Source organism: Eschrichtius robustus, chromosome 14 (assembly GCF_028021215.1).
Source record: "Eschrichtius robustus isolate mEscRob2 chromosome 14, mEscRob2.pri, whole genome shotgun sequence".
Taxonomy (NCBI): Eukaryota; Metazoa; Chordata; class Mammalia; order Artiodactyla; family Eschrichtiidae; genus Eschrichtius; species Eschrichtius robustus.
Window position 1 is genome coordinate 46,804,526 of NC_090837.1, and position 71,309 is coordinate 46,875,834.

At 37.8% G+C, this 71,309-nt stretch overlaps 1 protein-coding gene and 1 long non-coding RNA gene across 2 annotated transcripts; one reads left to right on the plus strand and one right to left on the minus strand.

Annotated features, from left to right (window-relative positions):
* Positions 1–17,936: 17,936 nt before the first annotated feature.
* DSC3 (desmocollin 3) lies at positions 17,937–58,162 on the minus strand. Its single transcript, XM_068562535.1, is given in 17 exon segments — positions 17,937–20,280; positions 20,282–20,335; positions 22,256–22,498; positions 26,839–26,960; positions 27,996–28,220; positions 30,339–30,563; positions 31,848–31,990; positions 32,103–32,362; positions 35,398–35,583; positions 35,974–36,108; positions 39,018–39,181; positions 41,757–41,901; positions 43,617–43,772; positions 47,421–47,540; positions 49,236–49,435; positions 51,019–51,103; positions 57,747–58,162. Coding segments are annotated over 17 exon segments (2,676 nt in total). The 5' UTR covers positions 57,816–58,162; the 3' UTR covers positions 17,937–20,136.
* LOC137776266 (uncharacterized) lies at positions 56,902–60,119 on the plus strand. Its single transcript, XR_011076190.1, has 3 exons — positions 56,902–57,221; positions 57,400–57,707; positions 58,246–60,119. It is a non-coding gene; the product is annotated as an uncharacterized lncRNA (long non-coding RNA).
* The last annotated feature ends 11,190 nt before the right edge of the window (positions 60,120–71,309 follow it).

Genomic DNA, 71,309 nt, shown 5'->3' on the forward strand with positions numbered 1-71,309 from the left:
ATTGTTAGATCATATCATAGTTCTATTTTCAATTTTTGGAGGAACCTCCATACTATTTTCTATAGCAGCTGCACCATTTCCCATTCTTACTAACAGTGTAAGGGGTCCCAATTTCTCCACATCCTAGCTTGTTGTCCTTTGTTTTCTTGATAATAGCCATCCTGACTAGTGTGAGGTGATATTTCGTTGTGGTTTTGACTTGCATTTCCCTGATGATTAATGATGTTGAACATTTTTTCGTGTACCTATTGGCCATTTGTATGTATGTCTTCTTTGGAGATATATCTACTTAAGTCCTTAGCCTATTTTTTAATCAGGTTATTAGTTTTCGTTATTGAGTTGTAGGAGTTTTTCAAACATTTTGGAGATTAACCCCTTATCAGATATGTAGTCTGCAAACATTTTCTCCCATTCCGTAGGTTGTCTTTTCACTCTGTTGATATTTTCCTTCGCTGTGAATCTTTGGAATTTTAAACGAAGACTTTGGAAGCTATCAAACTCCCAGCTTGCCAACAGAAAAGTCGTATGCTTTTTTAATGAACATACTAAGAACTCAGTACAACTAAATAAAAGTAAGTAAAAAGTATCTATTGCTTAATAACAAATTATCCTAAAGCTTATGACTTAAAAGAACATATTTAAAGGACTTCCCTGGTGGTGCAGTGGATAAGACTCCACGCTCCCAATGCAGGGGGCCTGGGTTCGATCCCTGGTCAGGAAACTAGAACCCATTTGCCTGCCGCAACTAAGACTTCGCATGCCACAACTAAGGAGCCCGCCTGCTGCAACTAAGACCCGGTGCAACCAAAAAAAAAAAAAAAAAAAAAAATATATATATATATATATATATATATATATATATATATATATATACTGATGCCCAAGGCACCCTCCCCTCAGTCCAATTCAGTCAGAAAGGGCCTATGCATCAGTATTTTTTTTAACATCTTTATTGGAGTATAATTGCTTTACAATATCGTGTTAGTTTCTGCTGTCACAGAAACACCGAGGCGGTCACAAAGCTCTGAGCTGATCTCCCTGTGCTATGCGACTGCTTCCCACTAGCTATCTATTTTACATTTGGTAGTGTATATATGTCCATGCCACTCTCTCACTTCGTCCCAGCTTACCCTTCCGCCTCCACATGTCCTCAAGTCCATTCTCTAGGTCTGTGTCTTTATTCCTGTCCTGTCCCTAGGTTCTTCAGAACCATTTTTTTTTTTTTTTTTAGATTCCATATGTATGTGTTATCATACTAGGCATCAGTATTTAAGAAAAAAAAAAGAACATATTTATTATCTCACAGTTTCTTTAGGTCAGAAATCCAGCACAGCTTAGCTGATTGTTCTGCTTTAGGGCCTCTCACAGGTTGCAGGCATGCCGGCTGGGCTCTAATCATCACAAGGCTCCAGCAGGCCCCCAAGCTCACATGGTTGTAGGAAGGATTCAGTTCCTCATGGGCTGTAGGAATGAGAGCCTTGGTTCCTTTCTAACTGTTGGCCTCAGATCCCTGCTGTACAGGCATCCTCAACATGGAGGCTTGCTTCATCAAAGAATGAGCCAAGAAGGCAATAGAATCTTCAAGCAAGATGAAAGTTGCAGTATTTTGTAATCAAATTACAGACGTGACATCTCATCAACTTTGCTGTACTCTTTCGGTTAGAATCAAGTCACTATATCCAGCTCATACTCAAGGAAAGATTTGTTAAGGGTGTGAGTACTAGGATATGGGAATTATTGGGGACCATTCCTGAAGTCTTCCTATCGCAGAGGAGATGAAGCTTCTTGATGAGATTTATGGTCATCCTGAAGACCTGTTTTAACTTCTTATCACACACATTCACACACACACAAAAAGCGTGGAATCTACCATTCTAACTGGAATGACACATCAACCATATCTTTGAGACCTAAGAAAATTCCCTAAGTCTCAATCCAAAGGAATAGTGGGGAAGTGGCTCAGCACTGGATAATGCATTGGATAGTGTGCAACCCATGTGCACTAGTGACATCCACCAATGTGCACATCTCAACAGCCAGTCTCAAAACTTTCAGGGCCACCCAAAGTCTAGCCAGTATTTAACTCCAATATTTAATTGCACTGATTAGAGCAACAATAATATCAGGTATTTGGACTAATCATTTAAAAGGTTGAACTGAACATGTTGAATATGAAATAATATAGAGCCACACTGAAGAACAAGTCACCATGGGAGCTGCTTCTACAATGTCTGGCTCCAGGACTAAGCCACCACTGCCATGTTCACGAAATTACCACCATCAGGACAAAGCCACAATCAAGAAGCATCAATTATCAGAAAGCTATCGCAGGAATATGACACCTCCAAAAGACTTCTTTTCAGAAGAAAAGCACAGAAGAAACAGAAGCCAGGCCTCCGATTCTCTTCGACCTTCCAGCACCTGTGCAAGGGCATCTGATGGATGGAACCTAAATTACAGCCAAAACCCAAAATGCAAGTGAGTCTGAAGAATGAAGCTTTTCTCTTTCTAGCTTACTGTACCGGAAGGAACAGTAGGAGGAATAGAGAATAGGTGTTTTGAGTGGTCCTGGGTCAATCAGAGTGACAGCTTTTCAGGCTTTGAATTTGACTCAAAGGAATTCTTGGCACCATCAGATGAAAGACTGCAGCCACATATCCCTCCACCATCATTGTACCAGTTTCTGACCTCCCTTTCCTGGTTGTATTCCAGGAGCAAATGCTGGATCATCAATGTCTATATAGCACATAGTAAGAAAGAGGAGTAAAACATGGGATTGTGATATCACACCAACTGAGATCCATCTCTGCTTGATGTGTATACAGTATTCCTGCTGTAACAACTATGCTTTGGGTTAAGAGTTTTTAAAATATCACATTTTATTTAAGTTAAACATGATTACAATTGTTATTTTTCTTTCAGTAAACTTACAAGAAGAAAAGAAAACCCATATGACCTGATGAAGAGTTCACTGATAACATACAAAGGTATAGATCTTGTCTTTTAGCAGCTGAGACACAAATCGAAGAAGCATTCACAATCAATCAATCAGTGTCACATGATAAGGTCCAGAGTGTGCACACTGATCCCATTTGTTGACTAGATTAATTTCAATTTTCTTTTCTTAATCAGCACTAATGTCTTGCCACTGGATTCTAGATTTTTTTCACACCTTGATTTTATGACAGCTACACTTATTTCTTCCCACTGTGTTTACTGTGGTTCCGCATGTATTGTTATTTTAAGTACTTACCACATCAGCATGTGAGCACAAACTCATGGTTCCAAGTTATCTGGCTGGTCCACCCTATTTTTTAATCATAGCTGGGAATTTTCCTCTCCTTCTCTTACTTTTTTTTTTTTTTTTTTGCTTCTCTTGAACATTTCTTTCCCATTGGGCCTCAGTAAAACCCTTTTTAATTTTAGTAGATTCTACTATGATATAAAATAACCTAAACCCTCAGTTTGAATGCTGTCCCATTGGATGTTTTTGCTTCCAGGGTTCTACTTTTTATTTACTTGTTTGTTTGTTTGTTTTTACTTTCTCTAAACTCTGGCATACAGTCTATTTTTCTAAACAAGAATTGCAACTTATCTAATAAATTTCTGACCTTAGTTTTGGGTTTTAGAGTCACAATTTAGGATGTTTGCCCACCATTTCTCTTGCTATCAGCCTATTGTTTTTTTCTGAAGATCTTGGCCACATTCTCAAATGTTGACTTTTATCATCTTGTATGTGTTTATCTTTTTCATCAAATACCCTTCAACTCATCAATATCAGACATCCCACTCATTACCAAGTATCAGAAAAATATCCATGTCCAATTAGGATTCTATACTCCTTGAAAAGTAGGAATACTTCTTGGACATTCATTTCCTTCTCACTACTCTCACACCTTCATGGAAACGGAAATTCCCACATTACACAAAGTAACTTAAAATATGGTCTTAAAATATTTATAAATATTTATATTTAAAAAATATTTCCATGATTACTCTAATGAAAAGTAATCATGTCTAAATTTGCAATCCGTTTCAGGAGAAAATATTTATACTATAGAAATGTTATTGAAATATCAAGATTTTGGGATTTTTTTTTCCAGCTAGAACATCTGTATAAAAATTAAACAGACAGCAAGTAAGAATAAAAATAAATGAAATGACTAAGTGCTGCCTTAAATAAGCTTTTCGATATAAACTCATCTTTGATATATTTTAAAAATTGACTAGGGTAATATTTTGTTCAAACACTACCATTGTTTTCATGGGCCAAGGACAGATAGTTTGTAATGTTTGTTACTGATAACTTTTGGATTCTTGGCATGATGTAAATAAAATGCACTTGGATAAAAGATTTATGATGTTGGGAAACAGTGCTAAAATATGACATCCTAATGTGTACACACCTAGATAAATCTATAATGGTTTCTCCTCAAATTGAGTTCAACATAATGTAATATAAAACCAGTTGTCATAAATTCGCCCGTCGAAATGATCTGTGGAATTTTCGTGTAGCACAGCTTCTGACCCCCGCCCCACCCCAAAGAGAGAATACTGAGAAAAGAATATAAATTATTTGTTTTTAAATCCTGAGTATTCCTACTAATAGCCTTCAATTCTGAGATATGCTGGCTGATAATTTGAGTGAGCAGACCTGGAAATTACAAATGAAAAGCCACTGTGAGTAGAAGTTCTTGGGGTTCACCTTGAGACCTCAGCTTAGATGGAAAGATCATACACAGCTCTTCATCTTTCAGGGCACGAAGCTGAGTGGGTGATGAAATTTTGCTACCATAAGAATAGAAAAGATCTCTAACTGTGATGGCTCAGACTGGTAAAATTCGGGGATGGTATGTATTTTGTTATTTATACTTTTCTTTCAATGTTTATATTTTTGAATAATGAGTTTGTATTATTTTATTATAGCAATACTTACTTTTTAAGAAGCCAGAAATATAAAAAGTATAATGGGATAATCAAAGATATTCACAAAATACATGCACAAGAAGGTTGATCATGATATTACCGGTTATCGACTCATGTGGTCATTACTGTCTTGGCATGTTCTTTTTTTTAAATTTTTACTTTACATTGGAGTATAGTTGATTAACAGTGATGTGTTAAGTTACGGGTGTACAGCAAAGTGATTCAGTTATACCCATACAAGTATCCATTCTTTTTCAAATTCTTTTCCCATTTAGGTTATTACAGAATATTAAGCCAAGTTCCCTGTGCTTTACAGTAGGTCCTTGTTCGTTATCTATTTTAAATATAGTTCTTGGCATGTTCTCACAGGCTGTCAAAATCATAAAGCACCTCATCTCTTTAATGTTTACCCTTGCTTCATTACGAAAATAATCCTTTAAAGCTGCTTGGCTGGTCATTCTCTCAAAATGACCCCTTTATTCTCAAAGGTCTTATTTGGACAAATTTTTAGCTGTGAAGCACTTCTTAGCTAATTGAAAAGGTAATTGAAAGTAAAAACCAACTTTGAAGCCTACTTGTGAGGATATCTCATAATTACAACATTAATTGGATTGATTAAATCAACACCATTTTGAAAATTACCTTCACAAAGACAATTCCTATGTCCATATATTACATTTTCTCAGAAGAAAAAGAATCATTACTTGAAAATGAAAAACATAAGAAATCTCAAAAAAAGGATTTTAAACATGAAGGCAATGCTAGTAGATATTTTAAATTGTATTTTAAAAAGGAGAAACAGGTATTCCTTCTTCTAAATTGATAGCAAATAATTTTATGACTTGAAATAAAATGTGATACTTGAAGTATATTAAAAAACATTTGAAATATAAAGATATTTACCAACTCTACAGGGAAATCAAACATAGCACCATAAGATATTTTACATCAATATTACTCAAGTCAGAAAAATTTTATAAATAATTTTATATGCAAATGCTATCATTGAGCCTGAATCATTAGTATTTAGTATCTTACTTGTAACACAATGGGGAATAAAGCTCAACTTTTGGGCAGTAAACAATGGATCCTTTGATTTTCTTTCATTCCTTAGCACATCTGGTAAGTGAAATGCCAGAAAGTGGGGAGAAACATGGAAAAAATTGGAATCTTTTGTGTAGTTAAAAACTCTATGGAATCCAACATCAGCAAAAAGGCAGACTAGGAAGGTCCAAACTCTCCTTCCTACATAAAAAATCTACAAAACAACCAGAAACTATCTAAACCAACTTTGCAAGAGTTCTAGACACAAAGGTTTGTGACATAGCAAACACCCAACCACAAAAAAGTCATCTCCAAAATGGTGGCAAAGTTTTGTGGTGTTTTTATCTGCCTTTACCTCCTCCCTGGTACAGTGGCAGGCTTGGTCTTAAGCAGCAAGAATCCAGTTCCCAGTTCCCCTCATATTTGGACCAGAGGGAACAGAACAGACCTTATTTGTAAGTTATTGTGTAAGTGTGTTCTAATCTGGCTGGAGGATATTTGAAGGGCTGACTCACTAGTCTCTGTCTCACATAACTTGGAATGCAGGCAGAGTAAAGTGGCAAACACTCCTCAAAAAAGCTACAAGGGGGCTACAAACTCACAGACACCTCGAGTAAGAGATTATAGGTAGAGACATGCAATAGACCATCTAAGATCTGGAGGAGAATCTGGAGAGAGACTCTTTGAGAAATCAGGACATTCAAAAGCAGCTGCTTATATGGGGGATTTTAGAATATCCCACGCATGCCTAGGCAAGATGCAGGTTCAGAAGTGTCATGAGAAGACCTTAAGCTTTCGCCTTGCACTGATCCATGAAGGACTGTCTCAACAAAAAGCCAGTCTGCAAAAACTGGAAGAGATAGTTGTTCTTTCTTTTCACTTTTTTTTTTGGTGTATTTTTGTTTGTCAGTGAGATATGATTTTACATCTGCTAAAACAGCTACAATCAAAAAGCATACGATAAAGCACTGGCAAAGATGTGGCGAAATCAGAACCTTCATACACAATTTGTGGTCATGTAAAACGGTACAGCTGCTTTGAAAAACATTTTAACCATTCCTCAAGAATTTAAACATAGAATTACCATGTGATCCAGCAATTTCACTCTTAGCTATATAGAAAAGAAATGAAAACATATGTCCACACAAAAATGTGCACATGAATGTTCATAGAAGCATTATTCATAATAGCTAAAAGGTGTAAACAACCAAAATGTTCATCAATGATGAATAAATAAATAAAATGTGTATAGCCATACAATGGAGTATTTTTCAGCCATAAAATGAATGAAATAATATACATGTTACAATATTGATAAACCTTGAAAATACTATGTTAATTAAGTGAAAGAAGCCAGTCACAAAAGACCACATACTATATGGTTCTATTGAAATAAAATGTCCAGAATAGGCAAATCTATAGAAACATAGTAAACTAGTGGCTGCATATAGCTGGGGTTACAAGGGGATTATAACTAATGACTATAGGATTTCTTTTGGGGGTGATGAAAATGTCTTTAAATTGATTGTGGCTGTGGTTGCACAACTTTGACTATAATGAAGGTATTCAGTTAATTACACATTAGATGAATTGTACGATATGTGAATTGCATCTCAATAAAGCTGTTAAAATAAATAAACTAATTGGTTAATTGGCAAATCAATAAATAAGTAAATGTAGTAGAGATATAATGAATAAAACTGGTAGTAGAGATATAATGAATTTTTTTTAACTGGATTGATGCAAATATAGTAAGGAAAGAGGAATAAAGTAACAAAAAACAGATGGTTCTAAAAGAAAACTAATAGCAAGATAGTAGACTGAAATCCAACTATATCAATATTTAAATAAATGAATTAACCCAGTTAAAAGATTTTTCCTTTATTATAAGACAAGATCAAACTACATGCTGTATGCAAGAAACACACTTTAAATAAAGACACAGATGTGAGGAAAATAAAGGAAAGGGAAAGAAATATACTCTTAGCAAAATACTTAGCAAAAGAAAGCTGGTATAGCTGTATAACTATTAAACAAACTAGAATTTAAGGCTAAAAATGTTACAAGTGATAAAAAGAAACACTTCATAGTGATAAATCAATTAAACAGAAAGATATGAAAATTTATATAAAATTGTCAAAAATTTAAGACAGGCAAATCCACAATCATAATAGGAGGTTTTAACCACCCCTCTCAGTATAGATGTGTGATAGAATGAGCAGACCAAATATGGTAAAAAATACAATATTTGAGTAACCTGATCAGCCAAATTGACCTAAATGACATATATAAAACTTAACCTGCAGCAACTTCAAAAAACATATTCTTTTAAATTTTGAAAAGCAGGGAAGTAGAATACCCCATTTTTTTGACAATTTCAAATAATGAAATGTTTATTGCATTGATTTGAGAAGTTTTCTATATAATTTTCAGCATTGTAACCACTTAGGAATAAAGAAACAGAGTGGAAATTGAATAAACTTTCTAAAAGAAACAAATCGAGGTGTAAATTTAAGCTCCTCCAGCCCCATGCTCCCTCACATCTCTATGGCTCTGTGCCCGATTCCTGAATCTCTGACCTTGGGTTACTTGATCTATAAAATAAATATAATAACATGTCAGAATAAAATTCTAAGCCATCCAACATGTACTCAGTAATGTTTTCTTTCTTCCTTTCCTCTTCCCAATCATCCTAAACAACACAGGCTCCAGTTATAATCTTAGACTGTATCTAGATAGAATAGCTACAGAAGGAAATGTGATATGTTTACTATACAGATGTAAGATGTTACATATCAAAAATTATAACATAGATGAAAGAAATGTATCCCTCAATAAATCATTATAGTTTCTATCACTGGAGTTTCAGTATGAACAGAGAGGTCTAAGTCAGTGGTTTTCTACCTTTCCTCTGGAAATTCATAATAAAAAACATTAAAAACAAAGCAAAATAAACATGAACCCCTGAAGCTCCATTTTTCAGTGAAACCAGGAGATGGCCTGTTGTGACAGACCCCAAGGTGACCCCCAATGATTTCCCACTTGCCAGTGTCCACATCTTTGTGTCATCTCTCCTTTTGAATGCAAGTTGGACTTGTGATTTGCTTCTAACCAACAGAATATGGCAAAGGTGATAGGATGTGACTCCCATGATTAGGTTACATTATGAGGCTCCAGCTCAGTGGACTGGAGGGAGAGACAAGTAATCAGCTGGGTTGAAGAAGCCCATGTGGCAATGAACTGGGGTGGTCCAGATCTGACTCCAGATCTGGAATACCAAATAACCACACAAATGCTGACATTTACTGAATGCCACTCAGTGCCAGGCAAAGCTCTAAGTATTTTACGCACACTGGCTCAGTTCATCCTCAGAGCAATCCAGTGAGGTAGGCATATTTCATCTCTCTCCCCTGATTAAAAACCACCAATGTATTCTCACTTCATTCAGAGTAAAATCTCCCACAAGAAATTTACAAAAGTTCTATGTCACTTCCAAAAGAATACTTTGCAAGATTCCTCTGAAAAATTTCTAGGTCCAGAAATTATGCCAACTTGCTGGGTAATGTTGTTATTAAGGAATAGAAAAGAAGCTGTCCATTAAAACTGCCTCAAATAAAGGAACACATTTGGTATCACTAATAATTGTCCATTATTTCTGCCTCAAAGGCCATAGTAAAATTAGTAAAATACACCAGTTGGCTTGGGAAAAAAATCCCCATTGACTGTCCAAAATGCTGGGATTCTGAAACTGCCTAGATTCGAGGAGAAGAAAAAAAGTCATCTCATCAACAGAGGTATGAAATGAATGTGGTCAATATCTACATGTTTAGCTAATATTATTTTAAGTAGAAAATAAAGGAGCAGGGAAAAGTACCACTTAGATTGGGCTCTATCCTGAAATCTTAACCTCATTAATTTTAAAATAGAATTTTAGAAAAATAGACCATAGCCCAAAACTGGGATTTTCACCTAATGTTGGCAAGGTATGAAAAATAAATTAATTTTCTCATAGAAACCATCTCCAGTACATTTATTTGATTCATGTTTCATATAAGCAACAGCAGCAGCAGGAAGAAAGCACTTGTAAATAGCTATCCACCACACATGAATTGCACTGAGCTTTTATGGTGTGTGAAATAAAGCATCTGGTTTTGAACAGAGAAGGGGAAAGGGGGGGAAAAAAGAAAACAGTAGGTTAACTGTGAGATCAGGTAGAGCTGACATAATTAAGAATAAAGTGGATTAATAATCACTGTATCATACACTAGTCATGTCTGATGGCTTCCTAAAATTATCTGAATGTTACTTGAGGACATAAAATAAACTCAAAGATAAAATTAGCTCTGTAGTAAAACAACTGGACAAGTGCCCTCATCTCTTTTTATAGTGAATGTCAGTAAACACAATTAAGGTGATTTTTAATTTATAATAAAAGTTAGATAAATTGCCAAATTTAATCTCCTTAATATCTTCGCTTTACATTACTCACAATAGCCAAGACATGGAAACAACCAAAGTATTCATCAACAATTAAAAGGATAAAGAAAATGTGATAAATATAGATATAGATATATAGACTTCTACGGAGAACAGTATGGAGGTTCCTTAAAAAACTAAAAGTAGAACTACCACACGACCCAGCAGTCCCGCTACTGGGCATATACCCTGAGAAAACCATAAATCAAAAAGAGTCATGTACCAAAATGTTCATTGCAGCTCTATTTACAATAGCAACCTAATTGTCCATCATCGGATGAATGGATAAAGAAGATGTGGCTCATATATACAATGTAATATTACTCAGCCACAAAAAGAAACGAAATTGAGTTATTTGTAGCGAGGTGGATGGACCTAGAGTCTGTCATACAGAGTGAAGTAAGTGAGAAAGAGAAAAACAAATACAGTATGCTAACACATATATATGGAATCTAAGGAAAAAAAAAAAAAAAAAAGGTCATGAAGAACCTAGTGGCAAGATGGGAATAAAGATGCAGACCTACTAGAGAATGGACTTGAGGACACAGGGAGGGGGAAGGGTAAGCTGGGACAAAGTGAGAGAGTGGCATGGACATATGTACACTACCAAATGTAAAATAGATAGCTCCTGGGAAGCAGCCGCATAGCACAGGGAGATCAGCTCTGTGCTTTGTGACCACCTAGAGGGGAGAAAAAAAAAAAAAAAGATATATAGACTTATACATGTGTCTATAGATCTAGGTATAGTATAAACATAGGTATAGATGATATAGATATACACACCATGGACTTTTATTCAGCCATGAGAATGAAGGAAATTCTGCCTTTTGGGACAACATGGATGGACCTTCAGAGCATTATGCTAAATGAAGTAAATAAGACAGAGAAAGACAAAAAAAAAAAAAAAGATCTTCGCTTTAATCTGCTTAATCGTCAAGGAAATGGTTCTGTATGTTTGTTTATTTGATAGGCTCCTTGAAACATACACCTTTCTTACCAGCATGAAAAATGCTGGAATAGGAATGTTGGTGTAGAGATAAATTGAAAACCTAAACTGTGGAATACATGACATCAGATTAGTAAAGACACGCAGGCTCTGTTTAAGAGGGATGTTTTTCAAGCCTTGTAGGAAAAATGGATTGACTTGGGGTGGAGACAAACCATTCAAAGGCGACATAAGCTGGCTGGAAGGCAAACATCAGATCTGAAATCAGACCAGGCTCATGGCTGTAGCGACATGTTCGAAGACAAGTTGGATTCCCATTGTTGGAGGAGAAACAAGATGCCAAGCGCTAACATTGGCAGCTTGGTTCCCCCCAAAACACTTGCCGGTTCACGCCTATTTATGTATTCCTTGTGACATTCCAAAGTCACTCACGTGGGCTCCTCCATCGTGACATGTGAAGGAGGGGATCTGGTAAGTAGTAAAGTTAGGAGGCAACTCAAGTCTAAGTCGGGGAGGCAGTAAATAGAAGACAACAGGAAGAAAAAGGAGAAATAGGAGGAGGCGGAAGAGGGGGAGATGGGAAGGAGAAGAAGAAATGCGGAAGAGGAAGAAGCGGAGAAGACAAGAAAATTTTAAAAGAGAGAAGGCAGCGAAGAAGGAAGAGAGAAAGAGGAAGAAGAAAACCCTTTCTACGTACTAACTCATCTCACCTGGGGAGTAGGAACTGCTGTTATAATTCATGTCTCTCCTCTGCCGAAGACCTGCCAGTGGACGCTTACCTTATCCAAAGTAAGACCCCAAACCATTATGATAGCCACAGAGCCCTACAGGGTTTTCCCACGGTGACGCCCCTTCCCCGGCCCTCCCACTCTTCTTCCCTCTTCCACTCAAGTTCAGCGACACCAGCTTCGTGGAACACGCCAAGCAAAATCTTACCTCAGAGCATTTGGGTTAGCTATTGCCTTTCCCCAGAACGTTCTCTGCCCTCCCCAGCCCTGCAACAGGGCTTCCTCATTCACTTCCTTCAGGTTTTTGCTCAAAAGTCACCTAAAGACTGTTATAATTATAACCACTGTTTAAGAAAATAAAAATCTCCCATATTTCTGTGCCCTTTTTCTGCTTTATTTTTTTCTTTACATTATTCATTGCTCCATGACATGTATTTGTACATTTGTTCATTACCTGTCTCCCCTCCTTTCTTGGGATTTGTCATGAGCACAGACTGGCTGCTTTATTCCCTGCTGTATCTTTAGCATCTAGAACTGTGCTTGGCATGTGGTAGTTGACCAAGAAATAATTGTCAGTGATTTACTGACTGACAAGGAAGGAAGGAAGGTAGGAAGGAAGGAAGGGAGGGAGGGAGGGATGAAGGAAGGAAGGAAAGGAGGGAGGGAGGGGGGGAGGGAAGGGACTTGCTTTAGACAATAAACAGAAGCACAGTGAAATTAGTTTGTCCAGGTTTCTTGGCAAGTTAAATAATTTTACTGTAATGAGCCAAACAACCTTTGTAGATATTTAGAACATAAATTGCATTCAAATTTAAAGCTGATGTTTTCGTTGTGTATACATGTGTGTTTTTGTTTTATTTTCTTGTGCTTCTCTTTGGATCATTGTTCTAATGTGTTATCCTCATCTATCAAGATAATAATCTTATTCTATCATTACACATTCGGTATGAGTGTTGGTGTGTAGACTGGAGATGGGAAATTAGTCTAATTGGCTGCCTGAAATAATAATTTGCTCAATTAAATTACCTACAAATCTGGTCAGAAGATAGGAGCTTACAACTTTTTCAAGGATTAGCAAAATAGTTTAAAAAAATTAGGGGGCATCCTGGATCTGAAGATCTCAGGAAGAGAAACCCTTCCCTCTGATCCCCAATTGCTTGAAGTAGCATAAACTCTGAAACTGGGACACAATCCATGAATAGAAGAGTGAAGGAGAACCCTAATTTTAGTCTGATAAAATGTCCATTTTTATTTTATTATGGCCAACCAGCTAAATAGTGTGTGAGGGACTGTCAAGATAAAGACAAATTAAGTTATGAAAAAATATTGACATGTTTTCTACATCTGGAATTGTGATCATGGATATTATCTGTGTTCTAGGTTTACACACACACAGCATAGAATTCCTTCTAAATCATACATGATCTTTCCAATTCAAGAGGGTGAGGTGGTTCAGTTGCATTGGTGGTTCAGTGGTAGAATTCTCGCCTGCCAAGAGGGTGAGGTGAATAAGGCTTCCTTTTGAAGAACACAGTGTTTTGAGAATTGGACTGAGGAAAGTATTCATACTTAATTCTGAGGACCATTGCCAGAGTGGACCAGGTACATCCAGTATCACCAAGTTAGAATCACAGAACAACATGTGACTAAACCAATGTGATTCTAATAAAATTCACATCACTTTTTTTCCTCTCTGCTTTGCTTTTCTTCCTTCTATGCCTAATATGTTTAAGCTCTTTTCTTGCATTCCCCCAAATAAACTTCTATTATTCTCTATCTGCTTTAACTTGACTATGATGATTCATATTAAGAAAAAAAACAGAAATTTCAATGTAGCAGGAATCTTTGTGAAGTTGCACTTTTGCTTGGAACTCATCACATCATGTCAGAGAAACTTGCATAGTCTATGAGTCAGAATGCCAGTGTCTCAGCTGTCACCAGTAATACAATTCACCGCCACAGACAATTTGTCTCTATACAGGAAGTGAATCTAATAAGGTAACATGGAAATCTATCCTTTAATTTAAAAAATGTATAAACACATATCACACAGCTTGTATTTACCTTACGTAGTTTGAAAAAAACAATAAAATTAATTTAATAAATACGTGGGAACTTGGTAACAAATATTCAGGTTTCTTCTAGAATATTATATCTATTAGCTTGCCCCTAAGTAAAATACTAGCTTATAATATCCCAAGTGTGTATTTTCCCCACTATTGTTGTGCTGTCCACAGGAGATAGAACAATTACAGAAGACATAGGTTGCAGGTGTTTCTGCCAATGTTTTAGCTTGTTTCAAATTGCCTTCTGAAGATCCTTCTGCTTTTGAAGTTACATGTGACAACAACAGCGTGCTTCTCTGGCACTGCCCACATGTTTGTGCATCCCCAGGTGTCTTCAGGCTGTGCTCAAACACAGCAGATGTCTGAGTGACTGAAGGGTGTCTGAAAAGGAGCCACGGACACTGGGAACCAGAGGCAAAGGCAGAACACCAAGCCTCTCCTACCCTGAAGACTCATGGAAATTACCTCGCCCGAGGACACCTGAAACCAGTTTTTCCTGAAGGGAAGTATGTTGGGGTTTTTTCCCAACGTGGTGAGAAACACATGACTTGAGAGGTACTGTCAACAAACGTTTAGGTGTACGGTGTAGTATGGTTAACTGTGAACACAGTGTTGTACGGCCCATCTCTAGAACTTTCATCTTGCATGACTGAAACCCCACACCCATTGAACAGCAACTGCCCATTTCCCCCTCTGCCCCCAGCCCCTGGCAACCACCATTCTACCTTCTGTTCCTATAATTGTGGCCACTTTCCATACCTCATATAAGCATAATCGTGCAGTACTTGTCCTGCTGTGACTGGCTTATTTCACTTAGCATAACGTTCTCAAGGTTCATCCATGTTGTATCATGTGGCATGGTCTCCTTCTTTTTAATGGCTGAATGGTGTAGCTGCTGTGAAAAATATATGGAGGTTCCTCAAAAAATTAAAAATGGAATTACGGTATGATCCAAAAGAACTGAAATCATGATCTTGAAGAGAAACCTAAACTCTCATGCTCATTGCAGCTCCATTCACAATAGCCGCAAGGTGGAAACACCTAAATGTCCATGGATAGATGAATGGATAAGAAAATGTGCTGTATACATCCTTCCCTGTCTTTCAACAATCACCAGTTGCTTGTTTGAATAGTAGGAAAGAATCTCTGTTCACTTCTCCAGAAGTTCCAGAAATACATCTCCTTTCATTTGTCTAATATTCAGTTTCTTTTTTGGGTCATTATTGAGTCAAGGTGGCAGAAAACAAACCTCAGTCATTTGGGATTTTATCTTCAGCTCTCTTTTCTGGGGTTAAGTCTCACTCACTCCGATGGAGTACCAAGTGGCAAGTGGCACTGAGTAGGGAGAGAGTCTGGTGGTTGGTCTTCGACTCACACAAGTGGTCATTAAGGCAGCTCTTAGTCTGATCAGGGTTACCTGGATGGCTTAGACCTTGAATCTCTAGGTGTTAATTCTCTGGCACACGTACACAGAATCTAATAAAAACAGAAGGACTTAGTTGCTTAAATGGGATGGGGGTTGGGGAATAAAAACAACCTATCAGAAAGAAAAACATGCTATAGAATTGTTTTGTGTATTATGAGCACAAATTCTGGGGGGGAAAAAGTGTCTCTTCCCCCCTCCTCCTTTTCTCCTATATAACCATAACCTTTTCTCCAAAAAGAGATCAGATATTGTTTTGTATTATATTCAACTACATAATTTTACTTCCTATATACATAACATTCATAAATCTTTTACTATATACAGGCAATGTTCTACATGCTTTAAATATATGAATTCATTTAATCATCCCCACAACTCTGTAGAGTTGGTATTGCTTTTTTGATTTTAAAGATAAGAAAACTAAGACTTAGAAGATAAGTAGCCTTTCTAAAGTTACACACTTAATAAGTGGCAGAGCCAGGATTCAAATTCAAACAATGACTCTAGATTCCATGCTTCTCAGCCACTATGACCCAAAATCTAACCAAACCAATTCTGCTGGACACGTGGAACCAAGAATGGAATATTGCTTGATTTTTTTTTTTTAACTCATAATGTTTATCCTTGACTACATTGCTCCTCCAAGTAAGAATCCTGTATCACTGTATTAATTCTGGAACATTCTGCAATTACAACCTTACAATACTTCTTCACCAGTCAAAATCAGCTGATAGTTAGACAGATGTATAGACAGACAATTAGCAGACAGTTAATATTTGTAAAGCTGTGCCCCAAATGGTGACCTCCTCTCAAATGGTATAATGATGTTGACAATTTGGTAATGACCCCTTCTCTAAAGTATTTCCCTATAAATACAATGAAACTATTACTAAGGATCTGTTTCCATTCCCGTCTTAAGCACAATTTTGCAGCATGACCACCTTGGAATAATTTAATCTCTAAAAATAGCAAAGACAAGAAATCAAGTTAACATTGTTTTATTATATCCCAGATCTGTAAATATTGCTTTACACATTAAATTTTTGCTTATTTTAACCTGCCATGTTTCTCTAAAAGCAAAGTAACTTCTCTGAACAGCAAAATTAAAGCTCTGTTAAAAACGTTGCAAAATCTCACTGTATTTTAGACAGATAGTTAGCTGCTTCCTTACAAAAATAAGAAAAAAATAATCTGTACATTTACATAAAAATTCAAGAACATTCACTGGAAGAAAAAGCTTCAAAAAGATATTTTCTTTCACACTAAAATAGCATAATTTTCACCTTACACATGTAAGGAAAGAAGAATACCATATATTAAAAATGTTTACATTAAAAATAAGAAGCCCTTAAAAGGAAAATTACTCTTTAAAAGGTCTAGGTCTAAAAAGCTAGATTTCAGGAGCAAATTAGAAAACAGAAAATGGGGCATCAAATAGAAAATTCAGACACCTGTTTCATTGAAGACCTCTATCTCAGTGACCAGAGGGCTACATTAGGAATCCAGCATTCCCCACGAATGCCGTGTTTTGCCTGCACAACCAGTTCAGGCCTGTCCTAAAAACGCTTTCAGACTCAGCAAGGAGTCAGCTCTCTTCTTGATTCCACACTCCAACTAAGCTGAGGCAGAGAAAGGGTTGGTGACACTTCACCAAAATCAAATGGCAGCTGCCACTGGCCTGAGGAAAAAGGAGAAGGAAGGGCCTGGCCTAGGACAAATTAAGAAGCAAACAATGTTGCTTCAGCGTTTACCACTCATGTCCCTTTTGTGGCCTCTCTCTTTGCCCTTGAAGGCCTGGGTTTTCATGTTCCTCTCTGACTGTGCAAATACCCCACTTGGGCTTGCCCTCTCCTGGAGTTCTCTGTGTCCCCACCTGACCACGTGATCTTTATCTTTCATGGATTCAAACTTCTTAGTTCTTCTATTATTTAAAAAATCCTCGTAAGAAAGCAAACCTGTAAAAAGTAATTTATACTGAAGGGTGATTGACAGCCCGGAGTATTTGCCAGCTAAGTGTTATTGACAAGGTTGGGAGAGAGATTAAAGAAAGGGGGCCTGATGGGAGGGCTGATTTCCTTGAATCACATCTATGTCTCTTTAAAACAGGGCAGTGATTAGGAAAATGACATTTTATAGTTTCCAGGCTTTGATTAGAACACAGCGTAAAGGTGACAGATTTGAGGTCTTAGGACAGTCATGCCCCACTTTCGTAAGATTTACCCCCCCCCCACAGCCCCCTTTAGCCTTTAAAATCTGACCCAGAGAACATGGTTATTTGGCTCTAAATTTTTTTAAATGTCGACTGGTAGGAGAGACAATGAAAATGGTTGTAGAAGATTTATTTTTACCAGAATTAAGTTAAAAGAAGTTTTTAGCGTTAGCTCCAAGAAAAACATTTCATCTCTGGAAACCTGTCACTGGAAGCCAGGGAGCCCTAGCTGTGATAGCCAGTCACCAGTTTGCTCCCAGTTTGTAGATGCAGAAGGAGACTGCAAAGCAAATCTACTGTTCCACCTGATTCCTCTTTCCTTTCCACTGAAACCAGAAAAGTTTAATTAACTGTATACAATTTTAAACAAATTACATAAATGTACATGAACCATTTCCTGATATGCTTAGTTATCATGCAGCACCTAAGAACCAAACATAAGTTCTCTATTTTTTAAATCCCGGATTTCTATTATAGAACACACCACACCTCCGCCTCATTTAAAATTAAATGTTTTTCACTTTGTTTTAAATGTTGTTTTTCACTTTGTTTTCCACTTTGTTTTAAATGTTGCATTGATTAATGATTTAACCATTAATGATTAGTGGTTATATATTTAACCATTAATGATTAGTGGTTATATAGTTAACCATTAATCAATAAACATTAATATGTATGTATGTGTATATATATACATATATCCAGTTCAAACTGTATTCCTATCGACATTGCCACTTCAGGCGCTAGCTCAACAAATTCTGCCTCCAAAGTAAAATAAAGAATTTTTTTTTTGCAGGCGTCGGGTATGGGGAGCAGGTCCCAATTCTTCATAGCTGCAAAATTTTAAAATTAATTTAGTCAATTATTTTTCTTTCAAACTTTTCTTCAACTAGTGGTACCTATTATTTATTGTCTATTTTTTAAACTGTCATTTGAAGTGAGTATATAATAATGAGCTATTAGGTTTATCATAAGATTAGATGTTAACTATTTTAAGTTTAAACGTCATTGCTTTGGGGAATTTTGCAAGGCCTTCCAGAGGCTGTAGCATGTGAACAAATTTGAGAAGCACAACATTTAAGCAACACCTTGGAAGATATTAACTTGCACCTAAGGTTTAAGTTTCCCTATATTCATTTGATTCATTCTAGCATTGTGTAATGTTACCTGCTTTAATAAGGAATAATGTATTTTATTTGAAAATGGTAGTGAATAGAAATGAATGTTAATGCTCGTTGCTACCATAACTACAATGGGAGTCTGTTTCTTCAGACTGATGCAATGGCGTAACTACAGTCCACCAATTAGGATAAGATATCCTAATTGCAAATGACTACCGTCGAGAGAAAATAAAAAGCCATATATGCTAAACTTGCAAATGAAAATATGAAAGTATAATTCTCAAGAGAAGAAAAGCAACTTTTTCTCAGCATAATTCTCATTACTGGCAAGTTATCAAAGGTAGTTCTGAATCTCAGGAAAAAGACTTGTGATTACAATCTCAACAGAAGATCTTTACATTAAAATACTGGCAATAACTCTGTACGGTGAATATAGTTTTCTTTCTCGAGATTAAGGAAACTTAGATATATTCCTCATAACAATACTTTTGTAAACCATATAACACACTTTCAAAAGTATAAAAACAACACTTTTTTTTTTTTTTGGTCTACACTTTTCTGGTCTAGTTTTCACATTGTGGCTCTGTGTTTTTGAGACCTTATTAGGGCAATCTAGTAGCTAGAACTGCTCTTCATGATCTAATTGCTACCCAGAAGAAAAACAAAACTCTAGTAGCCTTCAGAGAAAATGACCAGGTGCTACTGATTTTTTAGAGCTAAAAAAATCCAACATAATTTACCATAATGATTAATATTCTACTTTTATCTAAATCTGGAATAAGAATGGAATTTCTAGCCCAGAGAGCTGTTCTACTATAGTCAATCAAATACAGCTTCTATTGTTGGACTAATATTTAGCCAATGTATTTATTGGAAAAATATATGCAAAGAAGAGGAGGTACTTTATAGACCTTAATTCCAGTACTATAGCATGAGATTTGCTGGTTGTCTATTTACTCAGCAGTAAAAGAGGCAAAATCTGTTTTAACCTTTTAAACTTCCTGAAAAGATAAGTAACAAACTGTTTTAAAGTACAAATTGGTAGGTAGCATAATTCAAAAAGTTTAGAAAAATTCATATATATTCATATTCATATATATCTAGATATCTAGATATAAATTAAAATTTACAATATCCCTTTCAGAAACCTCCAGAATGTCTGACAAAGATATGTCTAATTGTAGCACTGTAACATTATTTCTTTGTGCATGTTTCTGCTAAGGCAGTAAATTTGGTTTCCAAATTATTTAAAAAGTCAAGGCCATCTTCTTCCTGTTTTTCACTGCAGCAACCTACAGAACCAGCTGGAGACCCTCTTCCTTCATAGGTATACGTTAAGAACATAATCTTGAGATGGCATGTGGTCTTCATCCTGATTACATAGATGCAATTTCTGTAAAATTAAAAAAAGGGATTGTATTATTGTTTTAAACACACTGAAAGATAAACATAAAATTTGTTTTTTATTTACCTTTTATGTTTAATTTTTAACCAGTGTGTCCTCTAATGGATTCCTAAATACAAAAAATGCACATGGTTGGTCTATATCACAGCCATACCACAAAATCAGTATATTTTACATTGCTAGTAATCCATACAAACCCAAAATTATGTATACACATTATATTTAAGTACATTTAAATTATTATTAAATTCTTATCCCTAAATTTTATATCTAGAGGTCAGGCTAGTCCACAAAATGGTGACAATATGCATAGCAGTTAGGAATTTGAGCTTGGATAGTCAAGCAGTCCTGATTTGGAGTCATAGCTTGGCTTTACCAACTAACTACATGACTTTGAGCAAGTTATAATACTGAACATCTTTAAGTCTCAGTTTCCTCATTTCTAAAATAGGAATACAGACAATTCACAGGATCATTATTAAATGATGAAATAATAATGCATGAAAAATACCCTTATTATGTCCAGCACGTAGTACATGTTCAATAAACTAAAATCGCTATTATCTGCAGATATAATGTCGGTAAGATTACCACATTGTCTTCAGAATCAAGCTTCCGAGAGAGCCAAAACATGGCAAAATAAAAAGATGCACCAAAAAGTTTCAGTGAAATTTAAAATAATCAAGATAACTCACACTGCAAAAACCTGGCCAGAATAGAGGCCAAGAATTCAGCCACATTTTACCCTCGCTGTTTGTCACTGGCCTGTCTGCCAACTTGTCAAACTCGTGCACCTCTCCCCTTTCTCACCTGTGTACCCATCCCCTCTCAAACCCAGCACTCAATACCTTGGCTTACATTAGCAAGTGTCTCTCTTCATGACCATTTTAGCTTCACATCCCATTACCTGACATGCACATTGGAGAACACCCCTAAGAGTGTTTCTTAAGCTTCCCTCCTCCTCAGCCTGATCTTACATGGCTACTGACTGTCTAGAAACAGAAAAGGGATTAACACTTGAATTTGATGAAAAAAATAAATATGCTGTGGACCTATGATAACCTACAGCCATGTCACAGAATGTTGCCCATCTGCAGTCCATCAAAGGCCTTAGGGTTTCTGGACCAGTGTTTGTATTACAACAGCACTGGTACTCTCTGCTAAAAGAAGTGAAAACTTAGTACCAGAAAGAATACTTAATTCAGTGGTCCTCTACTCAGGCTGCACATTTGAATCACCCGAGGAGCTTAAAAAAAAAAAAAAAAAAAAAAGCGAAACCGATTAAAATCAGAATCTTTCAAGGTGAAGCACAGGCATTAGTATTTTTTAAAAGCTTCCCAGGGAATTTTGATGTGCTGCCAGGAAAGAAAATTCCTTATTGAACCCCCCTATCTTTCACATCCTTGCTTTCCTCTGAATTAGAAAACACTTTATATATGCATGATGCTTTTTACATGAAAAAATAGTTCATATGAACCATATTATTTAATATTCACTCCAGAATTCTGTACAGATGCTTTGTTTTCACAGAGAGATGCAGATTTGATTTGGGGATTTTTGTGATTGTGGAGAATGAGACTTTTTCCCTATTCTTCTATATTAAAAGAGTTCATGAGATAAACACACACCTAAAAATGAAATGTAACTTTAGTGAGGGATAGTAGAATCCTCCAATTTTCATGAGATTTTAGAAATTAAGAGAAATGTGACAGATGAAATACAAACTTTTATATCAAATACTGTAACAAAATCGAAGAGCAGGGGCAAAAATAATCAGAGAGTGAAAGAGAAAGGATACATTGGAGAATCTGAAAAAGAAGTTTCTGAAAATATATGTTAATCTCAATTTCCTAATGTCCTCCACTTGGACATTTAAATTGCAGGGTCAAAACACTCAAGGAAACTCACTTCACCAAGGCGGGGCTGAGTGCAACTGTACCATTCCGAGTGGTCCATCTCCATGGTGCCTCCTCTGCAGGAACCCAGGGTGTGATGATGCCCGGCCCCCCGGCACAATTCCAAGGTCTGGTTTCCTCCTTTTACCATTTCAATGGTTTCCTGCCTGCCATTTTTGACTTCTGATCCCATAGTACCACAAAAGCCTTGGCTAGAGTTGTTGACTGTATCGGTCGTAAACCCACTGGCAGAACACTGAAATGAAATAAAATAAGACAGTTCATATAGGGAGGAAATGGATTCCAAGTAAAGTCACAAGAAGGCAAAGGAGACAGCTCGTTTACTCAACCTTTTATTCATTCATTCATTCAACAGACATTTATCATTTTCCAATTAGGTGCAAAGATAGAGACATGGTCCCTCAGTGGCTCCAAGAAGCTCTTACTCCAATGAGGCAGAAAAATAGACAATTACTTTAAGAATGTGATAACGCTGATGTACAGGTGAACACAGAATGCTATAGGGACACAGAGGAAGAGCATGAAAATTCAAACTCGGAGAAAGTAAGTGGAGCAAACTGGGAAAACTCTGAGCTGAGGGATTCCTACTGAGAAACAGGAGGAAGAACGCATTATCTGTAAGAGGGTCTAGAGGCAAAGGCAAAGGCAAATGGAGTTCCTTGGGGGTTCCCAACTTCAGCCTGTCAAGAATGCCTACCACAGAAAGTTCAAAGAGAGAGAGAAGAAGCTAGAGAGGTTATAAAAGGCCAGAGGACATAAAGATCTATATGCCATGCTAAAATTTTTAGACTATCTTGAAGATTATGGGGACTAAAAGAATGGCTTTAATAACAGGCAAGGGACATATTTTTAAAAAATCATTTTAGGCAATAATGTGAAAGACAAATAAGAAGGAGAGGGCTTCCCTGGTGGCACAGTGGTTGAGAGTCTGCCTGCCAATGCAGGGGACACGGGTTCGAGCCCTGGTCTGGGAAGATCCCACATGCCGCGGAGCACCTGGGCCCGTGAGCCACAACTACTGAGCCTGTGCGTCTGGAGCCTGTGCTCTGCAACAAGAGAGGCCGCGATAGTGAGAGGCCCGCGCACCGCGATGAAGAGTGGCCCCCGCTTGCCGCAGCTATAGAAAGCCCTCGCACAGAAGCGAAGACCCAACACAGCCAAAAATAAATAAATAAATAAATTAAATAAATTTTAAAAAAAAATAAGAAGGAGACAAGTTTAGAGTCATGGATATCAGAGAGGTCACTGAAACATTATAGGTGAAAAACGATAAGGATCTAAGCCAAAGTCGAAGCAGGGATGATTAAAAGAAGAGGATGGACTTCATAGAGTGCTTACTGGTGGTTAGATGGATGAGGCAGCAAAGGGAAGGGTCAGGAATTATTCCTATGTGTCCTGCTTGTGCAACTGGATAGATGGTATGATTCACTGAAACAGGGATGAAGGATGCACTTGCGGGTGAGAGGAGGGTAAGCAATTCAATTTTGGACGTGGTAAACAAGAAACCTGTGGATTTCCAAAATGAGTATATGAATATGTGGTCTGGAGCTCAGGTGAGAGATCTGAGCTGGAGTATAATTCTGGGAGTCACTTCCATGTAGCGGGGAGTTGAAGCCATGGGAATAAATGATATCACCCAGAGAAAATTGCAGACCAAAAGAAAAAAAGGCTAAGAATAGAACGACAAGAAACATCATGTTTTAAAGGGTGGAGAAAGGAATTAGAGCTGTGACAGAATTGATCTGGAATAGCCACTGAGATAATACGGAACCAAAGAGGCATGACTCTCTAGCCAAGAGAGGATTACGGTAAGGAGATCAATGGTGTAGAAAATATCCAAGTAGGGTAAGAACTGGTTCAAATAAAGTAAGCACCCATGAGAGTCAAGCAAAAAAGTGGCCAGTGGTGATCTGTGTCAAAAGAATTTCCACGGAGTGCGGAATGAACAGGAAGTAATGTCATAGAGAAATCGAGTAAAAAATATTTCTCTCAAAAAATTCAGTTTCAAAGAAAAAGAAATATGGAGGGATCTAGGGGAGGACAAAGAGTCAAGGGAATATTTTAAAATGGAAAAGACTTGATTAAACATTAACTTAATGCTGGAACTGCACACCAACCCTCCAGGCCACAGGTGAGATGTTTAGTTATAGCAATAACCTCTGCATGTCAGTTCGAATTCTAAACCATCACTTTCACGACAAGACCCCCACTATAATCAGGTGCCATTGTGTCATCTTCTTACCAATTTATTTTTTCTATCTAATATGCAGAGTCTCTATCAAAACAAAGATTTTCAAGTTCAGATAATTTACTGAATCTGAAATATATCTATAAAAGTCAAACATATTATTTTACTGCCTTTGAAAAAAATACCAGAAAAGAGAACTGAAAAGTAGCCATTTGGTGGCACTGCTACCCTACATTTTTTGCTTAGGTTGCTGCTACAGTAAAATTCTATCACACAGTAACACACACACACACACACACACACACACACACACACAAATCCTGTTTATCAAATTTCCCTGATGGGTATAATTTTGTAATTATAAATACATATTGAGATCGTATTTCTAAGCTAATAAAGGGAGAAATGAAAATAAACTAAAATCAAAGCTGAATCCACAGTACTGTTTCACATTCTCTCTAATCTCTGTTCCTTCACCCAAGTTTATTCTCATAGGGCATCAACAACTCCTTCTCCATGTCAGTGATTTTCAAATTTACTTTTCCAGTCCTGATATTTTAACACAACTCCTAACCCCATCTGAATGCCTTTGACTTAAACTCAGATTCAAAACTAAAGTTACCACCTTTACTCATTGTATTAAAATGAGTTTACACATTCACTGTGAAATTTTGTTGCATTTTGTAAAAATATGCCTAAAATTATATACTGGTATAAATTAACAATTTCAAGTTCTTTTGAGAAGTGTTCCTAATACAGAGCAGGTAAATAGGTGTATGTTATGGTGAAGTGGCCAATCAATGCCACCGACTCCAGCATCAAATGGCAAAGAAAAAAATATTAAGTACAGCTCAATCATTCCATTCTCAGATATAAAGTAAGAGCTTACTATGAGTCAAGGACTATCATGGGGCTAAATCTATTTCCTGAATGGAGAGATAATTACAGGGTTCCACACATAGGCACGTCAAGCATAGATGAGTCATGATTTTGCCTGATGGTGGGAAGGAAGTGAAAGAAATAGTCGATAAGAAAGGCATCGTCACCTTGAGATACAGAAAAGGCCTGATATAAAGTCACTGTCCCGGGCTATAGCTTCTGTCACATTGACTCCACTTTTTATTTTATTACTTAAAAGAAGACAATTTTATTTATACATTTAAAATATTTCTTATCCATCCCTATTTTAATTTTCCAATAACCATTATCCTAGTAGAGTTATCTCATGCTTAAATTATCAAAAGATCCTAATCCTTTATCCTCCCCATTCCTAACGTCTTCCTGTTCTTATTGGTCACCCTACTGATTCAGTATCACACTGCTCACGTTATGCCACTTTCGTGCAGAAAGCCTTGACTGGCTCTCCCTTACCAAGAGAATAAATCCAAAATCCTTAGTGTGCCACAAAAAAGTTTCATCCCCCATCCCTCTCTTATTATATCTTCTCCCTCCAGGACCTAAGTGTCAAGCCTCTAGTCCAAAACATCATTTCTTCCATTTCAAATCAATTTATTTACTATTTGTTGAATAATCCCTAAACTTTGTCATCTCCTTTTTTATTCATTAGGCTGTCCTCCATCTCTTCACTTTCGAACCCTTCGTGTTCTTTATGTTACAGAGTAATCTGTACCTCTTCCACCAGGCCTTTCTGGTTGATATCCAGGCATCATGAATATACTTACGTATCATCAGTATCTTTGAACTCCACCAGTGTCCTATCATATTGGTGCTAATAGTTTACTGTCACATTCCTATTTATTTTTCAATTTCTCAAGAATGAATTGAAATCTTTCCAAGGGAAGAACATGCCTTGTAATAATTTTTTACATACTTCCCGCAGAACAAGAAGCATAGTGCCAAGCACCTCAGAGGCCCCAAGAAATATGTAAGAAAAGAAAGCTGCAGTATTCTTCCAATCTGCCCCCCCAAACACACACTTTTTTTTAAACATATATCTTTTTGATATTTTTAGTTTATCTTGAGAACTTTCAGCAAGTTCTTCCTATTATAAATGGTCAAAGAGTTAGATAAACAAACAATATCTGAAAATATACATTGTAGAGAGCAGTCAAAAAGATTCTTCTTATAGTAAATTCACAACATCAAATAACAAGTTTTAAACCATAACACTAGAGAGTAGAAAAAAGATAACTAAAGCAATACATCTGGTTTAATAAATGCCACTACAAAAATATTTGAATATTGACAGATAACATATTTATGTCTACAGAATCTGATCAAATGAAAAATAGAAATTAACTCCTAAATTCTGAAATAACTTCATAAGGATGAGTTAAAGAAATTGTGGGAACTACTCAGAGATAAATAGCCATATAAAAAAATAAATTAAATAAATTCAAAAATTCAAAAAAAAAAAAATTACTTACCACCTTATTGTCTCCAGGTGCTTCTGTGTTTGAGATGATTAAGTTTTGCTGTGCCAAATCTTCAGGAAAACTTTTTTTATTTCTGGCACTAACAAATCCACATACTACAGTTAGCAATATAGCTGAGTTAAAAACAAAAACAAAAACAAAAATGTTTAACATGCATACAATAAAATACTCATCTTTTCTTATTACCTAAGGTGCACAGGGGGAAAACAAGTCACTGAGCATGGTGTCCCACAAATTACCTTGGCCCTTCTAAATTAACAGGCCATGATTTAGCTTAGAGTTTAACATTTAAAGTGATTATATGTATATTTTGATACACATATCTTCAAGAGTTTGAATTCCACCCATCATTTAAGTATTTTGAATCATGATTTTTTTAAAAAATCAATGACATTTTTTAAGACAAAGACTTTAAAGAGATTTACTGATTCCCAAAATAATGGTTTGCCAATATGAAAAGATAACAAAGCAGGCTTTTCTTCCCAGAATAGATTTATCTCCAAGTATCTTAATTAAACTTACTTTGTATTTTGCCTATTCAGAATTTTCATTCTGCCTCATAATTGTGGGAGGTTGAAATACATGATAATAAAGCTAACAACAACAGCAACAACTCTTTACAATGTTCTACAAGCCCCTATACCAAGGATTGCCAACCTATGGCCCCAAATCCAGCCCACCATGTTTTGTATGACTCATGAGCTATGGTTTTTATATGTTTAAATGACTGAAAAAAACCAAAAGAATAATAGTTTATTACACGGGAAAATTATATGAAATTCAAATTTTAGTGTCCATAAATAAAGTTCTAATGGAACACGGCCATGCCTGTGGTTTAAATATTTTCTATGGCTGGTCTCTCGCTACAAGGGCAGATTTGATTGGTTACAAATCAAATCATTGACAGGTTTGGCAAAATCTAAGGAATTTTCAACAGTTCTGTCCAAGTATGAAATCTTTGATCTCAAAAAGGATTTTGCTTCTTCTCACAGAAAATATTCACTCAGAACTCAGAAAATAACACAAAAAGAATTTGTAAAGGGGACTCACACCTGACAGATAGCTGGACAAGATTTCTTTTTAAAGACCTTTTCCTGCACTCAGATATTTATTTTATATTTTAAAGTCAGGTAAGTAAAAGGACTTACAGAAAAGCAATGCTATACCCAGAAGTATCGCAAGGATCGCCCATTTGCCAAGTATCACTCCTGTACGCGGTGCAGTCTTGCGACATTGACCTTGATTAGTACAATCACAGAGGTTCACTGTCAAGGTTTTTGTTATAGATTGATTTCCTCTATCTTTTACAGTAATAGGAATAAGATATTCTTGAGATTTGGCATTTTTCCAATATGAAAGATGGGCAGCTGTATCTGAAAGAAAAGAATTATATTTTTAATGAACATTGATTCCTCCTTTAACATCTGTTCCACCACACCTATTTTTAAAGACACTATTCTCAAGGAACCACCTTCCATGTGAAAATGGATTAAAAAAAAGATGACGATCTTCAACCTTTTCAAGCACTAATATCACCAGATGTATGTTGCCCATTGTAACTTTTTAGAAGAGAGGCTTAAAGAAATAATTTGGCATTGGAGTGACCCAGCAGCCTTTCAGCAATATTTAGTATTCCCTTATTTCCTCCCTTATCTACAAGCTAATGATGCTAGATTGGCTCTTGACAGACACTCCAAGCATTTCTCTAAAGTACCAGTTTATGGTACTCATAAAGAATTAACACCAATAGTTACACACAAGAGATGTCTTAAGTTCTTATTTTCTTATCCATTTACCTTCTGGTACCCGTCCATTGTCTTTATGTATAAGGTAATTTCTCAAAGCACAATTGACCCTTGGTATTTAACACCTTCCCTGTGGAAGTAATCTCAATACCAGAAAACTAATTAACATCACCCAGGCTAGGTATAAGGCTTACATAAACACAGACATATCTATATCCTAACAATACAAGTTTTTACGAACAGTGATATTTCCCCAATGATCTTGTTACCTTATTTCAATGACTTTATTATCAACTGACCAAAAGCTCCACACACTTTCAATGGCAATTGCAATCTTTTGGGTTTTTCAATAAGTGAAATGACAAAATACCATAATGCACCTCGTGGAAGTGATCTGTAATTTCTAAGCCTTTCTTAAATGCACTGTTAGAGCTGTTGAGAACTTCAAAGATTTCTGGCTACACCTCAGACACAAAGCTCCCCAGAGGGATGTGAATTACCACTAAGGTTTATTTGGAACTTTTCAGGATTATATTGTGTTTAAAGTAAAATCCTTCCAATCTCTCTCGTCCCTCAAGACCACAGCCTGAGTCATATTCATGTCCATTCACTCGTACTAGTGCAGCAGCCTCTGACTTTCCCTGCCACTCAACTCTGCACTCTTCAAACTGCCCTCCTAACTGTTATCAATGTCACTGTTTTAAAGACATAAATCTGGTACAGCATTGCCTTACTTGTACACTCTCAATGCGTATCTGCTGTCACCAACCGTACAAAGGTCAGCCTCCTCAGCTAGCACATAAGGCCCTTCACCACCACTCCCGCCAAATCTCTCGGCATTCCTACTAAAACCTTCTAAACTCTAACAACCCTGATTTACTTATTGCCCTAGTATTTTCCTGATTTCATGCATATTTGTTTATCAATTATTGATTAAACAAACATTTATTAAGCAGTTAGTGTCTACAAAGCACTGGGCTAGGTGCTGGAAATATACAGATGGGTTACAAATGTTCTGAGAAAGTCATGTATTAGAGCAGAAAGGTAAACAGATAAGAATACAACATGTAGATTACATGTAGATACAACAGGTAGATAGTAGGTGCTCCATAAATATTATGAATTAATATCAAGCTAAGAAGTGGGAAGGAGGTAGTCTAGGCAGAAGGAACAGCATATGCAAAAGTCGAATTGCATGAAAGAGCACAACATAGCAACAAAACACCAGTGAACTATGGCTATAACGTAGAAAACTGTACGCCCCAGAAACCACTACTGTAGCAGTCTGCACTGCAGGCTTCAGTGCCAGGCCTCTGTCCACAGCCCACCATGTTTCCTTCCAGAATGTTATAGAGTGCTTATCCCACATACCCAGATCCCTCATTTCCAGAGTTTGCTCACACTAAAATTTAAGCCGCCCACCTTCTGTTCTTTCCTCATCGCACAGTAGTTACTTCAAAAACACAGCAAGAGCAATTTGTTTTAATGATAAGTTGCCCAACTTTTTAACAAGGATTTTTTGTCTTTGCTGTAAATGTAAATTCCGCCTTCATAAAAATTATGATGTTTTTTTCATTTTATGTACGATATATAACACAGGTCCCACACAATGTGTGCGCAAGTTCAAGTTAGCCTTCTAAAATATGTTCGTGAGAATCCATTTTACATTACGCTTCACGTGAGTAAAGCAGTAAATCCATTCTCGATTATTTCAGAGCATATAAATCATTATTTTTGATGAAATACCATTAAATGTGACGAGGCTCCACAGTCTGTTGATTTCCGGAGAAGCGTTTGCCAAGCTGAAGTAAAATGGAGCGCCGTGGATGGGCTCATCAGGATCAACAGCTGTAACGTCAACATACTCCATCTTTGTTTTGCAAATTACTAGAAAATTTTGAGTTATTTTTGGTGGATTATCATTCTCATCTTCAATGTTAATTACAAGGGTTCCAGTACATGATCTACCACCTAGGAAGAAAGGAAAGAAGTTTAGTGTAGTTCATAGACTTTTATAGTTTCTTGAGAAAAATAATCAACTAGATTTTACATATGATGTATGGGTTTTGTTTTTTAATAAACTCTGATAATTAGAGAAAATGGTAAATAAGAAGGTAGATGGATAAATGAAACCTGTAGATCACCTAAAATGAGTACTGCTGTTGATAGTATCAGATATAACTGGCCATAAACCTTTTACCAGAATTATACCAAAAAGTAAAAATAAATGTCTGAATTTCAAACTCTCTATTTCCTTGGGTTTCTTTTGGTCCAGATGTTAAGGAACAGTAAAGTGACTACAGAAAAGTTACTCTAATCCTGGTACACATTTAAACCACCTAGGGAGATTTTTTAAAAATATACTATGCCCGGGCTTCCCTGATGGCGCAGTGGTTGAGAATCTGCCTGCCAATGCAGGGGACACGGGTTCGAGCCCTGGTCTGGGAAGATCCCACATGCCGCGGAGCAACTGGGCCCGTGAGCCACAAATACTGAGCCTGCGCGTCTGGAGCCTGTGCTCCGCTACAAGAGAGGTCAGGACAGTGAGAGGCCCGCGCACAGCGATGAAGGGTGGCCCCGCTTGCCGCAACTAGAGAAAACCCTCGCACAGAAACGAAGATCCAACACAGCCAAAAATAAATAAATAAAATTTAAGCTGGTTTAAAAAAAAAAAAAAAAAAGAAATTAAAACTACAGAAGTGACGAAAAATTAAAAAAAAAAAATATATATATATATAATGCCCAGGCTCCCCAGCCAGGGATTCTGATTCAGTTGGTCTGAGGTAGTATCTACACCTTGATATTTTTTTAAATGTCCCAAATTATTTTAATACATAGCCAGGGTTGAGAAACTCTGGGTTACTTTAAGGAACAGAATTCAAGGAAAGAATTATTTTGACTTAATAGTCAGCTGAGCTATTTAACAGCTCAATTTAAAATGATGTAAAGAGATCTAGAAGAGTCTGGTGAGACCATTTCATTTAGTCCTAGACTTAAGTTTCATCTCTGTCCTCTGACATAGAGATATATAGGCATTTAAGATGCTGCCATGCTAGGGATATAAAGATAAATAAGGCATGGTTTCATGTCACCAAGCAGTTTCACCTTGTTTGATGATTAAGATAAATAGAAACAATCTTTAAAGTAATTTCTAAGAATTCTATATACTTAGCACAAGGATAATTCTGCACAAGAATAAATGAAGTTTATTCTCTAATTCTTTTATAACATACCATTTGAAAACTGGTGTTTTACCTTTATCTATTGCCAGGACTGTAACATTATACAAGGCACCTTTGGGAGTTGCAGCCTCCCTGTCTAAGAGTTTGGAAGTTTTGACTGAGCCCGAAAATTCATTAATGGTGATCCACCCTTTTGGGTCATACAATAATTTGTACCTGTTAATAAAAAGTAAAAATAGTTTTTAGCACTGTAAAATGTATTAAAATGTATTACTGTCTCAATTATTACAAATACATAAGTAGTATGTGGTTATAGATTTCTTTGTACCTTAAACCACTGCTACTTCTAGTTTCAGGGTCATATGCCTTATATCCTTTGATCTTTGAACCCACTGGGGAGTTTTCTTTAATCTGTACATATTGGACTGCAGGTTTGCATTCAGGCCCTTCGTCCTGATCCTTCACATGAACTGTGACAAAGGCTCTGTTCATGTTTGTCATTATGTGTGTCACATCTCCAGTAAACGGAGCTTCATTGCATACTCCAATTTCCAGGACCACTTGATGGTTTTCTTCGTAATTCAGTGCCTTTAAAAAAAGGACAAGTATATGAACATCAGTGTAAAATACATTTGGTATTTCAAATAGCAAGTGAACTTCTGTCGATATGAACAGTGCTACATAAATTCTGTGCTCCCATTTAGCCAATATTGATTTTTATCCTTTGCTAAAGAGAGAGGTGATCCTTCACTAAGCCTTTAGCAAGAGTGGTCGGAAAGTTTCTGCAGGTGGTTTTATGGAGTTGTGGGAAAGTGATTCCTAAAATATTTTTATAGCTCATTCTTACTATGGAAAATTATTCTGAACCTGAAGATAATGCAAAAACATGACCGTGTTCTTCTGGCCTTATTTAGAAGACCGGCCTAAGGGTCATCTGACTCTCGGAGAATGTTCAACTTACTATTTACCATTGATGAGGGCCCAGACATTTTACAGCTCTTATAAAACTAGATGTTGACTTAAAGCTGAAATGGTGCAGTGATTTTATTTTCTCTCTGATAGAAATGGTAAAAATGCCATTTTTACCATAAAATGCACGTTTTAATTGTCCTCTAAGGCATATAACTGAGCAATCTTTATTTGAGCTTTTCCTTTTATCAAAATCCATACAGCTTCTCATTTCTTCTAGGAAGCTGCTTTGGCTTTTTGCTGAGTCCCTCACTGATGAGTTAAGTACAATTTTTACCCGTGCTAACTATCTATTTTTATGAAAATTTTATTTTTGACAATTTGAGACTTATACTTTGGCATTGTTTGTAGTTTATCCAATGAAACTCTCACAGTGAAGAATGCAGAGGGGTAAGAAAAATATAATGTGCTATTGGCACTATTATTATCGTCATTCCCATTTTAGAGAGCAGGAAAGTGAAGAAGAGGAAATAAACTGGGTTTCTCAAAGCCAAAAGAAACTCATTCGAGCTGGAGTTTGAAGCCAGGTAGTCTGGTCTGAGTCCATTTTCCTAACCGCCACACTACAATCCTTCTGCTTAACTGACTCACCAGCCTCTAAAATCTTCTAAATCAATTCTTTGGTTACAATTGATTTTTATACAGCAAACAAGCCAAATCCATAAAACAGTATTTTACACTGTACTGAAAAGCTAACACACTTTTTCTTTCATTCTCTTTCTGCTTATCAAAATAATCACTGGCTGAACATTGAACAAAATCAAAACTGAGGAGTAGAATTTTGGGTTTAAGCCTTTCTCCACATCTCCACATCCAGGCATTATCAAGCTGAGATACTAATACCACAAGTCCAATAAGAAGTCAAGAAAATTTCTGAATCTTAGAATCTACAAAATGTATGTGAAACTCTTTTTGATTCTTTTATTAATATCCCAGAAACTGGAGCGCCAAGAGAGAAAAAGATTAATATCTGTTTATTTGCCGCTAATGAACGCTACCTCACAAATCGCTCGTATTGCTATGATCAGGCTGAGAGTCTGTTAGCAATGAGAAACGGATGGAAATTTAGAAAACAGCTGCTGCCCTAGAAGAGGTGCAGTTATTCAATCTAGAGTTACTTGCTAAAAGCCCTAGAGTTTTTTTATGCAATCTTTTATGGCTTAAACTGGATATTGCTGTAGTAGCTTAAAACTCTGCAAGATTTAGAAATCTGGTGGGATGAAATCAATGATTAACGAAAAAATATGAACTCTCTTCAACCATAGGATGCCTTCTTGTTTCATCAACTGAAAAAAAATTGTCCAAAAATATCCCATATCTGCACTAAGATGTTAACAATTCCCTAGAAAATGTATTGTTGTGAAGATGGATGTGAGGACTTCCTACGGTGAGAATGACCAAGAACTCTGTCTTCCTCACTCAAGCTCTGACGCACAGCTGCTGTTGCTGAAATGGAGAGAAAATACTAAGATGGAAAGATTACCCAGGACACAGCTAAAGGCTGAATCAGCTCATACTCTACAATTTCAAAAAAGTTATCTATTATGGAAAATTATAACACTATTCCCAAGAACATGATGTGACTTCTAAAAATATAATACTAATATCCTATAGTTTACCTAGTGCTCTCATTTTCATTATCATATTTGAATAGCTACTAGGAAAGCAGAGAGAAGTATTATTTATATTTTACAGATAATACAGAGGTTAATTTTCCAAGATCACAGAGCTATGCAAAGCAATTTAACACAGGGCTTAAGAGCAGATAACTTGGAATCCAAGAAACATAGACTCAAATCCTGTCTCTACTACATCTGAGTTGTGTCACTTTGGGTAGGTTTCTTAATGTCTCTGAGACTAAGTTTTCTCTTCTGTACAATTGTTATAAGAGTGCCATTTAACATTAGCGCACACAGTAAGTGTTTTACACTACAGGACAATTTTCTTTCTTTTTCTGGGTTAGGAATATAAAACCAAGAGTCCTTCCCAAAAGAGCCTTTTCTGCCCTTATAACCTGGACCCTAGAATGTAACAGTACTACCAAAAATACAACATATAGAACAAAGAATATGTTCATTCAGTGCTGTTTGACGTAATACTATATTTCATCCTCAATATTACCTTTAAGAAGGTCAGATACAACAAGTCGTATATTCAAGAGAAAGAGAGAGACACACAGAGAGAAGAATATGAGCCTCTAAATTATATCATGTAAAGAATAGTTAGAGGAATTGGGAATATTTATCCTAGAGAAGGTAAATCTCAATAGACATCACAGCCTTTTCAAAGGATTATACCTGTTTTGTATAACATTAGAGACAAAACCTGGTCCAAAGACATGGGTTACAAGGAGAATAATTTAGGCACAGTAAAAGTAAGGCCTTCTGAGAATTAGAGTTCTCCAGACATGGAATAAGCTGCCAATGGATATACGGAGATTCTTCCAATAGAGAATGTTCAAGCATGAGCTAGATGCCTAATAGCTGGTAACAAATTATAGAAGAAAGGCAGCATTAAAGCAAAACAAGTGAACTAAATAGATTAAGTTCTCTTCCAACTTGTAAAGTCTATGATCTGAAACTACTTAGTTGATTAAACCATTAGTTGATTAAAACTTAACTTGCCAAATTGTCTATTACTCATTATTACTTTACCTTTACAACACAGAGAACACCTTCATTAGTTTCTTTGTCTGTACTGATACTGAAATGTCCATTTTCATTGCCGTTTAAAATAGTAAAATTGGCTCTCCAACTGGAAGTGTTAATTATATCCTTATCTTCTACAGGTATTCGTAAGATTTCCACATTGAACATATTTTCCTCTACTGATGTTTCATACTGAAACAGAGAAAACTCATTAAAAACTTATTTTATAAAGGAAACATTTACAAAAAAAGTAAAATGTTTCTTCCACTCCAAAAGTACTTGTTCTTACAGTTTTTGCCTAGATTATTTTAAAACATGAATCACAAAAGCATTGTTTTACTAAGGGGTATCTTTTAAATGAATGAAGAACTTTGTTACAAATAAAGACTAATGCTATGGCCTTTAACAAAAGGGAGATAATATAAATACTATTATGAATAAATAAAAGATATTTATACGTCAGATATTTCATTTTATTGATAAAATAAACATACATACTTCAAAGTATGTATGATAAATATTTTATTAATTCAGATTAAATAAAAATAACAATAGAGATCAATTTTGTTATTATCTACTTACAGCATTTTGTCTGAAAGTGGGTAAATTGTCATTTGAATCTTTTACTGTTATGATGCAAGTTGCTGTACTCATCAATCCATGTGGTCGACCATCCATGTCTTGTACTTGCATTTTCAATGAGTACTTGTCTACAACCTGAAAACAAAGCAAATATTTAATTAGCTTTGAAAACCTTGTTTAGATTTATAAAGGAAACCTCAGTTGTACACACTTCTATTGGTGTGTATCCATGCTTTTATTTGATTTCCCTATTTGTATATACCCAAAGACATGGTAGACAGGAATAAAGCTGAAAAGGTAAGCAGAAGTTCAATTACAAGATCCATAGTAAGAATGTAGACTTATGCTTAAGCAGCAGGTAATGGGGAAGGTTTCATGGGAGTCACATTGGGAGCACAAAATAGAAACATTTGAGTTTGAGAAAGAATCTATTTAAAAGAAGGTCGAGCATAATTTGGAGTGAGCTGAGATGAGATTCAAAGAAACCAGTTAAAGGCCCCTGAAGTAGTACAAAGCTGGGGCATTAGCAATGAGGACAAAAAGAAAGGGTGAGGGGACTTCCCTGGTGGCGCAGGAGTTGAGAATCTGCCTGCCAATGCAGGGGACAGGGGTTCGAGCCCTGGTCTGGGAAGATCCCACATGCCGTGGAGCGGCTGGGCCCGTGAGCCATGATAACTGAGCCTGCGCGTCTGGAGCCTGTGCTCCGCAACGAGAGAGGCCGCGACAGTGAGAGGCCCGCGCACCGCGAGGAAGAGTGGCCCCCGCTTGCCACAACTGGAGAAAGCCCTCGCACAGAAACGAAGACCCAACACAGCCAAAAATAAATAAATAAATAAATTTTAAAAAAAAAGAAAGGGTGAGGAAAGTTATTTGTAAGTCAGGATGGAGTTGGACTTCAGAACAGATTGTATGCACAAGTTACGAGAGAAAGAGGGGGTAGAGGCTGCTGCTCAGGTGTACGACCTGGATAACAGGCACACAGAAGTATCACCAACCAATACAGGAAGACAGCAGTTCTCTGAGGAAGTGAACACTGGTAAGGTTGGCAAGGAGAGGCGAAAAAAAATGAGTTTTGTCTGGTGGATATCGAATTTTACGTTCCTATGGGAAATCTAAGGAGAAAGGTCCAGAAGGCAGCTGGATAGGTGGCCCTATACTTAAGGGGAGTTCAAGGCCAGAAACACCAATCTGGGAGTCAGCAGTGTGTAGATAGTGGTTGAGATTATGGCAAGAATCTGATTTCCTGGGAGAGGTTCAAGGATGAGAAGAGCTGAAGATATAAGGAACAACAGCATTTCAAGCAGGAGGGAAGTAAGAAGACTAAGCAAAGGACAGACTCTCAAAACAAAAGATCAGAGAAGCAGGAGGAGAACCAGAAATCCAAGAGAAGAGAGTTTTAATAATTGCCAGCAATAGAGAGAGTTTTAATAATTAACCTTTGGATTAGGCAATTAGGTGGTCGCTGTTGACTTCTACGAATGGAGTTTGCAAATGGTGTGTTGATGAAATGGAGTCCCTGGTCTGTGACACAATCACCTCTGTTGCCTTTCCCTTCTATTTTACTCTTCTTTAGCCCCTCCTTTTGTTCTTTTATTTTTCTTCATTTTCTATTTCCCTCTCTCCCTTCCTTGGTCTTTATTTTACTCATCCTTCTTTCACGGTGGAAACCAACATTCCCACCCCGAAACGCTCCGTCCACAGGCTCCAGCACTCTCTGAGACCCTGCTTTTTCTTCCTCTAAATGCAGTTTCTCTAGCTCCCTTGTTCATTTCTTTACTTCCTGTATTGTCCCCTACAGCACACCTCATGGTTGTTCCCCACAAAATCCCATTATATTTTTTTTGATCAAGCAAGCACATCTGGATTTGACCCCAAATCTGTATCTTACAAGCTGTGTAACCTTAATTTATTTAATTTCTCTAAGCCTCATTTGTCAATATTGAAAAATTAGGAAAAATCCTTGCTTTCACTTGATTACCATATCATCTCTAAATATTCCACAGATTCAAAACACATTCATATTGTTCCCTTCAAACTTTCCCATTTATTATGACCATTATGTATTTTATCACATAGCATGTCCTGACCCCACAAAAATTAAAATAATAATAAATAAAACCTTTGTACTATTTTTTATTCTTTTTTATAGGTTCTCACCATCCCTCCCTTTTGCTCTGACATCAAATCCCACTGATTTCTTCTTTATAATATCTCTCCCAGTCATATCGATCCTTCCATTTATGTTATTCTAGTTTTAGTGGGAACCACTGAAGTGTTCTAATAAAGCTACTTTGTACATATGAAATTGATTGATCTGCCTCAGTCAATAATGCAAGACTCTGAGTTAAGTATGGGCTGATGAAATGGACAAGAGCAAGATCAGAAGATTCAGTGCAGTAATTTGACCTGGGCAAGTCAATCAATCCTTCTGACTGTCACCTTTCTCCCCTATAGATTGGATATAACCTCTATCTAATCAAACAAGGAAATTATAAAGATGAGATCAAATTATGCATAAAGAATTTGAACATCAAGTGCTATACACATAAAAATATGCTATTACTATCATCCAAATAGTGTTACAGATTTTTAATAATCTATCAACTTTATCTCAGCTAATCCTTTCCTGATTAAAAGTACATATCTATAATAACTGGATAGGGATCAGGGTATAATCTATACCCATGGAACAAGCAACACTAATTGTCCTACATGAGAATTGAGCTGGAACACTGAGCTGGAACCAACTAGCCATACACGAGAAATAAAGTATTATTCAATAATATCAACATTCATAGCAATATCTTTTTTTCTCACCCCTTCTGAATACCAGTTGATCTTTATTTCTATTCCTCATGGTTTCTCTTACATAAGGAAATAGAAATAATATAAAAACAGGTAACATAGGCAGGAATTCTTATTGTCTTATGCCTAAATAAAATAAAATGAGAAACTCCTAGTCCACAGGATAGCAAATTATAGTAAATTGGGGGTGGTGGGTTCAGCCCCAAGTAAAATGATAATCTACGGATTGTGAAAGCTACCTCTCTGTCCAAAACATAGACTGTGGTGATTACACCTGTGCTGGCATGCACAGAAAACTTCCCAGGTGATCTTGGCGTCTGCTCCGTAATGCTATACTTCAGGCGCGTATGCATCGTGTCTGGTTCATCTCTGTCCGTGGCACAAACCACTCCCACTGTAGTACCTACATGTTTAAAAAAAAGAGTCTTTACTTTCCAGAATTGCAAAATATGTTTAGGCACATCTACACTTCTCAAATTCTAACAGTGATGGTGGAAACCTCATTTACGATGTATTTCTTACCAGAGATATTCCATCTTTACATAGTACTGATGAAGATGACTTCAAATTTATAATATGAAACACTTTAATGCAGAGAATCAAGGCATACTCTTACTTTGCCCACAGCTTAAACTATTTGATAGTAAATTTATTAAAAACTTATTTAAATGGCATCCAAGAATAATTTCAACACATATTCCCACATACTGCAATAACTAACCTAGCTGGAAAGAGAAACCATGTCTCCTAAGTAAATCAGATTTTTTAAAATCAAAGTTTTGATTAATAACTAAATCAAGGCTAACTTGGGTTATAACTGGATAGATGATGAAGTTGACCTTTCACATCTCAGTCTCCTTTCTATTCTATTTTTTGCTAGTTCTTGATTTGCTTCCTTCTCTTTCACCAGATTTGTAGCCAAACCTCACTGCCCCCAGCCCCACTTAATCTTATTTCATACTATTTACCATTCAGGGAGAATTTAAGTTAACTGTTTCTGCAGTTAGAGCTATTAGTATTTTTCATCAGTATGGAAAGTAAGAATATTGCTCTGGTAAAGGACTTCAAGTATCAAAGAGTACATACAGGTGGTATTTTTATAGTCTAAGGATAGTGTTCCAATGCCCATGAAATTATAATACATAGATCCACTTTGCCTGTAGCCCTGTATGTGAGGTTGGCCTGAGGAACAATACATAGACACATACAATCATATACATATATATATATATATATATATATATATATATATATATATATATATATATATATATTCGTTAAAATTTTATATTTGAGGGAAATAAAAGCCAAGTAAAACTATTAATGCAAGGAAGTATTAGTTTTAAATAATTTTGTCATTATATCCTTAAACTTTATATATGTGTGTATATGTGTGCTTAAGTATATATATGTATACATATATATGTATATATAGATATAGATATACATTTGTAGAGAATGTCCAAATACAAACTTATAAGTAACAAAAAGATTTCCGCAGTGGATCAATATGAAGACATGAAGTAATAATCTTATTATTATAAGAAAATAAATTATCTTTTCATAGAAAACTGTTTATAATCTTTATAAGACATACATTTTCTTCCTGCAATTTCATTGACAGTCAGGAAGACATAAACACTATTTTAATTCTCTGGATACAGAACTCCTTTACTTATTACATAAAACCTTCCTAAAATCTTGACTTGAAAATTCTTTTCCATGAGTGCTATATTTCACTATTCGTTGAGCACCGTTTGCCCAAACCCTCTGTGTGTGAGTTAAGGCAAACTCAAAGAACACCTTCAGAGTATCACAGCCTTAACAGGGCTGAACCTACTGGTGTGATATGCTTAAAGTATTCTGGGTTAATCTGGGCATCAAAGTGTTTGCCCTAGATCCTTCTCTGTTACTACCAAAGAGAACAGAATGTTCAAGAAAGAGTCTAAAACCAATCATCCCTCTTTGAAAATAGAAAAGTGTAAGAGTCATAGACTTGTGAGGTTAAAAACATTATAAGTCATCTAACATAATTAACTCATTTTATAGATCAGAGAACTCAAAGGAACTTCCATGAGTTCCCACAGTGAAATAATAACAGACCCTGAATCAAAAACTAGGTTTCCTAAACTCCAAAGCAACAATAATTTTTTTAATTGTACCATGTGAGTAATAAAGAGGTTAACATCTATGACATCAAATTATCAAACTAAAATATAAAAGGAAAGAGCAGTTACAACAGTCCAGTGAAGATCTAAGTAACTCCTAGAAACTTTAATAAGCAAGTTAGCTAATCCTCTATGGTTGAGTTCACTTCCTTTCAACTTTATTGTGAGTGGTTATTCTCCATATTGCAAGTCTCAGAAGACATTAAGAATGCCACATTTAAGGGCCTATTGAAGTGAAACACTTTGGTTTTCCACATGTGAGAGCAAGTGTTTAGGATGGAGAACACACAATGCAAGTTTCTCTAAAGTTATTCCGGCATTCACTCTAAATTGGAAGTAGTAAAGTAGTAGTTTAAAGAGAAGAGACAATATAGATAAGAGCTTAAAAAATTGTGTCCTCAGTGGACATCATTCAACACCTTCCTAAATAAAACCTAATAAAAATATCTACATTGATTTTAGTTTTATCGTACATTCTACCCTGCATGTCCTCCCTTGGAGCTAGGAATAATGATAAACCCACATAATAATAAGATGAAATAAAGTATATAATCCAAATATGGTACAAAGCTTGAATAACTGTTATCTGCCTTTATAATTCATCGGTATCATACCAACAACACTACAAACTCCTATAATACCTTGTAAATTACACATTGATTAGATTTGATAGGATTAAATGTATTCTGGTAAGTAGCTATTGGTCCAGTGTCATCTCAGGATGATCTGGCTTTGAGTAAAAACTCAACCTCTCAAACAATGTATATAAACATTTAACATAGCACATTTTACTCCTAAAAGTTGTCTTACCAATTCTACTGCTTTCTGGAACTACAAAATTATAAATTGCTTCTGTGAAAATAGGGCGGTTGTCATTGTCATCCTCCACTCTGATGGACAGTGGAAGAGGTGATTCTGCTGAATACCCATCTGCAGTTGACGCACGGACAATCAGCTGTAAAACAGTGAAAAGCAAGTTCAACAGTCCATTATAAAAGATTCCAGCATGAAAGAACACTATGCTTTATCTACTACCTTCTCTGCAAATCTTTTCAATAATAAATCACTTCAAAAATTCCTATTCAATGCTTCTTTAGTTATCAAAACATCGAACGTAGAACGACTTTAACTACAGTTAAAAGTATCCAATGTTTGGTAGAAGTGGCTACACTTCAAATAAAACCTAGGTCAGAGTACAGAGAATCAGAGACTACTCAGGTCATGAGACTAAGGAATTAAATGTGAATATGGAGACGTGGATTACAGTCCTTATTCTCCCCATAATCATAAAATTGTATTGGGAAGAACAGTTAACCTCCCTGCAATGGGGAAAATCCTGACTATATCATCTAAATAAGGCAATGAGTCCCAACTTTGTCACTACTGAGCCCCTTTATTGTTTAACCTCATAGATCATATATTTGTAAGAGGTTTTCTAACAAAATACATTTAACAATTTCCACATTACTAATTAATCAAAAGCAATGTAATGTCAAATAGAACTTATACCTTTTTTTTCATTTTTAAATGATTTTTTAATATAAACAATTTTTCCACAGTTAAAAGTGCACTATTTCAATTATAAAAGAAACATCCTTATCATGATAAATTTAAAAATTCAGTAAAGTACAAAAGAAGAAAATAAAAATCCATGAGCTACTACCCAGAGATAAGTACTGTTCACATTTGATGTATTCCTTCAGTCCCTTCTGTGTATATATTTGTACACAAAAATTGAGACCATACTACTGTAAGCTTATATCCTTTTTTTCCAAAAAGCAAACAAACTTGACTTTATGCTGTAACCATTTCCCAAAGCCCTTAAACATGCTTTGAAAACGGGATTTATTGGCAGTCTAATAATCTACCACATAGACATGCTGTAATTTATTTAACTAGACCCCTATCGGTGGACAAATAGAACATATTTCTATTCAGCATGTGATTACAACACTGAGTTGAAAATTTTCCAGCTAAAAGCAAAGAAATGTCATGTGGTGAACATCAGTCAAGTTTACTTACCCAGCATCTCTTCCCTCTTCTTTTAGGAAGAGAATCCCTCTTTCCTATGGAGAATCAGTCCCCCTGTACCACATGACCCCAGAGCATTGACCATATTACACTGAAAATTGTCTGAATGATTCCCCATTGATGTAAGTTCATCCATATCAGAATGCTGGCTTATTATGCCTCGTTTGGACTTGGTCTCCCAGTTTTGCTTCCTTATATACTTCTCAGATATCATCAGATAATTAGACAGGTGGAACAAAGGCCAAAAAAGGAAAAACAAAAAACACAGAGCAGAAGAGGGACACTGGAAGAGGACCCTTCCAATCAACTGTGGCCCTGTCTCGGAGAGAGGAGAAAGTACCACGACCAGAGAGAGAAAGAGAATCTCATAAGCAAAACCAACTCCTGCAAATTTGCTGGAATTTACATCCAAATACAATTAAATTTCTTGGCTTCATTTCAGGCTTACCTAATAGAAGTTGAGATAAAGAGCAGACCAAGTATTCCAAAACATTACACAATCTATTTCCTTTGTCTTTCAGATCCCCTCTAAGAAGAAGTTCAGAAGACAGGAAAGAGTAGATGCGCTATCAGAAGTTTAGTTTAAACTATGATTATAGTTTAATCATTTAAAGTTACGTGTATCAATAAAACTCCTACATCAAAAACATCATATTCTTCACGATCCACAGGCTGGGTACAATATAGATTTCCAGTTTTTCCGTCCATGGAAAACAGATTTAAAGGTTCTTGGTCAACTCCAGGCCCACTTATTGAGTAGACGATGGTATAGTTCTGTTCCGTGTCAGATTGAACCTAAGAGGAAAAAGCATATGTAAAAAATTCTTCATGAAAATGCTATTTTTAAATACAATTTATAGGTTTATATATTTTTTTATTTTAAAGAGATGACTTTAATAATATAATAATCACCTTTGTCACTTCATCAACATGCAAAATGGTAATGAACAATGGTAATTTGGCAAAAGATTTTTTTAAACTGCTCAAATTTAATGACAACAATGTTCAACATAAATAGTAACCAAAGACAACCTCACATTAAGGCACAGTTTCCCATCTAGTGATTTGGCAAAGGTAGAAAAAAACAATAATACCCACTGTGGACAGGGGTGAGGCAAACAGGGGCTCTCATATACTGTTGAAAGGAATGCCAGTTGTAATGTTCCTTAGGGAGGGGAATTAACAAAAATTAAAAGAACGAGAATAAACAGGGAAGACTCTTCCCGGCAGAGGAAACAGGAAGTGCAAAACAACCAGACCAGGGTTGTTCCTGGAGTGTTCAAGGAGCAAGGAGGCCACTGTGGTTGGAATAGAGAGAACTAGGGGGAAAGGAAGTCGGAGAGGAGGACGAATGCAGTAATAGGGCCACGGCATGTAAGAGATTCCAAGGATATTGACTTCTGCTTGGAGTCAGACGGGGAGCCATTGGAGAATTTAGACAAGAGTAGTATCTGATTTATATTTTCGAAGGATAATTCTTGGTGTTCTGTTAAGATTAGACTTGGGTGGGCAGGTAAAGGAAGAAGCAGGAAGGCCATTTAGAAAGTTACTGCAAGAATTCAGGGGAGAGAGAACTGTTAGACCAGCACGGTAGCAATAGGGGTTGTGAGAAGTGGTTAGATTCTGGATATAATTTGAAGATACAGCCAACAGAATGTGCCAATGGGTTGGCTGCGTGGTGTGAAGACAGAAGTCAGGGATGACACTATGTCAGTGGGTGCAAGTATCCCCTGATGTCTAGTCTGCCTATCTTCCTTAGTATTAGAATTTACAGTTGAGCACAAGATTGCCTGGAAGAAAGACTTTTCTCAGTCTCCCTTGCAATTAGGTATGACCACACGAAAAAGTCAGGTCAATAGGGTGTGAGCAAAAATAATACATGCAGGATCCAGACTGTACTCTAGAAAGTGGAGGGGTGTTTCCCCTCATTGGGACGCAATGATGAGCCATCTTGAACCTGCAAGGATGGCCAAGCTTTAAAAGGAAAGAAGCCTGGGCCCCTGGTGATTTCTCAAATTAGAATCTCTTTACCAGATCACACGTTGGCATGAAAGGACTAAATCTCTGTCATGCTTTAGCCACTATGATTTGAGATCTTGGTAAAATGTGGCTATAGCCTTATCCTATTATAATACAGGAATTAAAATTTTAACTATAAAGAATGGATGGATATGGTAAATTGGGGCTCAGCATCGATTTCATCTCCTTCTACTGTGTCCTCTCATAGTGTAGCTATTAGAAAGAGTCAGATAAAAACAAACCAAAAACTCTCCCTTTTCCAGGGTCTCTTGAAACGAGAGTTCTGAATTAAAATACAGACAGTCAGGTGTGCTTGCATGAAATTTGGAAGCCATAAGGGAGATAGATGCCTCCTTTTTGCTGCTTCTACTGTTTTTGCTGGCACTTTGTGGTGCAATTTTTTTTTTCTTTTTTCCTGCAGCAGCAGAAGTTCTAGTGGTTTTTCACAGACTTTGTGGATGTTGAGAGACAGGATACAGACCAATCCTTTTGTGGACACTGATGGGAGCAGTTAAGATTGTTTTGGAGCTGCATTTGGAGGAGCAGTTTCCTGCCTGTGATGGTTCCTTGCCCAGTGCAGCTTCCTGACCATGGCAGTGGCACTTGAGCTCTAAAATGACTGGCTTCCCCATCATGAAGAAAGCAGTATGTCCCTTGGTTATAGATTCTGTTGGGTAACTAGGAGATTCGTTCCTGAAAATTCAACCTAAAGTTTGTTTCTTCAGCCTTCGCAACAATTCTGTAAACTGTTTAATACACTATAGTAAATCCCTCTGTTAATTCCTTAAAGAGAATTGTGCTCTCCACAACTAAAACCTTACTGAACGGACTCTACTGCCCCAAGAACTGAAAGCATGGAGCTGCCATTAACTGAGAGGGGAGGATATTTTTTATAAGAAAACTCAAACATTTGATTTTTATATGTTAAGTTTGAAATGTCTACTGAAATTCCAAGTAGGAATATTAATTAGGCAGTTTGGGCTGGAGATATGAAGTCTTAAGTTTCCAATGTATAAAAAATACTTCAAGCTATGAGGCTGGATGAGATCACTGAGAGAGTGAATATAAATAAACATTACACAAGGTTCATAGTCTGAGCCCTGGAGCTCTCCAAACTTAGAGATTGAGGGGTCAGGGTGGTGAGGGTTGTGGGGATGTGGGAATGAAGAAGAGCCAGCAAAACATACGAAGAAGGAGTGGCCAGTGAGAAAAGTGGAAAACTAGGTGAATGTTGTACTAGAAGTGACGTGAAGGAGGAGGGACAGGTCAGCTAAATCAAATGGACACACGTCAAGGAAATGAGGACTAGAAGTGATGACTGGTTTAACAGTGCAAAGACCAAAATTACCTCTGATCAGTATAAGTTTGGTAAACAGAAATCAGAAATCATTTCTTAAGATGCTTTCACCAGTGCTTAAAGTACAATAATCTAAGAGAAGAAACAACGGTCCAGAACTGGATAGAATTCTCTACAAGTGTGAAAGACACTGGAAGCATAGTTAAAAACATAAACAAGTAGGACACGGGTGGCACCATTGGTATTAAACATCAACCACAGTAATAGAAATTTAAGGGAAAAAGGCAAGCACAATGCCATAGCCTCACCTCAGTCATTATTTCCATTGTGTATATTCCATTTGGATCTTTATGAAAAGTAAACCTGACCCTGCTTAAAAATGACTTGTTTTTAGGAAAAAGTTAAACTGTCTAGCAGAGCACACCTGGCCAATTCTGGGTGGACCCTACCTGCCTCTTCTGCCCCATCTCCCTGATCCACGCCCATCACACACAGGAAGACTAAGCTCTGTGAGCTCCTGTGAGGAGCCATGCTTGCTTGCACCTCTGTCCCCCTCTCTTCTTCCACAATGATTTCCCTGCATGACACTCTCCCATCCTTCAGGCTTTAGCTCAGATGCCTCCCCCTCTAAGTCTTTTTTCTGTTTTTTACAGCATTTCAGCCCATGAGTTCTCAAATCACCCCAACCCAGCCCCATCTCAGCACTCATCATGCAGTATTGCGATCATTTGCCTATTTCTACCTTCCTCACTAGACTCATAAAATACATGAGAGCAAAGGCCATGACTAAATGTATTTCTAGCTTCAGTACTTAGAGCAGTGCCTTCCACAGGACAGGGTAGGTGCTCAATAGCCGGCTGCTAAGTGAATGAATAAACTAATAAAGATCATTTAATGGCTGTAGAGTCTTTCTCATATTATTATTATTAGTTTTTTAGTGATTTTCTAGTTTTTCTCATTATTAGTTTTCTAGTGATTTTCCCATTTTATGTACTTTTATGACTCTTCATGAATATCTTCAATCAAATCTGTTGATTTGTAAATGTTTAAAGAGTTATTAAAACCTGGACAAAACAGACTCTTGGAACTAATTTAGCAATCCCAATCAGAAGGAATGGAAAACCTACTCGTTGAAGGAACAAAGGGAAAGGGCCCGAGGAATTCTCCATCATTGAGGTGGGGATAGGCGCCCATCTCCTCTTGGAACGCCTGAGAACAGTCTCTTTAGTGTGTCTCTTCCTCAGTGCCTGAATTTAGAGAAAGAAAATTAACAATAAGCAAAAGCATCACAGCCTACTTCATTGTAAAATAGTGGATGGACCATAAATCTAACACCTCTCTGGAGGCTCAGTGTCAGGAATTTCCATGCTGAAACTAAAGACCAGATAATAAGGTCTTCTTTGTGTTAGAAGGATAAGAGAGAATGTATCCATTGGGGCTTCCCTGGTGGTGCAGTGGTTAAGAATCTGCCTGCCAATGCAGGGGACACGGGTTCGAGCCCTGGTCCTGGAAGATCCCATATGCTGCGGAGCAACTAAGCCCGTGAGCCACAATTGCTGAGCCTGTGTGCCGCAACTACTGGAGCCCGCATGCCTAGAGCCCGTGCTCTGCAACAAGAGAAGCCACTGCAATGAGAAGTTCGTGCACCACAACAAAGAGTAGCCCCCGCGCGCCACAACTAGAGAAAATCCGTGTGCAGCAATGAAGACCCAACGCAGCCAAAAATAAATAAAATAAAATAAATAAATTTATTAAAAAAACAAAAAAAAAACCAAAAAAAAGAAAGAAAGAATGTATCCAGACTTTAACAGTTTCATGAACCAAAGAATTTCATTTCACATACCTTTCTAACACTGACCATACTTTCAGGTTAGGAAAATTATCACTGTACTCTCAGTTCTTCCCATTGCATCCCAAAATGGGATGGAGAACACATCCTCTTTCAGACAATCTATAGACGGCACTTACTTGTTCTTTCTGCTAAAACCTCATGCTCTCAGGTGAACTATAGTAAGATAATGCGTGTTCTTCATTGTCTGAACACTCTACCTGCACTGTCCAATATGGTAGCCACAAGCCACATGTGACTATTTAAACTAATTAGAATTAAATAAAATATAAATTCCATCCTTCAGTTGTACTAGCCACATGCTAAGTATCAGTAGCCATTAATATTGGGTGACCATATCACACAGTGCAGATTACAGAACATTTCCATCACTGTAGAACATACTATTGGAGTTTTTAGTGATTTCCATCTAAGCAGTCATTTTAGCATTTAGATGACTTTTTCATTAATACACTTCACATCGATTAGTTGTAATCCAGTGAGTACTTTCACAATGGCATTCCTCATGACATGGAATTTAGAACTACAGTCAACAATCACTGAGTGGTGGCTAATACCATTCAGACGCATACATCCTCCAGGATTTCCATCCTATTTTAACATCCGAATCACTGTGGCACTTGAAATCAACCTCTTATTCACTGGGAACTACTGCACTTAATATTAATTTAACATGTACCTATTGACTGTGGGTCAGGTATACATGAGGCTATAAACACAAAAGGGATTGATTCATGCCCTTTAACAACTACAGGTAAATTGTTTGCGCTAATAAAAAATTCCCAATGCTATAACAGAGGGATAACCAAACTGACACTGGCATACAAAAGCAAGTAGACTTTAGAGGTGGAAGAAACCTTCACAGAGGAGGTGTCATTTAGATTTAACAAAGTAAGATCCAATGTCTAACCAGTGTCGAAAAGGGAAGGGGAAGGAGGGAAGGGAGGAGGAAGGAAGGGAAAGCAAACAGAAGGAAGGAGAAAAGATGAGGAAAATAAATCCTATTTTTTCTTTTGTCTTCTTTGCAATTTTTAATGAGAGTATTTAAATGAGAAGAAAAACATGCCTGAAAATATCAATGTACTTTGAATACCTTCTTCTGATGTTCCAGGAGCACAGGAATCTCTTTCTGTGTCTGTTTCTTTGAGTCAGAAAGCCATATGGTGAAAGATCTTTTCTCATCAGACAACACAACAGCATGGGCTATGTATACTGACCCATCTTCTAGAACTCTGAAATCAGGATCACTGGATTGGATGCGGTCTGCAGATCCGAGGCACTCTTTCAAATTAACTGCAAGTAGGAATTTCCAAGTTGTAAAGTAAGAAACACATGCAAAAAGAAAAACAGTGTTAAAATAATTCATACAATCTTCTTCAAAATCCTGAAGTGAAATGAAATGAACCAATCACTCTGCATTTATCAAATATCTTAACAAGACTCTTTACATGTATTTTTTAAAAGTGATAATACTTTCTCTGTTAAAAAATGATAATTCTGGATTGTATATTTGTATTAAATAAGGTGTTTTAAACCTTTATATGCTTCTAACAGGCTTATGAAAATGATATTCCTATTAAAGACGCCTGTGTGTTGCAATCATGACAAAGCTGAGCTACATGCCCCCACACACACCTGGATAAACAAACAGAAAAGTTTTCCTTAACAATATAGTCTGAGTCTTTTAAGATACACCTGTGTTAAGCCAGAAGTTACACCCAAAGAGTGACAGAGTGTATGAGTTTGGCAAATAGTCAAGTAAGAAAAATCTTTAAATTCTTCCCACGAGCACTTTTCTGTCACACCCCCCGACCCTCACCAACGCCCCCGGGGCCCACAGTTCTCTTCGTGTTCCTGTTCCTCACCTTCCTGGGCTCCCCAGTGAAATTCTATGTGGAATCTTCTCCCCCTGGGAATTTTCCAAAGTGAAAAGTCATAAAATATAAGTATCATACAAGTGTTTTGATACTTATATCAAAAGTATCAAGTCCATCCCATTCTTCCACTATCTGCTTTGACAGAAACCAAACTGACACGTTAATACACACTTAAGTAATAACCTAATACTCACTTAAGTAATATCATCTCAAAAGATTCATGTTACCCATGTATAGTGTTTTCACTTTAATCCAAATCTGTCACAGATGGAAACGTTAAGTCAAAATGAAGTGAACATCTTTAGAAGTGATGACATATTTCTCTCGTGTTCACATTTTTAGCAGAGTGATAACCTCTGGTCTATTCCCCTGGAGGAACACCCCCGACTTCTCTTTACATCCTCTCCTTTCTTCCTTCCCAGAAATGGGACACTCTGTTGAAAATTAATGTGGTATCTCTGGGACAAGCTATATCTCTGAAAAAAACATGATGCTTTCCTCCAATATTCCCGGTACCACAGGGAAAGTCCACCTGGGCAGAGCTTCCCAGCTGTTGGGAAAGTTTGAGGTTCCCTAACTTCTCAAGTGTGCAAATGGCTGATTAAGCTCAGTTTTGAATGGAATAGCTCACCTTGTTATATTTCTCACTGCAGCTATGGCATTGATAAAAATACTGCTCTGATTCTCTCAGGTCCTTACCTATATCTCTCCGGTGCTTAGAATCCTAGAGTAATGAAAGGGCTACATTCTACATGTAATTCTTTATGTAATTTTTACTGTTAAAACATAACTGACTACAAAAGCATGGATTAGCACATGTTCATTAGAATCGATGACAGAATTCTACAGAGTTCTAAAGAACATAACATATATTTTAAACTTGACTTGTATCTAATTATTGGTTCAGGCTAATTCCAAAAGGCAAAGATTGGATAACATGCTCTTTCCAGCATAAGTAAATTAAATTTGTTTTAAAAACACTGTTTTGAAATTGCTCACCTCTGCCAACCACTTTGTCTGCCTCTAGTTTGGAAGGTGTATGAAATATCACCTTTTTGCAAGCTTCACAAGCAAAACTGAAGACCTAGGAAAAAATGGTCACATTAATACAGTATAGAATAAAGAACTAAGTTTTAGATATGCAAGATAAATAAGTCCTAGAGATCTACAGCTAGCAATACTGTATTGTATACTTAAAATTTTTGCTGAGAGTAAATCTTATGTTAAGTGTTCTTACCAAAAGAAAATAATAATAATATATAAAGAAGGTGAGAGGAAACTTGGAGGTAATGGATATGTTTCTGGGATAGATGGTGATGATGTTCTCACGGGTACATACTTATCTGCAAGCTCATCAAGTGGTGTACATTGAATATGCACAGCTTTTTGTGTGTCCATTTCACCTCAATAACATAGTTTTTAAAAAAGAATAAAGAACAAAGCCATATGATCATCTCAATAGATGCAAGCAATTGACAAAATCCAATGCCGACTTACAATTAAAAACTTTCAACAGGGGCTTCCCTGGTGGCGCAGTGGTTGAGAATCTGCCTGCCAATGCAGGGGACACGGGTTCGAGCCCTGGTCTGGGAAGATCCCCCATGCCACGGAGCAACTAGGCACGTGAGCCACAATTACTGAGCCTGCGCGTCTGGAGCCTGTGCTCCGCCACAAGAGAGGCCGCGATAGTGAGAGGCCCGCGCACCGCGATGAAGAGTGGCCCCCGCTTGCCGCAACTAGAGAAAGCCCTCGCACAGAAACGAAGACCCAACACAGCCAAAAATAAATTAATTAATTAATTTTAAAAAAAAAACAAAACTTTCAACAAACTAGGAATTCAAGAGATTTTGCTCAATGTGATAAAGGGCATCTATGAAAAACATCCTATTTAACAGAGAAAGACTGAATGCTTTCCTCTGACATAAAGAACAAGATAATGATGCCTACTCTCACCACCTCTATTCAACATTGTACTGGAGGTTCTAGCCACGGCAATTACACACACACACACACAAATAAAATTAAAGGCATCCAGATTGGGAAAGAAGAAATAAAATAGTCTCTATTTTCAAATGATATGATCTAGTACATAGAAAATCTTAAGGAATCCACTAAAAACTATCAAAAAAAATAATACGTGGTTTCAGCAAGGTTGCAGGATACAAGATCAACATACAAAAACCGATTGTTTTCCTATATACCAGCAATAAAAAAATCTGAAAACAAAATTAAGCAAACAATTCTATTCACAATAGATATCCCATCTTCATAGATTAAAAGACGTATTCCCAAAATTCATCTAACAGATTCAATGCACTCCCTATTGAAATCCCAAATAGCTTTTTTTGCAGAAATTAAAAATCAATCCTTGAGGAAATGCAAGGGACCCAAAGACCCAAATAAACTTGAAAAAGAACAAAGTTGAAGGATTTCCCAATTTCAAAACTTACTACAAAAATACAATAATCAAGGCAGAGTGGTACTAGTGTAAGGACAAACATATAGATGAATGGAATGGAACTGAAATTCCATAAATAGGCCCTTACATATTTAAAAATACATTATTGGTTTTGTCTGCTGCCACTTATTTTAATATTTCAAATATATGTCCACAAGTAAGATCAGCCTACTACTTTTCAACTTCATACCATCCTCATAAAATGTGTTAGGGAGAGTTCCACTTTTTTCTGTTCTTTGAAACAATGTATATAAGGTAGAGATTATCTGTTCCATATAATTATGGAAAAATTCACCTATCTCAGGTCTGGGCTTGATGGATATGACAGTGTGTGTATGTGGAGACATTTGGCTTCTAATTCAGTGTCTTTATAAGTCTATTTACAGTTTGTATACCTCCTCGAGTCAATGTTGGTAATTTGTGTCTTGTAGAAAATTGCCTATTTTGTCTCTTTTCAAATTAACTAGAATAATATATTAATATTATTATCTACTTTTTAAAACATCTGTCCTCTCCATAACTGTGCCTCTTTTTATTGCTAATATTGTCTTATCTGTGCCTTCTCTATTTTTCACTTGTTCAATCATAGCAGGTTGGTCTATACTTTCAAATGATAGCGTTTGGTTTTGCTAATCCTCTATATTACTTGTTTCTTTTTCCTTTTTTAACTGTTCTTCATAAGATATATTCTAAGTACACGTGTATTTTAAGAAATAATAAAAGAAACACTAGGGCACTTACCTTCAAAGTTAAGAAATAAAACATTACTATTATTTTCAAAGTCCCTATATAACTGCATTTTCTTCCTGACTTCAACCTCTCCAAATTCATGTAACCACTAATGAATGATGTTTTTTTGTAAATCATTTACTTCCCCATTTCCGCTTAATTTTATCCCATGAGTATGTCTCCCTAAAGAAGATTGGTTTGTTTTGCCAACTTTAGGCTTTAAATATATGTAGTCATATGCTAATTATATGCAACTTGATTTCTTTCCTCAAATTATGTTTGTGAAATGGATCCATGCTGAATATATAGCAGCAGCCCGTTCATCTTCGTTGCTGTATAGTACATCACTGGAAAGCATGTACAATTAATTCATTAATATAAGGGATTGATATTGGAAAGGATGATATTCATATATAGATTTCAGTTATGCCATGTTTCCTGAATTATAAGGAAATCTGATACTATGTTTGTGGGGATTGGATATATTACTGAAAATAAAGTAAAAAAATAAAATAAAGTAAAACCACCATTAGATTAGCAATGATGAACTAATGACTTTTAAAGGTATTTTAAAAGTAACTTTTGGGGGCTTCCCTGGTGGCGCAGTGGTTGAGAATCTGCCTGCCAATGCAGGGCACACGGGTTCGAGCCCTGGTCTGGGAAGATCCCACATGCCATGGAGCAACTAGGCCCGTGAGCCACAATTGCTGAGCCTGCGCGTCTGGAGCATGTGCTCCGCAACAAGAGAGGCCGTGATAGTGAGAGGCCCGCGCACCGCGATGAAGAGTGGCCCCCGCTTGCCACAACTAGAGAAAGCCCTCGCACAGAAACGAAGACCCAACACAGCCTTAAATAAATAAATAAATAAATAAAAGAATGGCAAGTAACTTAAAAAAAAAAAAAAGTAACTTTTGTACAGATGAGTGCCCAACAAAACAAATACAACGTACAAAAAAATTTTTAAAGATTAATGAATTATGGATTGACTATTTGAGTTATAAAAGAATTTATTTTAATGAAGAACCCTCCAGGACAACTTTAAATATCTGACATAAAACTTAGAGTTGCGAGCAACTTTATATTAAAATGTAACAAATTAAGTTTTAAAAATTGATAATATAAAGTATTATCTACTCTAGTCTGGGAGAAATGAATTGCTTTGTTTCACTTTACAGTACTGTCCAAATTGTATTAATTGTATCATACAAAGCTTATCATACAAATCATTAAATCCTGATAGAACTATCTAATGCCAAAAGGAGAGTGAAAACACAGGCATACCTGCCAGTGTTTCATTTTTGTGCTGTTGTTCAATTTTAGAGTGAATACGCAAGGTAGGCTTTCTAAAATAACACCTTTTTCAATAGAGGAAAAAGAAGCCAAAGAACAGAAATTTATATAGTATCTGAAACATAAAGGAGATCTTGACTGAGCATATCGGTTACAGAATTGTCAATTCGTCGTTTCTCCTGTGGACACTAGCCACCTTCAAGACGGAAATCTTACCTTTCAAGTTCTTACCACCCTGAATTGTAAGATTTACCTTTCTGTATTCTCAGTGCTTTGATGAGTCTACTAAATTTCTTTCTAACCAAACTCTGTATGATGGGATTCTAGTTAAATGGAAAGTATGATTAGCTGCAGGTCACCAGAGATGTCATATATGGGGTGGCAACTGCCACAAGGATTACAACAGGGCCAAAAAATGTGCACAGCTTACATGTACTTAGTGACTCAGAGATTGCTGCACCATTTAGCTGTATCTCAATATAAGCACCAATAATCTCCATTAAAGAAGGTCGGTGATAATGCATTGATATAAATATATACTACAACTCTGACTTCCTTAAGATGGTGGTTTTGAAATAAACTAGTTTGCATTTATTTCTTTTATTTGTCCTAAGCTTTTTTTCCCCACTAATGCAAAAGATAATAGAAGGTATTATACTCACTTTTATTTTAAAAATTGAATATGTCAAATGTTATCAAGAACAATAATAACAAAAAGTCTGTTAAAGGAGTCACATTATTCTCAAATGCTATAAAGTCTGAAAAGATAGAATGCCCGTTTGTCAACATAGGTTGCAGGCAGAATTTCACATACTCCAAGGGGAAAAGCATGTTATGTTATAAAGAAAAATACTATTTTAATTCCTTTTGAAGAGCCCTTTTAGCAAGTGATCGATTAACCATGTCCAAGTACATACCATTTATAATATATGATGGTAAACATAATTCCCAAAGCGGATTTGATATGGCAAACAATATTCAACACACATATAAAAGGATCTCCTTATTTATAACAGGGCAGAAGACATCTGAGCAACTGAGCTAATGTGAATTAGTTTTCACCATTCCTAACAATTTTGCTACTTTAAAAGGAGAAACATTTTAAGAGATACTCAGTGCTTTCAACAATAATGGGATGATCTGACACGTTTCTTTTCTAGTTTCCCCCTCTCCTTTCTTCCTTTTCTTTGTATATGTGTGTGGAAGGATGATTAGGAATTGTAGTTAATTGTAGCAGTTTGGAGTATACTGAGGATAGAAAGGTGGGAAAGGGATGCAGATTCAGGAGAAAAGGGCAGAAGGGAAGATTCCACAACCTATGGGGCAGCTCAGTGGGAAAGCTAACACCTTAAAAGTCTCAGTTTTCTGTTAAAGACTTGCTTTGAAGAGCTCTCTTCAAACAAAGAATTGTCTTTGAGAGATCCATTAAGGGATCCATAAAATGAAAACTGCGTTTCTAAAATGTTATGCCCTTAATATGATACTGAAAAGTGGAGAGTCCTAGGAGTCAAAAGGAAATACAGATATAGGATGGTCAACAGAAGTCTTAATTTATCCATCTGGACAGAAATTGAAGTTGTCTGTAAACTGAGGATTGCAGGTGAAAGAAATTATTCTATATACACTCTCTAGTATTCAAGTCTCCAGATAGACCATTTAATCTAAACTTTAGGCAATTCTTTGAAAAAATAATCCTAAACGAGGAAGTCAAATACTAAAGCTGATGCTATCCCTGTTTAGATATACAGGCACCTTCCTGCCTTGCCGCGCCCCAGTACTCCCACCACCACACCCTGCCACCCGGACAGCTCCTTGCAGTCCACGCCCTCCCCTCCAGCGAATACACGAGAAATCTTGAGGACACAGCACCTCCTCTTTTTTTTCTCCCCATTCCGGGACTCCTTTCGCAGGGAAAACACAAAACACTAAATTCACGCTTTTAAACATATTAGCTGGAAACGCTTTCAAAGATGTCACAAAAGAGCACACTTTGAGAGCAGTTCCCACTTGTAAAGAGTCATTTCTCAGCTCATTTTGTTGGAACACCTGCCTGACAGGTCGACGCCCTCATCTGTACAATTCCTTGTCCATAAATATATCTTAGATCATAACTACTAATCCATTATTCATAACTCGATGATTCAGAGAGGTCAAAGCTTGTACCCACATGCCCTGCTTGGGGACAGAAGAGCAGTAAGAATCCAAGTAGCCAGAGTCGACCTGCTCCCGAGCCAGGCTGGTCCTCTCGCCACCGGACCAAGCGCGGGGCAGTCGGGGGTTCGCAGCTTCTTCCCAGAGCACGTCTTGAGCGCAGCCGTGGTCTCGCCCGCAGCTCCGCGTAATCGCACAGAGTTCCCGATTTTTTGCTTTGCGTCTCGCGAGTTATCCGAGACTTGTCCGTACCTTCCTCTCGGGGTGGATCTCATCTTGGGTCTCAGGTTTCCTGGGCACAGAAGACCCCAGGCTGGGCTCTGGGCTTGCGCAGTCCTGCCTGGAGCCGGACAAAGAACCACCCAATCCCACGCGTCTCCCAACACTCCTCTCAGCCTGATTCTATCCCCTCTGCCCCACCCCACTCCCCCCATCACACCGCCGACCCAACCCCCATCCCTAATCGAGCCGCGCACGCCCTCGCGCCCCAGGTACACTCCGGGTGGCCAGCGGGGGTGGACCGCTCCGGTGAGCTGCTTCAACGGAGGCAAAACCTGGAAGCCGTTTTTCAGAGGTAACTCAACGCCGGGACCCAGGGGCACCGCTCCAACCCCTCCTCTCACCAGCGTCCCCATCCCAGGGGACCCTGGGGTAGGGGGTCAGCCCCTGTAACTCACTCAGGGATCCTCCAAAACCTAACCCAATACTCTTCTTCGCTCTCTACCCAAACCCACCCCAACCATCATCACCAGCCCTAGGAGCCAGGAAAGGAGCGCGAACCCCAAGCCGGCCCACTCGCCACGGCGCACGAGAGAGCTCAGCGAAGCGGGAGCCCATCCTGTAATTCAAACAGTCGAACAAGTCCGAAACAAAACCCTCAGTCCGGAACCGTCCCTCCAGGACTCGTTTCCCATCCTCATCCCTCAGAGCCCGAATCTGGCTCGTCTCTGCCCGCCCCCCCCCCCAAGATGGAGCTGAGCCGCGGATGTCACCGCTTCGCCCCCACCGCTCCCCCCGCAGGACCAGGGTCCATCGCCCCCCTGCCGCATCCCGGCTCCGGGTAGGTGGTCGCGCCCCACCCCGCCCGGGCTCCACTCACCACAAGGGTTAGCAGTAGCTGCCTGCAGAGGGCTCCGCGCAGGGAGCTCCGGGGCCCGGTGGCTGCCATCGCGGGGGGCGCGGGGCCGGGGAGGAGGACGCAGGCACCGGGTGGGACGCAAGAGACCAGAGCCCGCCGAGGTGCAGCGGTGCGGAGGTGCGCTTCTTTCAGCTGCTCGTTACGTCGCCCGGGCCTTTTTCAGGCTTGCCTGCCCGAGAGCGTTTTCACTCCTGAGACAGGATTGGACTCGGGAGACGCCGCGCCGCCCCTCGTTTTTTCTCAAGTTTTATCACCGCGAGAGCCTCTGGGGAGCTGCCCAAGCCTGCCCTTAGGCTTCTCGGAGGCCGCGCGGGGTGCTCGCTTGCGGGAAGGCTGTCCAGGCCACCCCCTCTCTGCCAGCTCTCCCGCGCCCCGACCATCTCCCCCCACCCCCACCCCCACCCCCACCCCACCGGCTGCCACGCCTTCCGCCCAAATCTCAGTGGCTTCTTCCTCGCAGATGCTGCTTGGCGCATTCCTACTGCAGAACCCAAAACCGCCTGCAGGGATCCCTGCCCCAACACGGGCGCTCCTGGGTGCCAGCAACACCCTTGTCATTGGACCAGCGGATCCTCCCTTCAACATCTGATCAAATGCTGGGCAAAGTCTCCTGGTTAATGCAAAATACATGTATTCTTCCCAAATTTGACTCACACGATAAGATAAAGGACGGGAGGGGAAATTATCCCAAGAGGCATGAATAAGCTGACACTTGTTATACCAGAAATTAAAAGCAAATAAAGGAAATTCTGATATCTTACCATTTTCACGCACCCAAAATATGAGGGATTACACTCAAAGCTTTCATTTCCTGCCAATCTCGTGGCCTTATCTGAGTCTTCTAAGAATTTGTTCTTCTTATATGAAATTATTGATTTGAGTAATTACCTGGTAATTGTACTAAGACGCAATTTTTCAGTTTGTGGTAAAAGAAAAATCTACCACACAAAAGCTTCTAGTATAAAATGAGGCTTCCAGATTCAATATCATTCGACAAATGTTTATCACTGCCCAGAGTTGCACAGGCACTGGGGCTGGAAGAAAGGAAATGCACAAAACCCAGTTCCTGCCCAAAGCAATTCAAAGTCTATGAGGGAAGAATAAAGGCATTCATCGTAGCCCAGTATGCTAAACCTTTTAATAGAGAGGGAGCTTACAGCACTAGGGCACATTCCTTTGTTTCTCTCTAGACTGAGTTTTGTGTCCTCTAAGGCCCCACCTACTAGACTCAGGATGAACTCCCTCTTACATATGTGTTGTTGCTTCTTAAAGTCCATGCACAAGTTCCAAGGTCAGGACCCTCAGACACTGCAGATTAATCAGAGAAGGCACTAAGGCCTTCATTCATCCCACCCTGGTCACCCTAATAGGCTGCTTGTTTAAACCATGTGTTTCCCTAAAACGCACAGGCCTAAGCTCTCAGGACTCAGACCCTAAGCTGAGCTTCCCAGTCCCATCTCTGAGGCATCCAAGGCTCCTATGCACCCATCAGAGAACCTGTTTCACCTCTGGAGGCCTCATATGGAAGAGCTCTTCCAACCTCAGAGAACGCTCTCCACGCTTCACTCCAACCATTTTCACCTCCCATCCTCCAGACCCTCACCTTAACCCATGACCTCAAGACCAGCCTCTCAAAGTGTCCTCTGGCCCCAGGCCGACTTTAGAAACAAGCCAGGATGATAGTTCTTATCAGAAAGCAAATTGGCTGGCACTTGATTTTGGACCCTCAGTCTCCAGAACTAAATAATGCCTGAGATAAGAAACAACAGAGAAAAGGAGAAGGGTAAGAACATGTTTGGGGCAAAGACGATAGTAATAGCCCTAGTGGAGCTTTCAGGAGTCTTGTGAGGGTTTCCCACATCAAGGAAATAGAAAATTTCTTCAGAACCACTGGATGGAAGACCTTCTGTGCTGAGAATTAGGTTAGAAAGGTAGTCTCCTAACAAACCAGGCTCAGGAGTTGAATTTCATCCTAGAAGAGATGGAGAACCGTCCCCTCAATCTGTAAGAAAGATGATCACTTTGGGTGAGTTAATGGGCTCATTAACTTCATTAATGAACCTGTTTCTGCCATGATATAGCTTTTCCTTAATATTTAGGGAATAAAAGATTTGAAATGTTTTTCTTTATGCTCAGTAGCCCTAGTTTTCAGTGATTTCAACTTTGTCTAATAAAGTCTGACCTGATTACTACTGTCTTCCATGTGACTAAAACCATAAGATAGCTATCATTTGCTGTATAATTAAGGCGATTGTTAAACCTACTGACTATATATGACAGTTACTCTGAGCTTCTATGTTTAACTTCTACAAAATAAAAATTATAGGAATCTATTCCAGAAATAGTGTAAGAAAGCATATTGGTGATATTTTCTATTTGTATTGTAAAATTCTAGGTGCAATATGATTACTGAATAATAACAATATGGAATATAACTATCTTGGAATTTCCTGTTTTGCTAAGACATGTATTTGTCCACCATGAGTATATTAAAGTCCTAATAAAAAGCAATGTGTTTTTATAATTTAGAAAAGAATCTTCATAGGCAGTTATAATTATAAATATGACTTGAAGACAAATTTTAAAATTGCTTTTATTTTTCCTGTGGAGATTACAATTTTAAATGAAATTGTTGAAAATTTATTTAAAACATGAGCTTTAGTTTGAATATAGTTAGAACTGGATGCCTTCTATAATAAAATTAATTTTAAATCATCATGAGACATCATAAAGCATAAAGAGTTATTCTGAAATATCTTTATTTTAATACCCTGTACCCCAAACTGGAAAGTCAGTTGGAAGTCGCTACTAAAAGAATAATGTACAAAAATGGGAAAGAAATATTATTTTTCCTTGTTATCTTCTTAGTTTGAGGGTAAGAGCAGCAATAAATAGAAGATCAAAAATGGAAGGTGATCTTAAGCTAACGTATAAAACTTCAGGGATCCAGGTGAATTGACAAATTTTCGGTAGAAAGCAAACTTAAGATCATTAGGAAGAGTTCTCTGTAGCTAGGAGGAATCTCTGGCCACAGAAAGGGTAAAGACCCTAGGAGCTGGGAGCCGACTCCTAGCCCACTGAGAAGGCTGCCTTGCACAACTCCGTGCCCACAGGTGCTGGTCTCACACACCCACTCACCTCAGTGGTTTATATGGGCGGTGACACCGCAAATGTGGGTCCCCTCACACACGCCTATAAAACACAACCAGTACAACTGTATGATGTTTGGAACAAATTTGCTGGTAAGGGAAGAGATATTTATGAAAAGCTTAAATTAAAACCAAGTAAAAGTTTCATGTTGAATAGTCCTAATAGTGACACAGAATGAGTTCTGCCCTGAGACGTTAGCTCAGAAGCATTTGTAGAATATTATTTAGGGTAAATAGTCATGGTAATGAACAGTATTCGAACAAATTGCGTGCTGGAGCAAGAGTGGGAAATACTGTACAAACATGTAGTCAAATGCCAGGAGCGTTCTCAGACTTAATTTTTAGAAATTAGCTCCCCTTCGTGTATCCACTTGCTCTTTTAGAGAAGGCTCTTCCCTGGTGCTTGGCAACTGGGCGGTCGGATTCTCTCATCTCCAAGGCTGTTTTTCTCTAAGAGTACTAAACTCTGCTACTGCCCTTCCAGCCTCCAGGAGAGTTTGCTGCTTTTCCTGTACCACCTTTCCCAAAGTGTGGCCATAGGTCCTCCACTAATTTCCCACAGCGCCGCTAAGAAGGGCCTAGATTTTTTTTTTTTTTTTGGTCATTTATAAAGACTGCTGGAGACAGTTGACGTGAAGAGTAACCTGTAATATTGCATTGCTGCTCAGGACGAGAGCCATCCCACGATCCCCATCAACCTCATGGCAAGCACCCCTCCCAGCTCTATTTCCACCCCCATGGAAATGCTCCAGGAAACAAAGAGAACCTCGAGCCTAGACCAGAATGAGCCCTGGCCTCCCAGGGAACAGAAGTTTATCTTTCCTCCTTTTCTGTGCTGTGTCCTTACTCCTGAGGATTAATTTCTACCCAGAGTGATTGACAGTAGGATTACCCATTCCTTTCCGGAGAAAACACTCCCAGCCACAGAGGTGTGACCTTTCACTCTAACCTTGCAACAAACATTCAAAAATTGAACATTTGTACATCTCTCAAATTCAGAAATATCCAGTTTAAGTAACACCATGATAATAGTCCAATCCGGATAGGGTGTGCCAGGCTCAGAAAGGCTCCCTTTCAGTCTCTCCTTATTAATAAATGATGCAAGAACTATTACAATGGTTTTACTCTTCCTCCACGGAAATCTTCAGACGCCCTGACAAATAGCCTCTCTTCTGCAAACAGGCCTTTCAAGGAGAGAGGAATGGTCTCCTGGTGACTTCTCACCAGGCTGGAAGGAAGACGGATTTCCACACAGACAACAACTCCGTTGTGTGAGTGATGACTTCTTACATTAACTAGACAAACCCAGGGTAACAAAGCCCTGCCACAGGGTCAGTTTAGTCCCTCTCATCTTGGAATCATCCCATAATCCTTTGCTTCACGTCAGCGTGAAAGTCTCCTCCCACCGGGTGAGGCTTTAGTTTCTCCTGTATGTTCTCACGTCGCCAGGAGAGCGCATTGTGTACATCAGTTGTTCAAAGAGGACTCATGGATGAAGGCTACAGGTGTGAATGGTCCAACTTCCTGATCCCATGTGTCATTCATCTGATTCATTGGCCCGTCAGTCTTCTTTTTTCCCGGAAGTTTAGGAGGACCATCCCTCAAAATCAGCTTGGGGAAGTGGCAGACCCCCAGCTCGATGCCTATCAGTTAGCTCCGGAGTGGAGAAGCAGATTTTCCCACCAGTTCCCTATGGGCGGTAAATTATTTAATTCAGCAGTTATTATTTATTGTTCTTAATTGTTGATTTTATTTTAAATTATCTACTCAATAATTTTATTTACTCAAGATTTATTCATCTTGATTTGTTTTCTTCTTTTCAGCCTGCCCAGTTTCCCAAGCCCTTCTGTCACTAGATAAGGAATAGCTTTCTACCAATTAGCTACTTAGTGTTCACTGAACAAGCCAAACACCAAGGTTCTTTTCTTGCACTGCTTTCAAGCATCATACTTGTGTTTGCCTTTCAACATTATGATAAGCTGCACTTTTCCCTAATTGATAAGTTCTAGTCTTAACTTACACACATCTATGTAAGGTTATACCAGATCCCTATTTCTCTAAACAACCCTAATGCAGGGGTCTTACCTGAATGTTAAAGGAAAAAGAGAGAGAGAAGCTAGAAATATTCCTAGTAGGCACGTAGGCATATCCCAGAAAGGCGATTTTGTTGTCCCTTTCTCCTAAGGTTGCAGTGTTCTTGACATGTGCAATAAAATTGGCTGTTTCTCCCAGATTCCAAGTTCTGTTTGGATGGTGGTCAGAGAAAGACTTGATCTTAACTATAATATTTCACTTTAAAAATGAGAATCTCTGACTAAAATCACCCTTTCAGGCCCCCAAAGTAATAAATAGTACTTTTAGACATCTCAAAATAAATGATTCCAAACTCACAGAGGAGTCATCCTTAAGAACTTTATTTCCTACTCAAAACAATGTTAAGTAGAGCCCTGAACCAAGATGGTGGAGTAGAAGGATGTGCTCTCACTCCCTCTTGTGAGAACACCAGAATCACAACTAGCTGCTGGACAATCATCAACAGGAGGACACTGGAACTCACCAAAAAAGATACCCCACATCCAAAGACAAAGGAGAAGCCACAATGAGATGGTAGGAGGGGCACAATCACAGTGAAATCAAATCCCATAACTGCTGGGTGGGTGACTCACAGACTGGAGAACATTTATACCACAGAAGTCCACCCACTGGAGTGAGGGTTCTGAGCCCCACGTCAGGCTTCCCAACCTGGGGGTCCGGCAACAGGAGGAGGAATTCCTAGAGAATCAGACTTTGAAGCCTAGTGGGATTTGATTGCAGGCCTTCAACAGGACTGGGGGAAACAGAGACTCCACTCTTGGAGGGCACACACAAAGTAGTGTGTGCATCGGGACCCAGGGGAAGGAACAGTGACCCCAGGGGAGACTGAACCAGACCTACCTGCTAGTGTTGGAGGGTCTCCTGCAGAGGCGGGTGGCTGTGGCTCACCGTGGGGACAAGGACACTGGCAGCAGAAGTTCTGGGAAGTAGTCCTTGGCGTGAGCCCTCCCAGAGTCTGCCATTAGCCCCACCAAAGAGCCCAGGTAGCCTCCAGTGTTGGGTTGCCTCAGGCCAAACAACCAACAGGGAGGGAACCCAGCCCCAACCATCAGCAGTCAAGCGGATTAAAGTTTTACTGAGCTCTGCCCACCAGAGCAACAGTCAGCTCTACCCACCACCAGTCACTCCCATCAGGAAACTTGCACAAGCCTCTTAGATGGCCGCATTCACCAGAAGGCAGACAGCAGAAGCAAGAAGAACTACAATCCTGCAGCCTGTGGAACAAAAACCACATTCACAGAAAGATAGACAAGATGAAAAGGCAGAGGGCTATGTACCAGATGAAGGAACAAGATGAAACCCCAGAAAAACAATGAAATGAAATGGAGATAGGCAACCTTCCAGAAAAAGAATTCAGAATAATGATAGTGAAGATGATCCAGGACCTCGGAAAAAGAATGGAGGCAAAGGTCGAGAAGATGCAAGAAATGTTTAACAAAGACCTAGAAGAATTAAAGAACAAACAAACAGAGATGAACAATACAATAACTGAAATGAAAACTACACTAGAAGGAATCAATAGCAGAATAACTGAGGCAGAAGAATGAATAAGTGACCTGGAAGACAGAATGGTGGAATTCACTGTTGTGGAAGAGAATAAAGAAAAAAGAATGAAAAGAAATGAAGACAGCCTAAGAGACCTCTGGGACAACATTAAACACAACAACATTCGCATTATAGGGGTCCCAGAAGGAGAAGAGAGAGAGAAAGACAAGAGAAAATATTTGAAGAGATTATAGTTGAAAACTTCCCTAACATGGGAAAGGAAATGGCCACCCAAGTCGAGGAAGTGCAGTGAGTCCCATACAGGATAAACCCAAGGAGAAACATGCTGAGACACATAGTAATCAAATTGGGAAAAATTAAAGACAAAGAAAAAATATTGAAAGCAGCAAGGGACAAATGACAAATAACATACAAGGGAACTCCCATAAGGTTAACAGCTGATTTCTCAGCAGAAACTCTACAAGCCAGAAGGGAGTGGCAAGGTATACTTAACGTGATGAAAGGGAAGAAGCGACAACCAAGATTACTCTACCCGGCAAGGATCTCACTCAGATTCGATGGAGAAATCAAAAGCTTTACAGACAAGCAAAAGCTAAGAGAATTCAGCACCACCAAACCAGCTTTACAACAAATGCTAAAGGAACTTCTCTTAGTGGGAAACACAAGAGAAGAAAAGGACCTAAAGGAACAAACCCAAAACAATTAAGAAAATAGTCATAGGAACATACATACCGATAATTACCTTAAACGTGAATGGATTAAATGCTCCAACCAAAAGACACAGGCTTGCTGAGTGGATACAAAAACAAGACCCATATATATGCTGTTTACAAGAGACCCACTTCAGGGACACATACAGACTGAAAGTGAGGGGATGGAAAAAAGATATTCCATGCAAATGGAAATCAAAAGAAAGCTGGAGTAACAATACTCATATCAGATAAAATAGATTTTACAATAAAGAATATTACAAGAGACAAGGAAGGACACTACATAATGATCAAGGGATCAATCCAAAAAGAAGACATAACAATTATGAATATATATGCACCCAACATAGGAGCACCTCAATACATAAGGCAACTACTAACAGCTATAAAAGAGGAAATCGACAGTAACACAATAATAGTGGGGGATTTTAACACCTCACTTACACCAATGGACAGATCATCCAAAATGAAAATAAATAAGGCAACAGAAGCTTTAAATGACACAATAGACCAGATAGATTTAATTGATATTTATAGGACATTCCATCCAAAAACAGCAGGTTACACTTTCTTCTCAAGTGCGCACGGAATACTCTCCAAGATAGATCACATCTTGGGTCACAAATCAAGCCTCAGTAAATTTAAGAAAATTGAAATCATATCAAGCATCTTTTCTGACCACAATGCTATGAGATTAGAAATCAATTACAGGGAAAAAAAACGTTAAGAACACAAACACATGGAGGCTGAACAATACGTTACTAAATAAACAAGAGATCAATCACTGAAGAAATCAAAGAGGAAATCAAAAAATACCTAGAGACAAATGACAACGAAAACACGACAATCCAAAACCTATGGGATGCAGCAAAGCCGTTCTAAGAGGGAAGTTAATAGCTATACAAGCCTCCTCAAGACACAAGAAAAATCTCAAGTAAACAATCTAACCTTACACCTAAAGGAACTAGAGAAAGAAAAACAAACAAAACCCAAAGTTAGCAAAAGGAAAGAAATCATAAAGATCAGGGCAGAAATAAATGAAATAGAAACAAGGAAAACAATAGCAAAGATCAATAAAACTAAAAGGTGGTTCTTTGAGAAGATAACATTGATAACCCATTAGCCAGACTCATCAAGAAAAAGAGGGAGAGGACTCAAAACAATAAAATTAGAAATGAAAAAGGAGAAGTTACAACAGACACCGCAGAAATACAAAGCATCCTAAGAGACTACTACAAACAACTCTATGCCAATAAAATGGACAACCTGGAAGAAATGGACAAATTCTTAGAAAGGTATAACCTTCCAAGACTGAACCAGGAAGAAACCGAAAATATGAACAGACCAATCACAAGTAATGAAATTGAAACTGTGATTAAAAATCTTCCAACAAACAAAAGTCCAGGACCAGATGGCTTCACAGGTGAATTCTATCAACCATTTAGAGAAAAGTTAACACCCATCCTTCTCAAACTCTTCCAAAAAATTGCAGAGGAAGGAATACTCCCAAGCTCATTCTATGAGTCCACCATCACCTTGATACGAAAACCAGACGAAGATACTACAAAAAAAGAAAATTACAGACCAATATCACTGATGAATATAGATGCAAAAATCCTCAACCAAATACTAGCAAACAGAATCCAACAACACATTAAAAGGATCATACACCATGATCAAGTGGGATTTATCCCAGGGATGCAAGAATTCTTCAATATATGCAAATCAATCAATGTGATACACCATATTAACAAAGTGAAGAATAAAAACCATATGATCATCTCAATAGATGCAGAAAAAGCTTTTGACAAACTTCAACACCCATTTATGATAAAAACTCTCCAGAAAGTGGGCATAGAGGGAACCTACCTCAACATAATAAAGGCCATATACAACAAACCCACCGCAAACATCATACTCAATGGTGAAAAACTGAAAGCATTTCCTCTAAGATCAGGAAGGAGACAAGGATGTCCACTCTCACCACTATTATTCAACATAGTTTTGGAAGTCCTAGCCACGGCAATCAGAGAAGAAAAAGGAATAAAAGGAATCCAAATTGGAAAAGAAGTAAAACTGTCATTGTTTGCAGAGGACATGATAGTATACATAGAGAATCCTAAAGATGCTACCAGAAAACTACTAGAGCTAATCAATGAATTTGGCAAAGTTGCAGGATACAAAATTAATGCACAGAAATCTCTTGCATTCCTATACACTAATGATGAAAAATCTGAAAGAGAAATTAAGGAAACACTCCCATTTACCATTGCAACAAAAAGAATAAAATACCTAGGAATAAACTAACCTAGGGAGACAAAAGACCTGTATGTAGAAAACGATAAGACACTGATGAAAGAAATTAAAGATGATACCAACAGATGGAGTGATATACCATGTTCTTGGATTGGTAGAATCAACATTGTGAAAATGAGTATACTACCCAAAGCAATCTACAGATTCAATGCAATCCCTATCAAATTACCAATGGCATTTTTTACGGAGCTAGAACAAATCATCTTAAAATTTGTATGGAGACACAAAAGACCCCGAATAGCCAAAGCAGTCTTGAGGCAAAAAAATGGAGCTGGAGGAATCAGACTCCCTGACTTCAGACTATACTACAAAGCTACAGTAATCAAGAATAAGGTACTGGCACAAAAACAGAAATATAGATCAATGGAACAAGATAGAAAGCCCAGAGATAAACCCACGCACCTATGGTCAACTAATCTATGACAAAGGAGGCAAGGATATACAATGGAGAAAAGACAGTCTCTTCAATAAGTGGTGCTGGGAAAACTGGACAGCTACATGTAAAAGAATGAAATTAGAACACTCCCTAACACCATACACAAAAATAACCTCAAAATGGATTAGAGACCTAAATGTAAGACCGGACACTATAAAACTCTTAGAGGAAAACATAGGAAGAACACTCTTTGACATGAAACACAGCAAGATCTTTTTTGATCCACCTCCTAGAGTAATGGAAATCAAAACAAAAATAATCAAATGGGACCTAATGAAACTTCAAAGCTTTTACACATCAAAGGAAACCATAAACAAGACGAAAAGACAACCCTCAGAATGGGAGAAAATATTTGCAAACGAATCAACGGACAAAGGATTAATCTCCAAAATATATAAAGAGCTCATGCAGCTCAATATTAAAGAAACAAACACCCCAATCCAAAAATGGGCAGAAGACCTAAATAGACATTTCTCCAAAGAAGACATACAGATGGCCAAGAAGCACGTGAAAAGCTGCTCAACATCACTAATTATTAGAGAAATGCAAATCAAAACTACAATGAGGTATAACCTCATACCAGTTAGAATGGGCATCAACTGATGTACTGTTCCAAAGGTCCAAGCAAAGACTGGAACCCACTGCCTCTCCCCATTCGTCTTATTCTAGGATGGGTGGTCAAATGAAATTGGAATGGACAAGCACCGTGGATGTAACTATGACATCTTTCCCCTTATGGTGACCTGCCTTTCTGTAATATTACCAAGATAATTGACACCAGTGTCACCCAATATCAATTTTTCCTTTCTCATTTGGCACAGAGAGAATAAGGTTTTCTCTCTCCAGAGAGATACTGAAAAGTGATAAGGACACACGTGTTCTCATGACATAATGTAAGATAAAGACATCTTATTTTCTGACACATTCATTTATCATACTATACAAAGTATTCCCAGAGAACAGGTGGGCTAAGCCTTGCTCTACTGGGCTCTCTCAGCAATAGTTTTCCAGACTCATCTGTTCAAAGGAGAAGGACATACTCTATCATGGCATTTGGCCAGGAATATGCCAGGTTTTTTTTTTCCCCAAGTTTGTCCAAGGCCCTCTAGCTTTTTCCTCCCCTTGCCCTCCAAATGTAACAGGGATGCAAGTCAGCCTGACCTGGGTACTCTAACCCCATCTGTTTAGAGATTCTAACTGAAGTTTTAAATTGCCTGTTAACTTGTTTGACATAATTGCCCTGGGGTAGGTAGTTTTTAAATCTCTGGCCTCTCTATCTTGTAAAAATGTAAAATTTTAGAAAAGATTTTTCCTTTTACATCTGGATTACATAGAGTAAACTTCATAGACCTTAAGCATACACTTCAATAAGTGTTGACAAATGTATACATAAATATATATATGGTTGGCCAAAAAGTTCGCTCGGGCTTTTCAGTAACGTCGTACCAAAAACCCGAACGAACTTTTTGGCCGACCCAGTTATTTATCTGTCTATCTATATATATAGTGTTACCTTCATTGAAATCAAGATAGAGAACATTTCCTTCACCCTAGTCAATACCCCCACCCTGAGGCAGCCACTGTTCTGCTTTCTGTCACTAAGGAGTAGTTTTGACTTCCTTAGAATTTCACATAAATGGAATTGCACACTAACTTAGTTATCTATTACAGCATCACTTTTTATCTATTGGACATCACTTTTGCATTATTCCACAACTTAGTGGGTTAAAACAACTAGGACTTGTTATCTCACAGTTTCTGTGGAATCCAGGCTTAGCTGGCTGTCTCTGGCTCAGGTTGCAGTCAAGGTGTGTAGCTGAGGCTACAGTCATATCAAGGCTCCACTGGATCTGTTTTTAAGTTCCTGTACATGACTTTCGGCAGGCTTTCCTTGATAAATGTTGGCTGAGACATCAGTTCCTTGCCATGTGGGCCTCTCTAGGGCAGCCCACACCATGGGTACCTGGCTTCCCTCAGAACAAACCAGAAAGATAAGGTGCCCAGAATGGAAGCCACAGTCTTTTTGTAACCCAACATCAGAGGTGAGATTCTGTCACCTCTGCTTAATTCTGTTGGCTAGAAGTAAGTGACTAGAAGCACTCCAAAGTCAAGGGATGGCAATTACACAAGGGCATGAACACCAAGAGGCAGAGATCATTGGACACCATCTTAGAGGCTGACAGCCACACAGAATGTATGCTTTTGTGTCTGATGTCTTTCATTCAGCATTGTTGTTGAGTGCATCAGTACCTTGTCCCTTTTATTACTGAGTACTACTGCATTGCCTGTATACCACAGTGTGTTTAATTCTTCTCTTTTGTGTTGTTTCCACATTTTAACTGTTATGAATAAAGCTGCTATGAACATGTGCAAGTCTTTTTGTGCGCATAGAGTTTCATTTCTCCCCCATATATCCCTAGTAGTAGAATAACTAGGACATAGGGCATAGGATAAGGCTATACTTCACTTTCATTCAAACTGCCTGGCCAATTCCCCACCAGCATATATCAATATATATGAGTTCCAGTTGTTCTACATCCTTGCCAACACATTTTTGTCAGTCTTGTAATTTTACCACTATGGGTGTCTCATTGTGGTTTTCATTTGCATTTCACTGATGAAGTGATATCTTATGTTTTGAATTTGCTTTTCCGTGATGACTAATGATGTTGAGCAATTTTTCATGTGCTTATTGGCCATGTTAAGTACAATTGCATTGTCTGTTTGTCTCCTCATTACTGTTTTGTGACAATATTTACTACCTATTTTTAAAATTAAATTATTTATGTGCAATAAATATACAAATTATTTAAATACTTATTAAAATAAATTCAAATTTTGTACACTTTAAATAGAATTTTATTTGTTGAAAACATAATTCAAGTCCTCCTCCTTCCTCCTCCTCCTCTTCCTTTTCATCTTTGTATTGGCTAATGTTCATTACAAAAGTGGTTCCAGAGTCACAGGAGCTGTTAAAATCTTGTGTTTCATAGGTTGGATTTACAAGTAGGAAGATGGAAGCAAGGGTATCTTCTAGAATGCGTTATTGTCTAAGCTTTAGGACCACAAAACATTTTTAAAATTGCTTTTTGGATGCCAAGATAAAATTTATAGTTATGGAGGAGAATGTCCCAGTTCTGTAATTGACTCAAAAGTTTGGGAAGGCTGCAGTGGGTCCAGGACTGACTACAAATTTAGGAATATCACCACCAGGAACAGTAGTTCTTAACTCTCACTGCATATTGATATCTCCTGGGGAGCTTTTAATAAACACCAACGTTCAGGCCCCCCCTCAGATCAATTACATCAGATT